Source organism: Lactuca saligna, chromosome 5 (assembly GCF_052625555.1).
Source record: "Lactuca saligna cultivar CGN05327 chromosome 5, ASM5262555v1, whole genome shotgun sequence".
Taxonomy (NCBI): domain Eukaryota; kingdom Viridiplantae; phylum Streptophyta; class Magnoliopsida; order Asterales; family Asteraceae; genus Lactuca; species Lactuca saligna.
Window position 1 is genome coordinate 19,759,132 of NC_136421.1, and position 72,089 is coordinate 19,831,220.

General features: G+C 38.0%; 5 protein-coding genes across 7 annotated transcripts; 2 read left to right on the plus strand and 3 right to left on the minus strand.

Moving 5' to 3' along the window:
* Positions 1-3,788: 3,788 nt before the first annotated feature.
* Positions 3,789-8,197, minus strand: EMB2423 (telomere length regulation TEL2 family protein). Its single transcript, XM_078995617.1, has 11 exons — positions 7,974-8,197; positions 7,607-7,738; positions 7,258-7,426; positions 6,996-7,175; positions 6,756-6,916; positions 6,170-6,661; positions 5,983-6,081; positions 5,410-5,897; positions 4,571-5,337; positions 4,306-4,504; positions 3,789-4,181 (listed from the first exon to the last, which is right to left on the minus strand). Exons 1-11 carry the CDS (start codon positions 8,155-8,157, stop codon positions 4,038-4,040), a joined length of 3,015 nt encoding a protein of 1,004 aa, XP_078851743.1. The 5' UTR covers positions 8,158-8,197; the 3' UTR covers positions 3,789-4,037.
* A 94-nt stretch (positions 8,198-8,291) lies between these two features.
* LOC145047364 (Radical SAM superfamily protein) lies at positions 8,292-10,048 on the plus strand. The gene is made up of 2 exons (XM_078995618.1): positions 8,292-9,220; positions 9,293-10,048. Exons 1-2 carry the CDS (start codon positions 8,322-8,324, stop codon positions 9,921-9,923), a joined length of 1,530 nt encoding a protein of 509 aa, XP_078851744.1. The 5' UTR covers positions 8,292-8,321; the 3' UTR covers positions 9,924-10,048.
* Positions 10,049-10,778: 730 nt separating this feature from the next.
* LOC144997513 (GDSL-like Lipase/Acylhydrolase superfamily protein) lies at positions 10,779-13,383 on the minus strand. The gene is made up of 2 exons (XM_078957415.1): positions 12,708-13,383; positions 10,779-11,337 (listed from the first exon to the last, which is right to left on the minus strand). Exons 1-2 carry the CDS (start codon positions 13,332-13,334, stop codon positions 10,831-10,833), a joined length of 1,134 nt encoding a protein of 377 aa, XP_078813541.1. The 5' UTR covers positions 13,335-13,383; the 3' UTR covers positions 10,779-10,830.
* Positions 13,384-17,831: 4,448 nt separating this feature from the next.
* LOC144998315 (phosphopantothenoylcysteine decarboxylase HAL3a-like) lies at positions 17,832-19,629 on the minus strand. 3 transcript variants are annotated; one of them, XM_078958114.1, is made up of 4 exons: positions 19,413-19,629; positions 19,005-19,198; positions 18,350-18,685; positions 17,832-18,264 (listed from the first exon to the last, which is right to left on the minus strand). In XM_078958114.1, exons 3-4 carry the CDS (start codon positions 18,680-18,682, stop codon positions 17,977-17,979), a joined length of 621 nt encoding a protein of 206 aa, XP_078814240.1. In that variant the 5' UTR covers positions 18,683-18,685; positions 19,005-19,198; positions 19,413-19,629; the 3' UTR covers positions 17,832-17,976. The 3 variants fall into 3 exon arrangements, with proteins under 3 accessions (XP_078814240.1, XP_078814239.1, XP_078814241.1); XM_078958113.1 differs by lacking the exon at positions 19,005-19,198; XM_078958115.1 differs by lacking the exons at positions 19,005-19,198; positions 19,413-19,629 and adding an exon at positions 18,819-18,850.
* A 1,266-nt stretch (positions 19,630-20,895) lies between these two features.
* Positions 20,896-58,768, plus strand: LOC145048998 (putative ripening-related protein 4). The gene is made up of 2 exons (XM_078997680.1): positions 20,896-21,447; positions 58,289-58,768. Exons 1-2 carry the CDS (start codon positions 20,896-20,898, stop codon positions 58,766-58,768), a joined length of 1,032 nt encoding a protein of 343 aa, XP_078853806.1.
* Positions 58,769-72,089: the final 13,321 nt, after the last annotated feature.

The following is a 72,089-nucleotide window of genomic DNA, read 5'->3' on the forward strand; positions in this document are numbered from 1 at the left end:
TAATTTGGAACTGCAGAAGTGTGAAACCAGTGATCTAGGATAGATCTGCAAGGGAATCAACGAGTCCATAAGGGAACTCGGCGAGTCCGTTGAAGAAACCCCGATGATGTTCATAGGACTCAACGAGTTGATTAAGGAACTCGGTGAGTAGGAGGATCTTGTCCCTTTTCTGATTATGTCAAGACTTGACAAGTCTGAAGAAGACTCGACGAGTCAGTTTGACAAACTGCGATGACAAGTAGCTTAAGAACTTGTCGAGCCAAGAGATGACTCGGCGAGTCGAGTCGCGATTTCTAGGGTTCTGAGTTCTAGGACTCGACGAGTCACATGGATGAATCGACGAGTTTGGTCAACCTGGAAGATTGACTTTGACCATGATGTTGACTTTGGCTAGGGGTAAAATGGTCATTTTACCCTAAGAATAGTTATCAGTTTTTGACTAAGTGTCCTTATGAAATTTATAGTCGGAGAGTCACCGGAGCAGCAGACAGAGATTCCTTACCTAGAGTTTCAGTCGTCAGTCATACGAGGTGAGTTTCCTTCTAGTAGGAACGGGTCTACGGCCACAATGCAGGCCCGTTTAGATGATAGTAGTTCCGGACTATGGTCCGATGTCGGGGCGGTCCCGAGAAGTAGTTATGTATGCTTGATGTCTTTGTGATTCATGCATGTTTATGTTATGTGTTATATGTTCCGGACTCCGGTCCGATGTCGGGCGAGCCCGATGCAGTATATGTGATTATGTTATATGTTTATGTTATGTTTAGTTTATTCTGGACTTCGGCCTGATGCCGGGCGGGACCCAAGTATTTCCATACTTGGCTCAGGTGCCAAGTGGGGCTCGATGCAATAGGCGGGGCCCAATATATGCTGGACTTACCGGGTGGGGCCCGATGCAGTGGCAAGGCCCAGTGTGTGTTATATGTGTTATTGTATGGTATGTGGTAGCTTGGGGGAGCTCACTAAGCTTCGTGATTATAGTTTTCAGTTTTGATTTCAGGTACTTCTGGTAGCAAAGGGAAAAACTCGGGGTGATCACATGATACACACACCACAGTACTCAGCCTAGGATTTTTGAGACTCTAATATTTTACCATATGTTTTGTCACTGTATTTGGGGATGATTTTTTTTACACACGATACATGTCTTTCCCTTATGATTTTGGATGATTTATGGTTTATTATGATTTTCAAAAAAAAAAAAAATTGGGTCGTATTTTTGGTTGTTACACTATTAGAGGGATTCTGGTTTGGGTCCTCTCGTCCAAGCAACTTCATAGAGGATTAAGATCTCAAGCATGGAGATCAAGGGCTACATATATAAAGGTATGTTTTTTTTATGTTTTTTTTTCTAGGGTATATGTAATTAGCATGAAACCATAGATCCATAGGTTGCATGTATACTTAGGTATATCGTAGTTTCAATTTTTCCGTTACCTAGTTTTAGTGTATTTGATGCGTAGAAAATCCAACAGTTTTATGCTTGTTAGGAGTTCTCACTAACTTCAGCTAATTAGTAGGCAAATATGCTAAGTTACATATTACGGAAACTAAATAATTTTAAAATGTTAGGTTTTAACTCTATTGCGCAACTCTTGTTTGAGTCCACTCGTTGTAGTGTGAGACCTTTCATTCAAAGAATTATCTGGTGTCTGTGATATGTAATTGTATGCGTGAGCTAGTTAGAGGATGCTAGTAGGAATTCCTTCAGCAGCTGATGGTGGGGAGTTGTGTGGTGTTACCTTAGGAAAACCTAGGAAGAGATTTAGTGTTGGGAGCCTTGTTTTGTCTAGGATTGTATGTACGGATAATGAGTGACTTGGAGGATTCAAATCAATTATTGAGGAAAGCACGGATATATATATATATATATATATATATATATATATATATATATATATATATATATATATATATATATATATATATATATATATATATATATATATATATATATGGAAGCTACTGTGGGTCCGTACTACTGGAAGCATAGGATCCGTACTCAAGTTAAGGAGAACTATGATGAAACTAGGATACTTATAGAGTATAAAACTCCTCGATATATATATATATATATATATATATATATATATATATATATATATATATATATATATATATATATATATATATATATATGGTTAGGTTAATATGAGACGGCCTAATTTTGTGAAACTGTGACACGCAATCCCAGCCAGTCATTTTGTAGATAAAAAAAAAACATTTTCAAAATGCAAAATAATTGAAAATTTTCGAATTTTTTTTTCCCATCATTTATATTTTCCAAAAAAAATTAATATATATATATATATATATATATATATATATATATATATATATATTATATATATATATATATATATATATATAATATGATCCCCCCCCCCCCCCCCCCCCCCGGTTTACTTTGTAAAATGCATTTTCCAATCCTTTGTTTTTTAAAATGTTATTTTGATTTCTCAACTTTGAACTTTATAAATGTTACTCGTACCATCTTCATGTTTTAAATAGGATTTTCTTTAATAATTTCGTTCGTTAACTTGAGAGAGAGAGAGAGAGAGAGAGAGACTAATTTATTTATTTGTTTTTGTAATACGTGTTAGTATAAATTCAATGTGGTCAACGTGTTGATCTATTCAAATTAGAGTCTGTGTACGTTTTGACTTAAATGTTTTTATGTTTTCATGCTTATTTTTCTGTGTCTTTTCAATATATGAGTTGGGTTATATATAATACGTTTTTTTTATTTGAACTTTTGTTCGTTAATTAACAAAAAAAATTACTTACATATTGTTTTGTACGTGTCGGTATAAATTCGAGTTTATTTACCTTTCGACGTAAACTTTGTGTATGTTTTGTTGTTTTTTATCTAAACTGGAGTCCTTGCGTTTTGGTTGCAGCCGTTTTCAGTCTTTGCTTTTATACCATTGCCATTAACCTGGATTTTGGTTTACGTAATGACCATACATTCTTATTGACTATTCAAAAACCATTCAACTTACAAAAATAGTCCATAATCTCTTCTCAATTTTTGATAAATCACCCAATGCTCATTTCTTTTAAAGTTTTAGTGTTTTTGGTAACAATGTGATATGTTATACTGGTTTAATCAATTTTCATACATGATACGCAAGAAAAACAAGTAATAACCCACAACAAAGTGTGGGCTCAATTACTAGTTGCTTATAAATTTCAAATAGTTGTATCCTTATTTTTTATATCTAACTTCTATAAAATAGACACTAATTCATCATATTTTTGTAACTTGTGATTTTCAAAGTCTAATTCATTCCTTGTAAATGCCACATCTACAATGATCATTACCCATCACTTTATAAATCTTAATAGACATCTACAATGACCATTAAATGTCAATTTTAGGTGTTCAAATATTGTCAAATTTTAATAGATTAAATGTAAAATATAGGACGTTTATTTGGTTACATAATTATCATAAAAAGAAGAAAAATAATAGCATAAAATAATGGACATTCGTGTATGAAAAATATACAGTTATTACCTTTGTAGATAGAAACAATGTGATTGTGGTGGTATTTACCCCAATAAATGATTATCTTCATATTAATAAAAAATAGTAATTTAAAGATAGATTTTAATTTGGGTGCAGGATGTGGCAAGAGCAAAACTAGCAAAGATTAAGAGTTCATGGTCTAATGATTTTTAATCGCTAAATCTAGTCGAAATTGAGAGTTGCATAATCTATCACTATAAAAATTTCAAAAGGATAAACTAAAATAATAAACAAACATGAATGAAACAATTGCAAATTTTCTCTTTCTAATGAGGTACCCAATAATCTTCATTCATCTCCCAAACCCATGAGCAACTTCATATTTACAATGGTAGCAAAATTCATACACCTAAAACAAATTTCAAAAGCAAAGCATCACATTTTTCCACACCAATTTATGCATATTATTTTATCAAATTGGTTGCATATAATGGTAACAAAACTGAATCAGTCATACATTTTAGGGTCAAATAGCAACTATTATATCGCGTTATTTTCTTAAATATCATAACGAGATTTTGATTGTCCCCTTTGAAGATGGAAGACTTATGCCTCTTGCATGGAACATGGTATTCGTATCTGATGACTCTAATGCTCTGGATGTTTGGAGAGCTATTTCTGAATGGAGTTGAAGACATGCCATTGCCATCTGATAATATAATATAATATAATATAATATAATTAATACCAGATATTATATTATAAGAAATGCCAATAATATATACATATAACATTGAAACAAAATTAAAATTCCTTTATTTTATTCTCCTCACCATGTAGCATTCTTTATCGGTGTCTGACTCAGCTACAGATATGGCCCACGTGCGTACCCACTCAAGCCCTCTGGACATTTCACTACTTCCTTCAACCAGTGAAGATGCCACGTAAGCAGGATTAACAGCCACCAATATACATGATGCTGCAAAAAGTACAGATTTACGAACATATGCTTCAACATGACGACTTATGTCCCTGCAATTTAACACCAGTAGTTTTAACAAAATGACAAATATACCCTTCCATTAAAAATAATAATACCTGGAACTCAGCATATCAAGTAACGGAAGTGCTAAAGTGGATGCTTCTGGATGCATAGCTGAACATTTCATACAAGTACCCAACATGTGAATAAGTTTTCCAAGGACAATAAAGTCCCTACCTAAAAAGTCAACTCCATGACTTTTTTTGTCAAACCCCTGCATAGCTGGAAGCATAAACGCAGCTGCAAACGGAGGAAACTTATTCTGCGACCATTCCACATCATCATCTTGTACTACGTTTTTGTGGGCCCACCTCCGTGACTTCCCTCTCCTGTGTTGACCGGGTTTGACCGGGAGATCTCTCTCGTAGGAATAAGTCAAACTCAATGGAGATTGAGATGCTGAGATCTCTCTCCATGGGCTTGCACCCTGAGACCCTATGCTACTTGGCAAGAACCATGGTTGACTTTCTGAAGTGGTCAAGATTTGGGGGGTTGACCGGTGCTTTTGTCTACTGGTTTTTGCATGAGAAAGCTCGAGTGCTGCATCTGTCATGACATCAAGAATCATTATCCGTTGACTCGTGTCTACATTCGGTGAATATAGGAGTTTATGTATCGGATCAAGACTTCCTAATGGACAATTTACAATTAAGGCAACCAATGCTTTTTGTCTCTTTTCTTCAGCTGATTCTTCTTCCCCTTCCAAAGTTGAGTCAGAGCAACGAACCTGGACAAGCGCCCTGACTAGATCACTTGCTATGAATGAAAGTTCATCTGGAGCTGCTCTAATAAGGCTTTCAGCAACATCAAGTGCTCTTTCAACCTGCAAATTTTTATAAAATATTTTTAACTAAAAAATCCCAAGGATATACTGACACTGATAAAAAAAACTTACACCATCAGCATCATCAGACTTTCTTAGAGCCCCAACAACATCAATCAACTGTGAGAAATTCTTTTTCAAGTCAGAATCATCATCAGACAAATCATATGGTTGTAAAGAGGATTCACTGGAAGTTTCAGAAATCTCAGAATCATTATCATCATCAGAAGCATCCTCATTGTTCAATGTCGCAGGATCAATAACTTCATCTGGATCAATTAGTTCCAATCCCATCAATTTGTTGTTCTTTGTGTCTTTATAAGTTTTTTCTGATACCGATGTAATACGACCATTAGATGTTGTTCTTTGGTCTTTGTCTGTTTCTTTGTCATTAGATGTTGCCACGTCAGCATTTGTTGATGTGAACTCCCAGTCAATAGTCTCCTCTTTGCAGGTATCATCAAGATACAGGGGATTGCTAGGGTCAATCACTTTTGAAAAGACTAAAGCAACACTGCTAGCCATCTTGCGTACAAAATGAGAAGGGATTTCCAGCCTACCTGGCATCATTAAAAAAAGATGAAATAAATAAGGGATTAAAAGAAAACCATAATTATTAATTACAGTAGAGGGAAAGATATTTACAGCTAACCCCTTGAAGAATCAAGTGCATTACATCCTTAGTACCATCTAAATCTTCTTTTGTTAGCTTTTCTAAGGAAAGCCCAACTGCTGCTGTTAAATCTGAATCTCAAATTAAGGAATCACAGGGGGGGTGTAAGTGTAAAATATAAAAAATTGAATTTTTTTTAAAGGAAAAAAAAAAAGATACATGCTTGTTGCTCTACTGGTGCTGACTGTACAAACTCTCGCTTTGACCATACTGCAAGAACACGCTGAGTGGCATCCAATAGATTGCGATGATTTCCAGTTTTGCCCTTGAGTGTGGTATCAGGAGGGGATTGAAGAACAGAAAACTGAAGGATCCATCTCAGACAACAAACAGGGAACACTTTCCAGAGTAAAAATCTCTCTGTAAACATCGACTTGATGGATGTTTGGAGTTCAAAAATCTGGTGAAACAATAACCAAAGAATCCAGTAACCTTCAACATCATTTATGTCGTGAGTTGCTAGCTTTTGCAAAAGCTGTTCAGATATTCTTTCTACAGCATATGAATCTTTAATTGCCTCCATTATCTTTGACCAAAACTGTAGACCAGGTTTTGATTTAAAAACTTCCACAATGGACAAATCAGTCTTTTCCTGTAAAAGGCTTTGAACTTGAGTAACAATTCGTGGGATCACTTCACTTATTAGCACATCTGCATGAGATGTTTTATTATTATTTTGTTTCAAAATATCAATGCAAATGAATCAAAGTTGTTGTCTTTGTGATGTCATAACTCATAAGCATACCTGCAGACCCACGCCTACAAATACGAGCAAAAGCATCCCCAATAAATAGCATAGAACCATTGAAATCACTTCCATTATAGTTAACTAATTCATCATAATACTTCTTGTTCCATTCTTCTGCTCCCTGAATTAGTTGAATTGTAATCCTTTTGACATATAAGCTGACACATTTTGTCAAGAGAAAACAAAATCCAACATGTTTGGGATGAAAAGAAAGATGATCACAAATATGAAGGATACTGTGATGAAAGTAAGGTGGAAGCTCCCAATCGTGCTTTATCAGGGACAGATGTAACAAGCTGTGCCACTCTAGAAATTGCAGCCTTGTGTTGTTCAAGATTTATATCTTTAGATTGGTGAGAAAAATCTCTAGCCAACTGGAGTACCCCATCATTTTCAAGCAAGCATAGTGCAAGTAATCTATCATTAATATGGGGATTATATGTTTATATCCAGTTAATTTTATAGCAATTAACGAAATGAACACAAGCATTGGGGATACCTTTCAGTATTTGAGCAGACAGTGGTTTCAAGTATCCCATTTGAGTGATGTTGTAGATATGGAACTAAAGTTTGCACAACCTCTGAGACACAGCCACTTAAAAAGAATACATCATACAAATGTTTCTTTGCAGAAATGGGGAAACAGGTTAGCCAATTCAAAGCAACGTCTGCATATCAAAATATATAATATTAGAAACCTGAAGAATGAAAGCCTTATACAGATATGTAATTCAGTTTTTAGATAGTGAGAGCGGGTGCAAGATCTACAGAATGTAGAAGACAGATGAAAACTTTTCTCATAGATCAATGGCATGGAAGTGAAAGGAGCAATGGAATTTAATGATTACCAAGTAACAACACTCTAGCCATTGTTGGAAACGCAGTGCTTTGATAAAACACCTGCCACCAGTTATCTCTTTCAGGTACTGAAGGAAGTTCTGCTCCGATAATCACATCTCTATACTCTTTGTCAATGCTACCTACAAATTCATTAAAACAGTGAAGTAGTTAGTAACCGTTGATCATTTATAGTAAACCCTAATTAGCACCTACCAGAATTATAATCATTAAACCTAATTCCAACAAACGCACAGAATTTTTATATTTCCAATAACTTGAATGATTGAACAACGAGGTAATTTGATGGTTATTTTAGAACAAAATTTTGACAGTGTAATTGTATGATAAAGCTGAAATTGGAGAAAGATAAATGACCGGCGAATGAGCGGGACTCGAGAGAGAAAAGGCGGACAGCGAGAGAGTGGAGTGCGCAAATGACTTGGTCAACGTTTTTGGCTTCATTGATCGTAGCGATGACTTCTCCGACCTTCTCGAGTACTTTGTTATTAGTGTTTTGTTCACTTCCGTTCTTCTTCTCTGTTTCTTCGCCGCCTTTCATGGCTGCTCCGTTCTCGCAGCTCTTCTGCTTCCCGGTGTTTCTATATTATCGATTTCGGAATTAAATTTCATGTATTTACATGGCCAGTCCCTTTACTTTTAGTCATTGTCATGCGAGCTCCTAAATGTCTTAAATATATACATTTCACAACTTCACATTACTAAATGGCAAACTGCCAAAAATTGACGACGTATTTTGTTGCAAGAGGAAATAAGTTGTCCTCTATCTCTGTTGAAGCGAATGCTAAAGGCCTAAAGCAAACCATGTTGAAGTCGACGATTGCCCCCATGTTATCAACCCTCTACCCGCAAAAGTTATTCCCCATCAAATTAGCGTCTTTTTGCAGTGCATTACCACGAAGCCCGCCAACTGTTCGACAAAATGCCTCAACCAACATTCCAACTCTCGAGACCCCCTCTTACATACTCCCTCCAGCTTCAGCTTACGTCCATCTCCCTTTCTGCCGCAAACGCTGTCATTATTGTGACTTCCCAATATTAGCTCTGGGTTCTTCTTCAACAGAAACCGCAGATGATGATCCAAGAATCTCAAATTATATCCATCTTCTTATTCGTGAAATGGAAGCAACACAAACAAATTTTAACAAACACCCACCTCTTGAAACCGTCTTCTTCGGTGGTGGCACGCCTTCGTTGGTGCCACCAAGACTCGTTGCTAAGGTCCTTGACACGTTGAGATCGAAATTTGGGTTGCGTTTGGATGCCGAGATATCAATGGAAATGGACCCCGGAACATTTGATGCTAAGAAACTGAAAGAGTTGATGGGATTGGGTGTGAATAGGGTGTCGTTAGGAGTTCAAGCATTTCAAGAAGAGTTGTTGAAAGCTTGTGGAAGAGCTCATGGTATTGACGAGGTTCATGAGGCAATTGAGATTATCAATTCATGTGGGGTTGGTAATTGGAGCTTGGATCTCATTTCTTCTCTCCCACATCAAACTCAAGAAATGTGGGAAGAGAGTTTGAAGCTCACTGTTGAAGCAAACCCAAATCATGTTTCAGTTTATGACCTTCAAGTTGAGAAAGACACCAAATTTGGTTCATTGTAAGTTTGTCATTTAATCTTTTTCTCCTATTCTATTATTTACACAAATTAACGTCTACACATGATCAACAGGTATATACCAGGTGAGTTTCCACTTCCTAATGACACCCAATCTGCAAAATTCTACAGAATGGCCTCAAAAAAGCTTTCAGAGGCTAATTATGGACATTATGAAGTCAGTAGCTATAGCAAAAATGGATTTGAGTGCAAACACAATTACACATACTGGATAAACAAACCTTTTTACGCGTTTGGCTTAGGTGCTGCTAGTTATATCAATGGAACAAGATACTCAAGACCAAAGAAGTTAAAAGATTACACAGATTATGTCAAGAATTTGGAGGGTGGATCAGTTGATTTGTCACAAGAAGGTGATGATGTTGATGAATGGGAAATGGCTATGGACATTGTGATGCTTTCATTAAGAACTTCAAAAGGGTTGAATTTGAAGAGTTTTGGAGATGATTTTGGGAGTGAGGTTGTTGTGGAGCTGTGTAAGGTGTATGAGCCTTATATGAGGAGTGGGCATGTGTTGTTTTTGGATGATGAAAGAAGAGAGATTAAAGAAGATGAGTTTAGTTCTTTGGTTATAGATGATGAAAAGTTGGAAAATGAGATCGGGTTTATTCGTTTAAGTGATCCAGATGGTTTTCTTTTGTCCAATGAATTGATATCGCTTGCATTTGGGGTTATTGATCCATGAACAAATGTTGTAGAAGACGTTTTTTTTTTCAAGAAATTGTTCATGCTTGATGAACTTATTGGAGATCTTTAAAAGTAATGTGATCATTCTAAAAGTGTACTATAATTGCATTTGTTTGTACAAAATGTTTAAATTTTTATTTATCATGAAAACATATTTGGCAATTTGATGCATGAAGAAAACACATTATATTGTTAGTTCCTTTGGCTTGTAGTGGTGTTTATAAATCGTGTCAAGGCAAAGACCTGCCCAATCCAGTAGCCGATAGGGTCAACAAGGTTTGGGTTAATCAAGTTTGGATCAAGTGTTGGTGTGGATTTGGGTTAAGGTGTGGGTTATTTGAGTCCGGCTAGCCCGAAGCATTTTAAGCCAGGAATTTAAGGGTATATACCATCTTAATTATGAAATTTTAATTAAAGTAATGATTTAAGTTAATAAATAACTGTATAATTAAATTGGTTATTTGAGTCAACGGGACACGAGTCGGTTGATATGACCGGTTATTCAGGTAATTCAGTTTTAGATGGATGTGTGTTAGTTTCTGTTCTTGTAATACATTAGGATGAACCCTAATGAATATTGTAGTTATTGTTATCCGTAAAATACATAAAATCATCATTTTATCACATTTATCACAAATAATTTATCAATTTAGACATAGTTGGGTATGATAATTAGTACTTGTTAAAGATACATAAATTCGGGAGAGTTGTGTAGGCGATTAAAGCGTTCTAATGTTGTGGATCATGTGAGTTGTTACTTTAATGGTCCCTTTCGACTTTTATGGTTCCTTATTATTAGCTGAAATTAAAAATGTGACCATTGATCATTGAAGACCAATTTAAGAATGACTGATAAAGGAAAATAATAAAATCGCATAGACAACTACAAAAAGATGTATCATCATCTAAGCTGAGTTTCGCTTGCTTCTTAACAAGGACTTGAATGGCGGATAAGTGAAAGCACCATTAAGAAACAACTCGGAAACTACTTTATACATAGCCTCAGTAAGGTGAACTCCGTCCCAGTTGATATATTGAGATGGGTTCTGACATGAACTTGCAGAATCAGACCCACAAGTACCTAAAAAGTCAAAGTTGTAGGGACCACCACTAGACCCACAACACGCCTTGTAAACATCGTGGAATCCAAGCTTTGGTGCATTCTTGACAATGGAGCGATAAGCTTTCCAGTAATCAGCATAAACAATGATAGTTTTTGGGTATTTGTTGCGTAGGTTTTGGATGTTGGCTTGGAGGATGGTGTTGTGGATGTAGCTTTGGTTATTGACGGTGGCGACACAACCAATGTCATCGCGGTCTGACTCTGGTGAAAGGTACATGGCGAGGGTCAAGCAACCGGTGGTGGGGAGGCCTTGGACTACCATATATTTTGCACCTTTTTTGAGCAATGCCTAGCAAAACAAAAAATAAATGAGTAGATTGTAAAACAATTGGTGAACTAGAACATAATAACAATGTTATAATTTGAATTACATTTCGTAAAGTATGCAAAGTCGATGATCTTTTGAATGTGAAATTAACTTTATATATTCTAAATTAATGTGACATCATGTTACACATTGATCCACATGTGACAATGATAGTAAATATGAATTCCATGTTATGTGAATATATGATCTCAAATTTACATTAACATAGAATTCATATTACTATTTTATAATACTTATATCATATAATTAAATTAATTAAAGATGGAACAATTTCTTCATACTTATCCTTTTATCTATGTTAAATTGTTGACATTTAAATTAAAATATTATTAAGAAAAATTAAATGTGATACCATACATATCATCATTTGATATGGGTAAAAGGATAATAAGAAAGAAATTATAGGAGGATATTTAATCTTAAATGAATGTATTCTCTATTATTAATTATACAAATTACAAGTAATCGGATACCAAGATGAGAGGATAGGAAACATGTGATAAAGTGAACTACACTAGAAGAAACATGTGATTATAGTTAAATGTCAAATCTTAACGATGTTACTAGTTTCTTTTTTAATTGAACATTTTTAATAATAAAATAACATTTTAGGATTATTCCTTTCAATTAATAATACATTATTATTTTATTTTACTTTTCTGATTATATATAATTTTCAAATATTTATTATTTCCCTACTAAATAAGTGTGTGGTCCATGTATTTTGTAATATATTTAACTCTATATATAAATATTAATGCCAACTAATATCTCATTTTAATATCTCTCATATTAAAAGATATATGATGTGCACTTAAACACTGATTTAAGGATAAATTAATTAACTAAAAAAAAGCTTAAGCAAAAGAGGTTTTTGATAATTGATTTTCCTTAAACAAAGTTATTAGAAACATCATGTGTCAAAATAATGTGTTTGATTAAGATCAACCATTATGAATAATTTCAACACAGAATTTACAAAAAACATGGCTGCAGATCAAAATTTATAAGAAAATTATAGGAAAACAAAGCAAAGAATTTAACATTATAGGCATTAAGCATGATTTTGATAAACATTTAAAATCAAACTATAATTTGGCTGGTGATGTAATTCATCTCAAAAGTAATTCAAAATATCAATATTTAAATCGTCGTAAAACAATAACAGAATTAAATATTTTGAAACGTATGACTCGAAAGATAATTTGGCATATGAATCATAAAAAAAGTACCAAATTATCAAAGATTTAAATTACTAATTACTAATTACTAAAAAGTAATATATTTCTCTTGAATGCATAATAACGAAATTAATATAATTAATTAATTACCTCTATAAATCCTGTTACACTGCGAATGGCACGTCGTTGAATGGTTTCACCGCTCACCGTTGATCCAACGGTGTAAGCGTAGTCATTGGCTCCGATTTCACCCACCCACACTAACGCATCCCGGAACACCGCTGCACATTCCGCCGGCGTCGACATAGCACCTTTACATTTTTGCCCCTGCAATGTCTTGTTAAACCAAGAAAGCTGAGTTTGTAGAGACTGAGGTGTTACATCGAAGGTGAGGTTATTTTTGACAAAAAACGCATGTCTGATAGCGGTGGATCCTGCGACGGCGTAGTTAATACCGGCGGTGGTGTTGGCCTTGCGGTTGAGGTAGGGTGGTAGGTAGGGTAATGAGAGTGATTCCGCCACGAAATCGATTACCAGACGCCCGTCGGAGTAACGGTTAGTTGGGTGGTGGAAAAATGTGCGGCCGTAAGGGAGGTTGGAGACGTAAGTGAAGGCACTTGGGCCGGTGGGGGAGGCGGTGTTTCCGGTGTCGGTGTAAGAGTCTCCGAAGGCGTAGATCTTCTTGAATGGTCGTGGAGGTGTTGCGGAAGAGTGAGTAAGGAGGAGGAGAAGGAAGATGGCGATGGGGGAAGCTGACATGGTTACCAACGTCCACATGTCTACGTGAAATGGGGTTTTCAGGTTTTGATAAGGTACGCCTTGTTTATACAACTGAAAGTGATATTTAAAAGACTATTTTACCCTCTGTTCTAAACCTTGGTCAAAGTTGACTCCAAAGTCAACCGGTCAATAACTAATATTTATTTTTTCTTTTGAAGTTATGTTTTCTGTATATATCTAGTCTATCAAGATTAGTTCATATATATAGCCAGATTTAATTTCTCGGAAAGAATTGACTTTTCTTATTTAAGTATATATATATGATATAATCCTTTATGTAAAATTATATTATTAGAGTTTAACTCATGTGTATGTAATTAGACAATTATAGTCTGAATGTATTATTTTGCCATGTCTCTCATCTGATGATGAAAAATAAGGTGTTTGAGATTTAGAGAAAGACCTTTGGAGCACGACATTTTTTATTTGGAGTTTATCATTGGACATTTGGCACTAACTGTATTTTTGTTATTATACTTTTAGATGAGTTTCTGGTATTGAACATTTCCTTTTTTAGAATGTTTAAAATTATTTAGAATTTTCTATTGTTATTTTAATGATTTTATTTCTTTACAAAGTATAGCTCTATTTTCCAGTAGATCATACGAGAATGTTATAGGGTCAACGGTCACAATAAAAGATGTGACTAACAAAAACATATATATAGTTACAAATCTACATAATGGGATGAAAATGGTTAAAAGGGAACATGTCCATAACCTTTTACGCGAATATATATAAACTCAATCAATTGAGTAATTTACAAATTTGATCCTTTTTTTTATATCATTTGTTTTAGTTGTCGTCCAAAAAACGAATTTTGTGGTAGTTTTATTTGTATGGTTTATTTTATATTAAATTTCATTCACATGTAAAATCTAATATTCAAGTTGTAAAATTTATTAATTTGATTAGTTTGTCTTCACTTTTAGCAATATTTAATGTTCAACCATCATCATATTGAACTATTGATCATTAGGGGATAATCCACACAAAGCAATGCGGCACCTGCCCCACAAGATCAAAAAATTAAAATAAAATAAAATAAAAAATCCATAGTGTTAAAAAAAACAATTATAACAAGATTTTCAATTTGCAAAACGAATTTCAACCAATAAAAATATTTTAGAAATTAATTAGGGTTGTCTAAATAATAAAATGAAGTGTCTATTTAGCCAAAACTTATATAAAAAACGTTGATGATACTTGTTCCAACATAGTTCCAATGTTTGGATCTGAGATGATTCTGCAATTCCATCTTTCTTTCTTTCTTCTTTTTTCTTTTTCATTTTTCATAAACCATAAAAACACAGCTCTTTGATTACTAGTAGTAGCAACGTGAATTTTGAACTCCTATTGTGACATCACCTTTAACATAGCAAATACGTTTTCATTTTGGTTTTTTATTTTATTTTGTACGTGTCATATTGCATGTTATCTTAATTAATCTTCGAGTTGTTTTTTATTTTTATAAACACAGAGGCTAAATATTAAAAAATAGTATAAGTTATTCTTAGACTTGAACAGAAAACACTAGGCCAAAAAAACTGATTGGATTTAAATCATATTAAACACAACTTGACCGATAAAATTGTTTTTGTTCAAACCCAAAAACATTAGCCGACCTAACCCAACATTCATACTAAAACCCATATATGACCAATCCAATAAAAAACCGAACTAGTATCGGAGCAAAACATTTGTAGTCTGAAAAAAGAAAACTGTTTGTTTTTAACATCTGCGAGTTACTAAAATAAATTGAAATATAAATAAACTGATTTTTTTTAAATGATTTTTAATATTTTTATGACTTTGTTATAAATAATTAACGAATCTAGATCAATTTTTATGTACTATTATATAAAAAATAAAAATAAAAATGGTATGAATTAGCGTATATATTTAATAAAAATCAACAACTTTGGTTGTAAAGTTATAAGTATACATTATAATTAGTGATAAAAGAATTTGATACATAAATGGACGGAAATAAACTTCGATTTTTTCAATTAAATCTATTAAAAACGTACCATAAATATTTTCTAGAGAAATTGACGATACTGTATTAAATAATATTTTATAAAATTTGGCAAAAAAATATAAGATTATATTATGATTTTTTTTTTCATATTTATACAAAAAACTTCAATGACTATTATTGTATTAAATCTTTATTTAGAAATTTGTCAAAAATATCATATTTGTATCATCGAACGTTTTTTTTTTTAAGTTTTGTAAAAAAAATTTCAAATTGTTTATCATTAATAAAGTTGGAAAAAATATAAATTAAAAAAAAAAACTAAAAAAATAAAGATATATATGTTTTTTAGGCTAGAAGATGTTATAAGACTCCGGTCCACATCTGCGCTAAGAAGATGACGCACAGACATTTTTAAGTCTGCAGTCTTCAAAAAAACAAACAATTTGCGAAGACTAATGTATGCGCGTGGTCTGCGTGGCACAGACAAAAGAGGCTACGCAGATCTACAGACAAAAAACCAACAGTACCTAATTCTAATTTAGAATGATACGGTCCACTTGCACAATCCTACATTTAAGCGGCCTTGATTCATTATGGAAAGGGGCAAAGGGGTTGAGACAGACTAATAAATTATAACGACGATGGAGGGGTTGGTTGAAGAAATTTGTTACAAACTAAAAAGCTTTAAATGTTATCATGTTATGTTATGGTCCTCCCATCCTCAACTCAAGGCTCAAGCCACCACCTTAGTCGGTTATTTATTTCCCATTAATGACGTGTACGCTTTACTTTATTAGATCAATTTAATATGGCAATATGGTAGTAATTAATTTACCATTCTGTCCCAATCTTGTTCAACCATTCAAACCATAACCTATCAAAAATCATATTATCAAACTGACTTCTAATCTAACGGTATCAGGTGTTGTTTTTCATGAAGTTGAAGGTTTAAATCTCTTCGTAAACATAGGTGGAACTAAGGAGTACTTTAAGAGTACATTAACTTTGTTGTTCTAAAAAAATCTAAACTCGGATTGAATCCGTCCATAACGCATTAAAACATCATTGAAAGACCCCAAAAATTTGTGGAGAAATCTATCCATATAGGAAAAGGTCTCTAATGCCTAATGGTCGTCAATGTGAATATATTCCCTTCATAGCACGGCAAGCTAGTCAAATTTTGAAAGCCGATAAATGTAACAACTCAATAATCAATAACATATCCACCAACCTTCTCATGAGAATCACAAACAACTAGACCTTGTAAAATTTTAATGGTTTCTCTCTTTTGATTCTTTTGGTTGGTTTTATCACATAAGTTACATTCAACTTTCTAGTTTACCATTTTATTTATCACATGTTTTCTAGGTTACCTTAAAGTGAAACTCGCAAGAAAATCCTTAAGTTTGCATTCTTTTCGGTTTTACTTGATATATATATATATATATATATATATATATATATATATATATATATATATATATATATATATATATATATATATATATATATATATATATCAAATTGACACCTATAATTTTTATACAACTTATTAATTCACTCATGTACCTTATGAAATGAGATGAAAATAAAATTAGAAGCGTGTAAGTGCTAAAGTGATTTTAAAAGGGAAAATATAATTGTTAATCATTATCTTTTTTAAGAACCATTTATACATACTACTTTACTCTTAAATCTACACATTTTGTCTACAATATGATTTATACCATCAACCTTTGGCTAATGACACACATCCATCAACTCTTAATACTGGTAGGGCAAAGGCCTTTGATTGTTTATAATTATCTTTGATTAAAAGATTTCAAATATGTATCATTATCTAGTAGGCCAGAGCAATTAAGTCAAGGGTCCAATATATTACCATTTAGCGGGACCAAGAAACAAGTATTGAGTATGAGGTAGATATTTTGGAAAGATTATGCATATTGATATCACGATCTCAATAGCTTTTTTGAGTTACACCACACCATAATTTGAGCAATATATGTTGGTAGGCAGAATTTTTATATGCAAATGTTAGTTAATCCGTGAATAGTAGCACTTTTGGATGTTATATATTTATGAAATTTTCAAGATGGGCTTTAGGGTGTAACACAAATCAAAACTTTCATTTGTGATCATGAAATTCAGTCCACAATATATTAATAATAAATGCATACTGAAATAATAAAACTTTAAAACTTCGATTGAATGTAGCGTAGCTCCACGTAAGGTGTAACTTGGGAGTTTCCATTTAAAATTTTGAGGTGGTCAGAACTGTAATTGTATGGAAATTTGTGCACAGATTGCAATGTGTCTGTCTGGGCATGAATGCATAGTGAGTTAATTCGACTCCACTGTCCACATGCTCTTCCATTCCTCTTTAACTCTTTAGTCTCAACTACCTTTGTAACCAAATTTTTTTTCCTTTAAAACTAATGTATTAAATTACTTAATAGAATATTTTATTTGGGATGGGCAAACAAATCAAATATTTGAGATGCAAAAAGATATATACACAAGTGTTTAAAACCTCATATAAGTTTTTATCATGTTAACCAACGCATACCAAACACAGTACAACTACAACCTGTTATGCCCAGTCTTACATAACTATCCATGATCTTACCGGTTTCATAATACAAAAGAAATTAAGATTTAATGATTTGTGGAAGAATTTGGTTGCGACTCGAGGAAGAGCCGTACAGTCGAGAAGATGAGAGAAGGTTCGGCCATTGCACCAGTGCCATAGTCCCCACAAGCAAGCCGTTTAGAGATGGGGGGTATAAGCGTAATTCCAAGTTCATCCACTGTCATAAGATGCCTTTCTGTAAAAGGATTTGTCCACATAAAAGTGTTCATTGCTGGAGCCACAAATATCGGCTTCTCATAATCCCATGCTCGAACGATACTTGTCAGCAAGTTGTCACACAGTCCACCAGCAATCTACATACAACAACTCTTAAACTGTTACCTATTTTCATTCAACATTATTAAGCGTATAGACAAAGGGGCAAAAAGGTCATTTTACCTTGCCAAGCGTATTGGCTGACAGGGGAGCAATGACCATAATATCAGCCCATCGACGAAGCTCAATGTGAAGCACAGTATCTCCAATCTTTGACCAGGATGACCATTCGTGTTCATCAGTGTAGAGGATGACATCCTTTGGAAGAGATGCTCTGTCAATGAAATGTAAAGCTGCTTGTGTGGCAACAGCTTTTACATCCGCCCAATCAGAGAAACAGCTGCACAGGTTTCCAAACTTTATGGCAGCTACACTTCCACTTGCTGCTAGAAGAATCCGGGGTCTTCTAGAACCATTATTCACTTGCATTACATCTAAACCTTCACCAGATGCCATAGACTGAAATTCAACAACAGGATACCATTAAAATTACATCTATGTTCCATGTTAAAGATCAGGTGATCCACCACAAATCAAGTGTTCCTGTGTTTGTATTTCGGGGAAAGACTGTAGGCACTAAAATTGCACTTACCAAAAGAAACCCTAAATCCGAGAAGGCAGAACCTAAAACGGTATCGATACTTCCAGTTAATGTATAAATCACCAAACAAACCCTAAATCAAGAATAACCCACAAAATCGCAAACCCAAAACGTAGAAAACCTATCTCTGAATCTAAAATCGCAAAGACAAAGGCTTGAGAAAGCAGAGAGACAGACCTGAGTTAGTCAGATAATTTATTGGGTGGTCTGACGAAGTGCGGTTTCCAGCGAAGAAGTTGTTAGTGTTTGTGAAGAATTCCGGTTTCCACCAACAACGATAGCTAACAGAGAAGGTAGCGCGACATGGTGATGTAGAAGAAGGACGCCGTACAGGGCGGTGATGGTGGTGTATATGTATAAGGCGAGAGAGGCTGGAAAGAAACCGACAACAACGAAAAGGCTATATAGGATGGAAAGCTTACAAAAACTAAAATGCAGGAAGAGATTTTGTAAATAGCACCAACAATTGAGAATTCACTGGTAGAATTTGACAATTGCTATTTCTCTAACTAACATAAACAACAAACGCAATTTTGTTGTGGATCATGATACAGAGTGTTAAACTGAAGAAGAGAGAAGTTGTACCTCAAATCAAAAAAATATCCCCTTTGCTTCGCCGTCGGTTGTCGGCCGCCGTCGCCGATTAATCAGCCTTCAGTGAATTTGCCCAACTTAAGCGGTAGATATGGAGCAAATGAAAATTTCAAACTCGTTTCAACTTTCTAAATTTTGCAATAAGCTTTCATGCCCTAATTTTGTAAGAGAACTTTAGGAAGTCATCCAACTATACGAGATGTCACAAGACCCACTATAACTTTAAATCGCTAAGAAACGTATAAATTATATTTTTATCCTCTATTATTTTTTAATTTACAGTAAGTTACAGTTTTAAATTTTAATCATTGTAATTTTTAGACAAAACCGTAAAAATGATCTTTGTGGTTTGATTTTTTTGGGGTTCGATCTGACCCTTTGAAAAATTGGATTCAAGATCCTTTTAAGCATGTTTCTTTGTTTGTGGATTTAGCTCTCCTAAAATTAAAATGACTATCAAATGAAGAACTCAAAATTAGATTCATTTGTAAAGATAAAAGTGAACCATATATATCTCAATCTAGATTCATAAACACACAACCCAAAAGGCACCACAATCTGGATTCATAAACACACAACTAAAAAGGCATCACACATCTTCTTCTTTGAGACCCTTCACATACAACTAAACATCCATGAAGAACTCAAAATTAGATTACTTTGTAAGGATATACCCACATAAATCTCATCGCTACCGAATGAATCTTTTTGTGCCATGGAGGTATTTGATGTGTTTTTTCCCTCTTATTTAAAAATGTAATATATGCATTTCTTTAAAATTATAAGAAAATATCATTTGAACATACACCGTATTTAATTGAAAAATATGATGTCTGAATTTTAATAATTACATTCGTTAGGTAAAATCGAATCCATATCCAAAACTCCTAAAGTTGTGTTTTAAAGTTGTATGTTGACTAATAAGAAGTGATTGCATAATTGAACAATTCAAAAATCCAAAAGTTAAAAGAAATGTTCAACTAAATTATATTAATATATTTTTTTTCTATGGGTTTATCGACAATTAATTGAAAATAACAATGTAGCTCTAGACTTTTATAAATAATTCAAATAAGATAAGATCCAAAGACGAAATTTCTGTCTTGAAAACAATTTCTTTGATTGAGACATTTTGTTCCTATGATACAAACAAAATTTCAAGCAAGTCAAATATTCTATTAAATTTGTAAAACAAGAAACTTACAAAAATAAACTCAAGCCAACATAGATCCCTGAATCAAGTTTATAACTTCTCCGCTTAAAACACATTGTTTTAACTAAGATTTTGTTTGAAGGATACAAACAAATAGTCACAAAGCTCTAGTTGTTACATTGACATAGTAATTTCAACCGAACATGCATAAAATCCCTAAAAACAATTCCAGCACACGACAAAACTCCATTGATATATATATTTAGCTTCCTTGAACACAATTTCTTCACACCAAACATGCCATCAACATACAAATATAGAATGAAGGTATCAAGAGTTACGATTCTCATTCTCTTTTCAATATTCATTACCTTGTTTATATCTTGCGTTGATGGTCAGTCTTGCAAGGCGAGTGGAAAGTTGAGAGGTAAAAAACCCCCCCATGGGACATGTGTGAACGATCCAGATTGTTGCAAAGAAGGCAAGTTATACAACACGTACAAATGCTCACCCGTTGTCACTAAACATACAACAGCCACACTAACGATAAACAGTTTTCAAAAAGGAGGGGATGGTGGAGGACCATCTGCATGTGATGGTAAGTATCACTCAGATAATACGCTAATTGTTGCATTGTCCACTGGGTGGTATAATAACAGAAAAAGGTGTTCTAAGTTTATCAATATACACTATAATGGTAAGAGTGTAAAGGCTAAGGTGGTCGATGAGTGTGACTCCACTGTAGGGTGTGATGCTGAGCATGGATACCAACCACCATGTCCTAATAACATCGTGGATGCATCTAAAGCTGTTTGGAAGGCCCTTGGGGTGCCTAAGAGTGACTGGGGTGAGGCCAAAGTTACCTGGTCAGATGCTTGATGCCAAATCGATGATGAGATCAGGTCGCTTGAGTTTATGAGTTTATGAATAAATTTATAAACCTTCAGAGAGCCTAGACAATAAACACAATAATCAAATCAAGACTTTTTATTTCAAATTACTGTTCAACTACTTGTTTCTTGCTAGATGTCTGAAGCACAGGCTTTGCGTTATTTTCCTCTTGGGAAAATCGATAAATCCATGACTATGTGTTTCTTTTTCTTATTTCACTTTTCTTGTTCTATCAATATGGCTAAATTTTAACAAAACTATCCTTAATTATAATTTTGTTTAATGGTTAAAACTACAACAAAAAGGTAATCACAAAAATAAGAAGCAGTTTGGTTTGTGGTTTGTGTAGTATTGATTTTAGTTTTGACAAATAAACTGAAATTTGAGGTTTGGAATTTAAGGGATTCAATTTTATAGTGCTAATAAAGTTGTTCAATTTGACAGTAGAGTTAGTTTCATCTCTTGATCTTGAAAATTTAAACATTTTATTCTTCAAATTCAAATTGACATTGTGGCTTTTAGATTGCCGTTCAGAAATTCATATTTAATTGATTTAATAATTAGTTTTTAGTATATATATGATTCTTACTAATATTTGAAATTTCAAAAGGAACTCTCCACTACCAGAAGTGAGAGGATTTCTTTTGAATGGAAGAAGATAATCAAATACAAAAATTCACGGCTTTCTTTTACTGGGATTCAATTTTACTGTCTATAGTTCAGGCTCTTAATCGTTCATATTACAGAATTACATGTAATAGAGCAAAGAACGCTATAAAAGTAGTGAACAAATTGAAAAACAAGGCGGGTGTAACATCCCAAAATTCAAGGCCAAAATTTTCATTTTTAAATGAGTTATTATAAAATCAACAGTATAAGAAACATCCATAATAACATATCATGCCAAAACCAGTACGTCAATAATCAAAACATGTCATCATAAAACCATATTAGAGTATCATCCCAAAGATCTCCGGTGCGGAAAACATAGTGTGATGCGCTGCGATCGAGCTGACTCATTTCTTTTGAAAACGAAGTACCTCAAACCAAAACTGAAAATCGTAAGTACGAAGCTTAGTGAGTTCCCCAAATACCACATACCATGCATATCGACTGATCCATACATGCCATACATAACAAACATATATGTAATCAAGTAAGGTGCTATGTGCAAAGCATAGTCTTGTTAAGGTGCTATGTGCCAAACATAGTCTTGCCATTATGTCGTGGGCCGCACGTGGTCTTCCTGTTCAAGCCTGGGGCCACCCCCTGGGTCTTACAGACAAGTGCCAAGGGCCACCCCCTGGTCTTCCATGCAAGCATCACAAAGACAACTATACATACTACTCTACTAGGCTACTTAGCATATAGGATGTTAGGATCCACCTCCTGGTCTTTCATATGTAATAGCATATAGTGCGCCAGGAGCCACCTCCTGGTCTTTCATACATATTGCCTAGGGTTAACCCCCATGTCTTCCTACCATACATAATAACATATTGTGTGCCAGGAGCCATCTCCTGGTCTTTCATGCATAATGCCTAGGGCTAACCCCCGGGTTTTCCAATCATACATAAACAAAATGGGTCAGCATTATGGTTGTAGACCCATATAAACAGTGGGGAGACTCACCTTGCACTAATGAACCCTTGCTGATATCCCTCTGGCTGCTATGTGACAACCCCCTCACTGCTTCTCCTCTAGCTCCCCGAACTATCAATACCATAATACACGTAGTCAAATCCAATAATCCATCATAGGGTAGAATGGGCATTCTACCCCTGGGCCAACCTGGTCCATAACTAAGGCCCAACACTAAACAAACTCCCCAAGTCCATTAGTGGCCCAATTTGCTAAATTGGGCCCAATCCCTTTACTGGGCCTTATCGTAAGCCTAAGCATATCCTTAGCCCAAAATAACCTGACTCATGATGGCCCACTATGGCCCAATGGCCCAAAATCTAAGACACAGTCCACACCGAGGCCTAATATGCACAAAGCCCAACTCTGCTGAGTATGTTGGGCGTACTCTAATGTATGCTAAGCGTACTGGCCTTCTAGTGAGTACGTTAGGCGTAGCTGCACGTACGCTCAACGTAATCCTCCTGTTAAGACACTTTTCCATTAAGTGCTTAATACACCACTCCAGAGGCTACCAACTCAGATCCAGGTCCTTACTGATGTCTTAAACTATAAAGTCACTAACTTGGTGACTTGCAACCCACCAAACAAGCCCAAACTCGAAAGGTGACAACATGCTTTCATTCCAAGGGCTAGATCTCATGCATGGACACAAATGAGTCCTAAAGGTTGAAACTTTACTGCTTATGGGACTCATATGACACTAAGGGTGGCAACCATGGACCTATAAGGCGAGTTGTGACATAAAGGTCAAATCTTGGAACCAAAAAGGCTCAAATCTCCCATTAGCATAGATCTAAGCATACTTAAGTAAACTTTCAAACTCTATACCTCAAAATGGTCTGAAATGGAACCACAAACTTGGATCTACTGCTTCCCCTTCAATCCACCACCTTGCTAATCTCTTCACTTGCTTGGAAATGGCTTTACAATACCCAAAATGCTCTCTAATGACCCCCAAGGTTTCAAGAATACCCAAGAGAGGTTTAGGGTTTCGTAGTGTTTGTATGAAAATGAGATGGAGGCTGTTAACTTGGGTGTTATGTTCTTTATATAGTGGCTTGGCCCTAAAATTAGGGTTTATGGACACTGGGCGTACTTCCTGTACATTGGGCGTATGCCTTAAGCACCCGCAATCCTTTCTCCCTTATACGTTGGGCGTACCCACGCACCTTCCCCCTTACATGCATGGTCCTTTTTGCCAACTTTTTCATTAAGGGACCATTAATGTCAATAACTTCAAAGTGCTATAATTCCTTCATTCTAAGTCCGTTTCCGACGAATTTTATATCTACAAAAAGGTGTCGAGAAGCCCTACGCTTCTAGCAACACTCCTCGGTCCAAACTTCTCAAATAAAACTCAAAGCCCATAAATGACCAAAACACCCCTAGCCTTGACTCCTGAAATCCATAAATGAATGTTTTAGAATAGGGTGTTACAGCGGGGGATTTACCTGATAAGAAAAATCAAGAGATGGCAGTTCTTCGGTGGTGAGAGCGATTGAGAGAGATAAGTTAAGAAAAATTGAGGCACGGTAATGCTTCACTGGTGTGAGTGACCGATTGATAAAATCAGAAGTTTCTAGGAGACGATGGGTGGAGTTTTTTTTTTGGCGCGGGGGGGGGGGGGGGGGGGGTGGAGATTTGATCAATAGCGTTTAACTTGGAATATTTGTACAATTTAATACAGACACAAATTAGAAACAATTTAAAATAATAATAATAATAATAATAATAATAATAATAATAATAATCATTCAAACAGTCACAAATTTATTTTGTATGTCACTATCTACTAGAATCTAGGTGGCATTGTGATTTTTTAAAGATTTTTCAAGATAAATTACGTAAATCTAATTGCCCTTTTATTTTTTTAAATATTTTTAGATTTTTACATGTCAGCAACTACAAAATTTAGGTGGCATGCATATATATATATATATATATATATATATATATATATATATATATATATAGAGAGAGAGAGAGAGATTTTTATTGGTTGCCTTTTGTCATTGGGAGAATTCAGATGGTCAATGGTTTGATGACTGATGATATATGGTCCATTAGCATGGCCTAGACTACTATAGCGTGCCAGCTTGGCCTGGCGCTCCCTTGCTAGCCTTGCAGGGGACCCTCCTCTCGGCCCGGCCTGGTGCTGCCTTGCTTGGCGCCCCTTGCCAGCCTTTCCTAGTGTGCGCCCGCCAGCCCCGCCCACTACCTCCGGGCGGCCTTGCCCAGCTCCTCGCTAGTTGGGCCTGAAATGGGTTGGCCCAAGGCCTGACCTAATTCTCTTTAACCAAGTTGTCCCCTATAAATAGAATAGTGCCTCCTCCATGAAGGAGGACCGGGGATTGGACCTTTCCCTAGGATTTTTTCCCTGGACTCTTCCCCATGGTTCAGCCACCACATTATACTTCGGTCGGGTGGTTCAACCGCCACCCACCGCCATCAGCCACCATACACCACGACCAGCACCAAGATGGTTCTCTCCAGCTATAGAGGGCCATCTCAGATCTATCAGCTGATCTAAGTTGACCGACGTAGCCCGCTACCGGGGCACAGTCCCTGGGGGAACTGTAACACCGTAAAAATTTGAATAATTTTTCACTTTTGTAACCCATAAAGTATCATTTGAAATCATGAACAAAACATTGTATCAATACAAAACCCAAGATCAAAATATATATAAACTCCGGTATGCGTGTGTACGAATCGTGCCGGTGCCTTCCCGCGATCATCACTGGTACCTGAAACACATAACACATAACATTGCAAGCATAAATGCTTAGTGAGTCCCCCAAAATACCACTCTAACACATAATAGCCACTCGAGTCTGTAACTCTGTTGACCCTCAGGTCTATGTGTCTCATTGGGGCCCTCCAGTCCCAACTCTCTATAGGCCCTCTAGCCCTAACTCTGTGGACCCGAAAGTCCTAACTCTGTGGACCCGATGGTCCTAACTCTGTGACTCTTAATCATACATAGCACCTATCACAATAAATCATATACATAAAAAACATGCAATTACACTGGCATATAACTCTAAAATACTCTATCACATAACTTTGTTACCTCACTAGGTAAAGTATAGTGAGAAGACTCACCTCAAGCGTCTCGGTAAATCTCTGACTTGGTAGAAATATTGCCTAGTCTTCGCCTATTCACATAAAGTAAATACTCTTATAAATATAACTCTCGAGACTAGACTCAACCTGCCATTAGCACCCTCAGGAGGGAAAAAGGCTATTTTACCCCCCTCTCGACACAAGTACTCTGTTGACCAAACCCTAAAAGTCAACGGCCACACTTTGACCCTACTCGCCGAGTGCACCCTGGTGACTCGGCGAGTTCACACATGTTCTTTAACACTTTGTCCCGCTTGGCACGCCGAGCCCCTCCCTATGCTTGACAAGTCATACTCGGCATGAATCGCGGGGCCACCACGACTCAACTTGCCGAGTCTCAAGAACAACTCGGCGAGCACCGCCTTGAACTCCAGTCCTCAAGCTCCCTTCTGACTCACTGAGTCACCCCAACTCAGCAAGTCTACTCACTGAGCAATTTACGTGAAACCCTAACCCTACTCGTCGAGTCTCAAGAACAACTCAGCGAGTTCATGCCATGCACAACCTCTACTGGCCTCCTGAGCTCATAACTGTTTCCCTAAATCAAAGATCTGGCCTTCCCAAGCATGAATGTCATGTAAAGCTCGAAACTTGATGCTTATATAACACAACAAGGCATCAAAAGGAGATTTAGTCCCAAAAATGGCAACCTAAGTCCAACAACCCCAAACTAATTCATAAAGCTCCAAGGGTTAAGGTCTCTGGACCTCTTTGAGTCCAGATCCAAGGCACAAACATGAAGAGGGACCATTTGCTTCACATAATCACTCTCCAAAGGGGTTAGAAAACCCTAACTCTAATGATCAACACCAAAACTTAAGGAGGTTTGAACTATTACCTCAAAATGAAGTCTCTGAATCTCCGGAACTGCTAGAATCGCACCTCCCTTTTGCTCTTGTGCACCTCCTTCTTGCCAAACCAAAGGTACAAGGATCAAAAGTAACTTCTTCTTCCTCACAAAGATTTGGCTCACTTAGGGTTCTCTCAAGGGATTGGTAGCCGCAATGAGAGGCTATAAGTGCCCTTAAATAGGCTCCAAACCTGGGGAATTTAGGGTTTCATTAAACAGCGTGGACTCGCCGAGTCCAAAGTGGATCCGGATGAACAATCATGACCCTACTCGGCGAGTCTATGCATCAACTCGCCGAGTTCCTTCTCATAATTCAAAATAAACAATTAAAATAATATACCTGGAAACCCGGCTGTTACAATTCTCCCCCACTAGAATCGGACTTCGCCCTCGAAGTCTCACTCTGGAAATAACTCCAGATGCTGCTCACGCATCTCACGCTCCGGCTCCCAAGTCAGCTCGGACCCCTTCCGATGTTTCCACTGAACCAAAACCAGAGGCACTTCCTTGCTCCTCAAAACCTTGATCTTCCGATCCCTAATCGCCATCGGTCTCTCAGCATAATTCAGGCTCACATCCACCTGAATGTCCTCCAATGGAACCACTGCCGACTCATCTGCTATACACTTCCACAACTGCGATACGTGGAAAGTGTCATGAATCTGACCCAACTCTGCATGTAGCTCCAAGCGATACGCTACCCTGCCCACCCTCGCGATCACTTTAAATGGCCCAATATACCGGGGTCCCAGCTTGTCCCTCTTTCTGAATCGGATCACTCGTTTCCAAGGAGATACCTTCAGAAGCACCAAATCACCGACCTGAAATTCGAGCTCTGATCGTCGCCTATCAGCATAACTCTTCTGTCAAACCCCAAAACCAGGAACGGCGGAAACGTTCTGGGGCGGAGGACGTCATGTACAATATCACAACAATGTAAAGTAGTAAACAAGCAACAACATCATCCATTGCATTAATACTATAATTATTATACAAGTGTGTTCTGTCAAATTTTGATAAACACTAAAGCATGAATCAAAATGAAAGATGGGTCTTGAACAAGCTCCATCTTCCTTTCTCCTTGCATCAGTACCTGTCTATGATGACCTGAGGATACAAGTAATTTTGAAAGCGAGTATCAGCTTTAAAGCTAGTGAGATCATAAGTATTTTAGTGTCTTAATTTGTATGTAAATACTTGTATGTATTTGAAATGTAAGTATTTGTATGTATACGAATATTAAGTATTGAAAATGTAAATGAACTGTAAGTATGAAAATGTTTGTAAAACGACTGTAAACATTTGAAAAACCCCAGAAATCCCTATGATTACTACTAGTAACAAAAGGAGACTTCTACCAAGACTTAACTGTTCTCAATGTTCGTTTCTTGTAAAAGTGTGTAATTTTCCCAAGTGTAACTATCATTATCAAAATATAGTTTTTACATTAAATGTTTAAGTGAAAAGATCACCAAATATATGTAAAGGGAAAATAAATGTAGTACTGTAGTGTTGTATTATAGGAACTACTGCTGTACTAACTACCTTAAACCGGATTTATATTAAGGCATCATGTGATTAATTTCACCATACTATTGACTGGTAACAACGACATACGAATGGTCGTAAAACGGAATGACGTTTGGCACCCGCAGACCTGCAGGTCCGGCTGTAGCTAGCAGCAAGGTATAAGATAGTCAATCCAGTATAGATCTATACGCAAACTCATGCTCTCCCTCCAAGAGAATTCTGGCTACAACTCGGGCCATGACATTTAAGGCATGCTCCGATATAGTGGATCACAGTTGTTAACGTATTCATGTATATGTAATGTAATGTTACTTGTTCTAGTATTGTTGTATATGTTCTTCTCTAGTATAGTTGTATATGTTCTTCTCTAGTATAGTTGTATATGTTCTTCTCTAGTATAGTTGTATATGTTCCTCTCTAGTATAGTTGTATATGTTCTTCTCTAGTATAGTTGTATATGTTCTCATAGTAGTAAGTATTGACTCATGAATGAACTGACTCATAGTATGATATTGTGTTCTAGTAATAGTTATAGTATCTTCTTAAACTACCCCTATGGTAGTTTACTAGTAATCTAACTGGTACGTATGGACATGGATGTATACCCTTGCTACCCAAGGGTATGGGATGAACTGGAAGGACCTTTTATGACTATACATGTAAACGTGATATATAACTAATATTTAAACGACCTTCGGACGAGTACCCGATATCCCACCAGACCACATCTCAAGCGCGAAAAGGAAATAGGGTGGATAGCCTTCCTAAGTCTTTTAAACATTTCTTATATAACTATACGTATAGAGGCATGCAATTTATAATATAAAAGCATAAATAAGTTTTGTAAAACATTTGAAACATAATTATTATCTTAAGAAAAGATCGACTTGATGTCAATCTATAAAACAATTTGAAGGCATGGGTTTGATAAAACAGTTTAGTATAAAGAAACATTTGTTTGAAACACAATTGTAAATAAGTTTGAAATGTAATATACAGAGTAAAATGTATAGTGTAATAAAGAGTTTAAAACATATAAAATGTTTATAAAAATCATTTGAAGGAAACTGTTTGGTAAAACGGCTAATGTGTAGTAAATCATTTGAATGTTGCATATTAATCACATGTGATTGATGTAATAACTAGCATAATTCTACTTATTAATCACATGTGATTGATATAATAACTAGCATGATTTTACCTGTATCCCCCCCCCCCCCCCCCGCCATAAAACATTTAAAAACTGTTAAAACATTGATTAAGGGGTATGAACTCACCTGTAGTAAGTGACTGGAATTGAATGGACTGTTATCGTAAGGAAGGATCGGACAAGTGCTTGGTGTCAAGTGAAGACTTTAGACACACCCAATGATCCTAATTACATATGAAGACATATGTATATAAATAATTAGTGATTAAAACACTAATTATACAAGTATAAACATTTTAATGCGGGGAAAACACTTTTGGTCAAGTGCTAGGAGGCTAATGGGTTGCAACCAAGGAGTGCAAAGCCTCTAATGGGAGTTTATGGTCAAATGACCATGTGCTTTGGATTTTACGGCCCAAGGGAGTAAACTCCTGGCCGTAAACTCACAACAAAGTCTCTAAATGAAGCCTATCATTTATACAACTAGTTTGGTGAATTGTTTCAAGGCTAAATCAAGTGTTTGGGCTTCCTATTAACTCCTTTGAGAAGTTTACGGCCCTGGGACCATATCCCATGGAGATTACGGCCGTAATCTCCTTTGGGGGAATGTTTATGTTGTTTTGAGGTTCCTAACTCATTGGTGATTTGTTCTATGATAAGTTCTAGCCATGTGGAAGCATTAGGGGCACAATATCACCCCTTTATAGAGTTTTCGGCCTAAGGACCAATCCTTATGAGCTTACGAACATAAACTCTATGGGAACATGGTTTCTTGGTTGCTTTAGCTCCTTAACATTTCAAGGATATCATCCAAGCTGGTTTCTAGGCATAAGGAAGGAGTTAGGGTGTCATTTGCCCCATTTATAGGGGTTTACTGCCCAAGAACTTGTCTTGGCCGTAAACTCCTTTTTCCTTGTGTTTCCTTATGATTTCTAGGCTATAAACCAATTAGGGTACTTGTCCAAATTAGTACCTTGGCTTAAGAAGGGCTTTTAGGGCATTTTGGCACAAAAACATGGAGTTCACGGCCCAAGAACCTCCTTGGCCGTGAACTCTCTTTCCCCCCCCCCCCTTGAATCTTAATTGTTTTGGTGTCCTAAACATGCAATGGTGGGTTCTAGTTCGAGTGCCATGGCTTTGAGGGACTTTGGGACACCTTAGGACCTTAAAATGGAGTTTACTCTCCAAGTAAGTTCTTGGGCGGTAAACTCCCGTATCTCACAGATTTGATATGTAATTGATGTTTCTAAAGACAATCTAAGCCATATAACATAATTAGATCGAAGTACTCACAATTTGGGATAAAAACCCGAAGATCTGTGAGAGAGAATTTTGGCTTTTCTCTAATTGGAAATGTAACTAATGAACTATTTGGTTTAGAATTCCATTTATAGTCCTGAGATATTTTTGGCAGAAAATATTTTTATTCCTGAAACGAACTCTAATGTCCTAGAGTATTGGAATAACAGTGTTGCACAAAACCCTAGTGCATCCACTCCCCTACTTCTATTGGCTTGATATGGTTTGTTCAGAATGAAAATTTCGGGTTGTCACATCATCCCCCTGTTGAAGGGAATTTCGTCCCGAAATTAGAATTTAGGCAAGGAAGTATGTACGAATGATCGAGTCTTGAGGAGTAAACTTCCTAATCGATTGGTTCTAGCGTTCCTAAGTGAAATCGGGTTCTCGGTTGGAATCCCAACGAACCTTCACTAACTGGCAATGGCGTTGCTTCGTCCGCTTGACCTCTCAGTCGAGGGTCACTACGGTTCTAATACGAAGGCGAGGATCTCGACGAGTGGACTTACAAGAGTCCTAACGGAAAGGTATGGTTTCATGATCGAGACGCTAAGAGTATAATTTACGTTACTGAGTTCGCGGAGTAGGCCTAGTTTGTGCGAGGCATAGGACCGATACTCCCTTTTCATGTCCAAATACATCTTAGTGGCCCCAGGATGGATCGAGAACTTCGATCGATGAGCCTCTTCCATCAAAATGGTACGCGTTCCACCCACATGCGGTACCCAGATCCGACCCTGAAACGTCATAAGCCCCCGACCATTAGTGATGAACTCTGATACTTGCCCGACAACCCGCTCTCTCTTCTGGTTTTCTGGCCTAACGACTTTGGCCTGAGCTCCTCGAATGGTGTCCAACACCGGAGTCATCACCGTCATCCTCATACAAATGTCACGCATCGGAACACTCTCCGCCCTACGACTCAAGGCATCGGCCACTACGTTGGCTTTTCCCAAGTGGTGCAGGATCTTGCAATCATAATCCTTTACCACATCCAGCCATCTTCTCTGTCTCATATTCAGGTTGGGCTGATCCATCAAGTACTTCAGGCTCTTGTGATCCGTGTATATGGTACACCGGACCCCATATACATAGTGACGCCAGATCTTGAGGGCGAACACCACTGCCCCCAACTCCAAATCATGGGTAGGATACCTCGCCTCATGAGGCTTCAGCTACCTCGATGCATACGCTATCACATGACCCCTCTACATAAGTACGACTCTCAATCCTGATATCGACGCGTCACAATATAACACAAAATCCTCCATTCCATCCGAAAGGGCTAACAGCGGGGCTTCGCATAATCTCTGGCGAAGTGTCTCGAAGGAGGCCTCCTGTTCTGGACCCCAAGCAAAAACTACACCCTTCCGGGTCAACTTGGTGAGTGGCACGACAATCTTGGAGAAATCCCTGATGAATCTCCGATAATAGCCTACCAGCCCTAGAAAACTCCTAATCTCCGTGGGCGACCTCGGCACCTCCCAACTCATCACCGCCTCAATTTTAGCGGGTCGACCAATATCCCTTTCTGGTTAACGATATGTCCCAGGAACTGGACCTCTCGTAACCACAAATCACACTTGGAGAACTTGGCATAAAACCTCTCCTATCTCAAAACCCCTAGGATCTCCCTCAGATGCTCCTCATGCTGCTCTCTAGATCTCGAATACACCAAAATGTCGTCAATGAATACGATTACCGAGCGATCCAACATCGGTCTGCACACCCTGTTCATGAGGTCCATGAACACCGCTGGTGCGTTGGTGATCCCGAAAGGCATCACTACGAACTCGTAATGCCCGCAACGAGTCCTAAATGTTGTCTTCTGAATATCCTCATCTTGCACCCTCACCTGATGATATCCAGACCTCAAGTCGATCGTGGAAAACCAAGATGCTCCCTGCAACTGATCGAACAAATCGTCAATCCTCGGCAACGGGTAACGGTTCTTGACTGTCAATTTGTTCAACTCCCGGTAGTCAATGCACATCCAGTGTGAACCATCCTTTTTTTGACAAAAATGATAGGTGTGACATCCCCAAAATCTCGGCCAGAAAAGACCGATTTCATTTATGCTTTTTAAAATAATTTTCAGAGTAAATCCTTTTAATTTTAAAAGAGATGCGGAATTTGTTCCCAAAAACAAAACATGATAAAATAGATATTTATCAAAACATTTCATAAAGAAATATAATTTCATTTCAAAATCAAAAGTCGGAATGTCATGTTCCGATACAGATCATAAAGCATAAACGATAGCATTACAAGTCATTCAACAAATATATACATATACAGACTTGTAAACAAAACAACTTGATGTTCGCCCATCTTAAGCTCTTGCGCCACTTCCTGTAAAATAAATCAACTTAGTGGGTCAGGCGTGGGAGCCTGGTGAGCATATAGGGTTTTCAACCCACAATAATTATATTTAATTTCAACAATCAACAATAAACCCGATTACCCATTCCCATTATCCTCACCTTACGTTCCTAAAAATAACGTCTATTATAAGGAACCTATTTCAGGATTTTTCATCGGGATGGACATTACTGCAGAGGGGCTTCCTCAACAATAAGTATCCTATAGGCAACCATGTGGGGGATAGAGTACACCGGTGAACACGTCGTTCACAACACCTACAGGTAATGAGCCTGCTAGTGTTCCACAGGACAGTCTAGAATAGTCCGTGGTCGTCATCCATACTCTGCTGAATGACTAGAATAATACCAATAACACCGAGGCCTCTCATCTGTTTATTACACACCAATTACCTACCCATGTTCTACCCAACATATTAATAGATAAAAATATACATTTTTATACATTGTTTAAAAACCTGTATAACATGCTTTAAGCAATACATATTCCACATAACAGATGAGGCATACACACATAACACATATTTCATAGAGAATACATCAGATCTATAAGATAGAAGAGAGTGAATATACACTCACACGTATAACAACCAAATATATACACATAACACGTATTTTATAAGAAATACTTCATAATATTGCGTTGGAATGAAAATAACTACACACTCACTTGATCAGAAGATGATCGGGCAGTACTACGGCTTGCAGAAGAGGTGTTTCTCCGTAGATATGGAAGATCTTCACAAAATCGGGCTCCTTGCGGGCAGCGTTTCGGCTTGGGAATAACGCTCTTCGGGATCCTCGGGGCTTCGGATCTTACTTCGGGGCTCGGGAATATTACCGGGGCTTCGGGGTATGATTGGCACGCAAATCGAGGCAAAACTTAGAGAGAGGGAAGAGTTTGAACAAGAGAAAATGGCTGAATTCGAGTTCTATTTATAGGCTGAGGGCCTGGGATTACGCGGGGCGTAATCTCAAATTACGCAGGGCGTACTTTGACGTCACTGCGTGCGTCGACTGGTGGCACTCGAGTATCGGTCAGACAAGTTGCATCCGGCTGAGTACGCTGGGCGTAATTGACTTGTCGAACTTCTAAATTGCGTAACTTTCGCATACGAGCTCCGTTTTCGACGTTCTTTATATCCACGCGAAGGTCAGACCATACTCTACAACTTTCATTTAGACTCCGTCGGATAATTTTGACTTTTATTTTTATTATTTATTTTTAGAAGGCCGGGACAGAAAAACTTCGTTATAAATTCATAACTTCTTTGTCTGACGTCCGTTTTCGCCTAACTTTTCATCGTTTTGCTACTAACAACGAGATCTTCGATTCTCATTTAGATTGTTTCGGCTAAAAACCGCTCAATCTCAAATCGAGTATTCGGGCTGCATACTGCCACGTTGAAACTTCAGAAAATCATAACTTCCTCATACGAAGTCAGATTTGGGCGTTCCTTTTATGCACGCTCTCGGTTTAACGAAATCTACGACTTTCGTTTAGATCGCTAAGGCTAAATATCGCTCTATCTTAAATTCATATTTTACGTCACTCGGCGTCGTGCCGGTTCTGTCTCGAAACTTCGACAGGTCATAGCTTCTTCGTTATAACTCGGATTTTGGCATTCCTTATATCTCCGGAATCCTTGTTTAAACCACTACAACTTTATGCAAAGATGTCGGGCTTATCTCACACTTTAATTTTGACGCTTATTTTATTCTTAATTCATTAAATTATAAAAATTAAGAAAATACACACATAAATCACATAATTCACAAATAATACATTTTTATTATTTAAAATTTAGTTACAAAGGTTAACCTAGACTATTAGATTGCTAAAAATGGCAAGCCCAGAAACACGGGCGTTACAATTCTCTCCACCTTAGAATGATTCCGTCCCCGAAATCACACACCAGCAAACAAATGCGGATAGCGACTCATCATGTCACTCTCCGTCTCCCAGGTGAGATTTGGCCCATTCGTGTGTTTCCATCGGACAAGCACTAACTCCACCATCTTACATCGCAATTTCTTAGTCTTTCGGTCAACAATTGCCTCCGGTTCCTCAATCAACCTTTTGTTCTCATCGATCCTCATCTCTGAAAGTGGAATTATGTCGGGAACTTCTCCCGTGAACTTCCTCAAATAACAGACATGGAAAGTGTTATGAATTCCATTCAGTTCTTCTGGTAGTTCGAGCTTGTAAGCTTGGTTCCCAATCCTCTGAAAAACTTTAAACGGTCCAATAAACCTTGGACTTAACTTTCCCCTTTTTCCAAATCTTATAAGTCCCTTCCACGGCGAGACTTTAAGCAAAACCGAATCTCCAACTTCAAAAGTCATCGGTCTTCGCTTTTTGTCAGCATAACTCTTTTGACGATCCTGAGCTGCTAACATTCTCTTCCTAATTATTTTCAACTTTTTCAGCAGTTTGATGGACTATCTCCGGCCCCATAAACTGCTTTTCCCCAGCCTCAAGCCAACAAGACGGCGTACGACACTTCTTTCCATACAAAGCTTGATAAGGTGCCATCTTTATGCTCGAGTGAAAACTATTATTATAGGAAAATTCTACCAAAGGTAAATGTTCATCCCAATTACCTAGGAATTCCAAGGTACACGCTCTTAACATATCTTCAAGTGTTTGTATTGTCCGTTTGCTCTGACCATCAGTCTGCGGATGGTAAGCTGTACTTAAACACAACTTGGTACCCAATTCCTCTTGTAGACTTTTCCAAAATCTTGAGGTGAAACGACTATCACGATCCGACACAATTGTTAGCGGAACACCGTGAAGTCTCACAATTTCCTTCACGTAAGAATTCGCAAGCTTTTCCATAGACCATTTCTCATTGGCTGCTATGAAATGCGCACTCTTAGTGAATCGATCAACGACCACCCAAATCATGTCGTGACCATTCTTTGTTCTGGGCAGTTTAGTGACAAAATCCATAGTAATGTCTTCCCACTTACCCATAGGCACAGGCAATGGTTCTAAACTCCCGTACGGTTTCTGATGTTGTGCCTTGACTCTTGCACAAGTCACACACTCGGCCACATACTTCGCAATGTAGAGCTTCATCGTCGGCCACCAATAATAGGGTTTCAGGTCCCTATACATTTTAGTGCTACCGGGATGAATTGAGTACATGGTCTTGTGAGCTTCTTCCATCAGAAGATCTCTGACTCCTCCTGTCTTAGGTATCCAAATCCGATCTTGGAACACCTTCAGTCCGTGACTGTTTACACCGAACACCAACATTTTGCCCAAACGTTCCTCCTTTCGGTCATTCTTCTCCGAAGCTTCCTCTTGAGCTTTCTTTTTACTTTCTAAAATGGTTGAGACAACTTCAATTCTCAACGCTCTTGGCCTTCTCATTTCAAGATTGACTTTCCGACTGAGAGCATCAGCGACAACATTGGCTTTACCGGGGTGGTAAAGTATCTCACAGTCATAGTCTTTAAGTAGTTCCAGCCAGCGTCGTTGCCTCATATTCAATTCTTTCTGACTAAAGAGATATTGGAGACTCTTATGATCAGTGAAAAGTTTGCACTTCGTGCCATAGAGGTAATGCCTCCATATTTTCAGAGCGAAAACTACCGCTGCCAACTCCAAATCATGAGTCGGGTAGTTCTTTTCATGCTCTTTCAGCTGTCGAGATGCATACGCGATCACCTTATCTCTTTGGGTCAAAACACAACCCAATCCAACACCAGACGCATCACTATAAACAGCGAAGTCTTCAACTCCATCAGGTAGAGAAAGTATCGGTGCCTCGCATAGTTTCTTCTTTAGCTTCTCGAATGCTTCTTTATGCTTATCACTCCAAGCATAAGTAGCTCCTTTGTGGGTCAAAGCTGTTAATGGACTAGCAATCGAAGAAAAGCCTTGGATAAACCTTCGGTAATATCCGGCTAATCCTAAAAAGCTTTGAATATCCGTGGGACTTTTTGGTTGTTCCCACTTCATCACAGCTTCGATCTTTGCTGGATCAACCATTATCCCTTCTTGGTTGACCACGTGACCCAAGAATTGGACTTCACGAATCCAAAAATCACATTTGGAGAACTTAGCATACAACTTCTTCTTCTTCAAGACTTCTAACACTTCTCGCAAGTGTCTGCCATGCTCCTCCTGGCTTTTTGAATAAATCAGAATGTCATCAATGAACACTATCACAGATTTATCAAGGAACGGATTACAAACCCTGTTCATTAAATCCATGAATGCTGCTGGAGCATTGGTTAGTCCAAACGACATAACCAAAAACTCATAGTGTCCATATCGGGTTCTGAATGCAGTCTTCTCTATATCCTGCTCTCTTACTTTTAGCTGATGATATCCTGATCTCAAGTCGATCTTTGAGAAATAACTTGAACCTTGTAGTTGATCGAATAGGTCATCAATCCTTGGCAACGGATATCTATTCTTTATTGTTGCCTTATTCAGCTCTCGGTAATCAATGCACATCCTCATGCTTCCATCTTTCTTCTTTACGAATAACACCGGAGCTCCCCAGGGTGATGAACTAGGTCTAATGAAACCTTTGTCCAATAACTCCTGAAGTTGCATCATTAGCTCCTTCATCTCCGTCGGTGCTAATCGATAAGGTGCTTTTGCAATTGGCGTTGTTTCGGGCAACAAGTCAATACGAAATTTTACTTGTCGATCGGGCGGTAATCCAGGAAGCTCTTCGGGAAATACTTCCGGATAATCACACACAACAGGAATATTTTGCATCACCTTCTTTTCCTTCTTAGCATCGATCACGAATGCTAAATATGATGTACATCCCTTGGTCAAACACTTTCTGGCTTTCATTAGGGAAATGATTCCAGAATTTACTATGCGTTTATCTCCATACACCATAAACGATTCCTTTCCAGGCGAATTCACTTTCACTATTTTCTTCTTGCATAAAATTTCGGCATCATTGGCACTAAGCCAATCCATTCCCAAAACGATGTTGAAACCATTAAGTTCTATAGGTAATAATTCCTCGTGGAACTTATTCCCATTCAAATCAATTAAAATGTTTTTCATACGATGGCTAACAGGTACAATCTTGCCACTAGCAACTTCGACTAATAAAGCATTATCTAGTCTCACAATAGGCAAAGCTAGTTTTCTACCAAATTCATGCAATATAAAGGAGTAATTGGCTCCAGAATCAAATAAAATTTGGGCAGGCAAATTGTTAACAAGAAAGGTACCTGAAGCGACACCAGCTTCATCTTTAGCAGCTTCCAGTGTCATCTGGAATGCTCTTGCCTTTGGCTTTGGCGGAATGTTGGGTCTTGATGCTTCCTTCTTTTTCGGATAATCCCTTGAGATGTGCCCCTCCTCACCACAACCACAACAAACATTCTTGGTGAAAGTGCATTCGTTGGCATAATGCCCTGGCTTTCCACATTTGAAGCATGTGGTTTCCCCGCCACACTTCCCATGATGCTTCTTCTTGCACTTGTCGCACCATTTCGCCTCTACCTTTCCTCCACTTCCTCTCGAACTAGACTTCGAGAATTTACTTTTCTTGCTGGACCCTGAAAATCCATCGATTTTCCTTTTCTCACCAACCTCTGACCTTTCTAGACCTTTTTCCCTGATCTGGGTCTCAACATTTCTAGCAGCCCAGATGGCGGCTTTCAATGTGGTCGCTTGCTTAACCATTGGACCATAGTCCGCTGGTAGTCCAAGGGCAAACTTGTTGACCTTAGAGAGTTCTGTAGGCACCAAATATGAGATAAACTTCATTGTTTCCGTGAAACTTGTAGCGTATTCAGTAACGCTCAATTTCCCTTTCTTCAAATTCTGAAACTCATTACTGATTTCCAGAAGGTCCTGCTCGGAGCAGTATTGCAGTTTTAGTTGTTCCACAAAGTCTTCCCAAGACATTTTGCTTGCTTCTCCCTTGGGCATAGAGTCAGCTAACAACTTCCACCAACTCAACACGCCAGATTTTAGCAGAGGGATCGCAAGAGCGGTCTTCTGCCTGTTGCTGCATTCGCAACTTTCAAACATAGTCTCCATTTCAGAGACCCAATCCATAACTTGCACCGGCGTCGGGCTTCCGGATAGGCATGGTGGTTTGGATGCCATGAAATCCTTATACTTGCACCCACGACCATCATTTCCTCCATACTGGTTATTGCGTCTAACCACTGGTTGTTCGTCTTGACCAATGATCCCACTAAAGTTTTCTCCTTCAGACTGCCCTCCATTCTCCTCGGGCTCTTCCGCTTGAATTGACGGTTCTTCACGATTCTGCCTAAGCAGGCGTCTTGTTTCTTCCATCTGACGATCCAACATCATTTGAATCATCATTTGTACACCAGCCATTGTTATCGGCTCAGGTGCAGCAGCTACGACAGGTACTTGCTCGATTACAGGCGGTTGATTCCTGTTTTCATTAGCATTTCCAACTCCGCTTCTTGTTCTCACCATTTTGATCTATACACCGAATAATTTCACCTTATTACTCCAAACGATTACATGCTAGTTCTAATATCGTACATATACGCTTAGAATCCTAAACACATAACCTTCAGATCCGGTTGGCAACAAACCGTAGATCCGAACAAATAATATCATATATGGCGACATATAACATTTAGCACATAAAAGCATTTTAGGCAACTTTCCTAAAATAAACTAGTGCTTGTGTCTAAGATCCAACAGACACACACCTCGCAATCTCCACTTAGCATCCTAAGTTTAAGTTTAGAAATCCTACAAATTCCTAATTCGCTTAAACTAATGCTCTGATACCAACTGTGACATCCCCAAAATCTCGGCCAGAAAAGACCGATTTCATTTATGCTTTTTAAAATAATTTTCAGAGTAAATCCTTTTAATTTTAAAAGAGATGCGGAATTTGTTCCCAAAAACAAAACATGATAAAATAGATATTTATCAAAACATTTCACAAAGAAATATAATTTCATTTCAAAATCAAAAGTCGGGATGTCATGTTCCGATACTATCATAAAGCATAAACGATAGCATTACAAGTCATTCAACAAATATATACATATACAGACTTGTAAACAAAACAACTTGATGTTCGCCCATCTTAAGCTCTTGCGCCACTTCCTGTAAAATAAATCAACTTAGTGGGTCAGGCTTGGGAGCCTGGTGAGCATATAGGGTTTTCAACCCACAATAATTATATTTAATTTCAACAATCAACAATAAACCCAATTACCCATTCTCATTATCCTCACCTTACGTTCCTAAAAATAACATCTATTATAAGGAACCTATTTCAGGATTTTTCATCGGGATGGACATTACTGCAGAGGGGCTTCCTCAACAATAAGTATCCTATAGGCAACCATGTGGGGGATAGAGTACACCGGTGAACACGTCGTTCACAACACCTACAGGTAATGAGCCTGCTAGTGTTCCACAGGACAGTCTAGAATAGTCCGTGGTCGTCATCCATACTCTGCTGAACGACTAGAATAACACCAATAACACCGAGGCCTCTCATCTGTTTATTACACACCAATTACCTACCCATGTTTTACCCAACATATTAGTAGATAAAAATATACATTTTTATACATTGTTTAAAAACCTGTATAACATGCTTTAAGCAATACATATTCCACATAACAGATGAGGCATACACACATAACACATATTTCATAGAGAATACATCAGATCTATAAGATAGAAGAGAGTGAATATACACTCACACGTATAACAACCAAATATATACACATAACACGTATTTTATAAGAAATACTTCATAATATTGCGTTGGAATGAAAATAACTACACACTCACTTGATCAGAAGATGATCGGGCAGTACTACGGCTTGCAGAAGAGGTGTTTCTCCGTAGATATGGAAGATCTTCACAAAACCGGGCTCCTCGCGGGCAGCGTTTTGGCTTGGGAATAACGCTCTTCGGGATCCTCGGGGCTTCGGATCTTACTTCGGGGCTCGGGAATATTACCGGGGCTTCGGGGTATGATTGGCACGCAAATCGAGGCAAAACTTAGAGAGAGGGAAGAGTTTGAACAAGAGAAAATGGCTGAATTCGAGTTCTATTTATAGGCTGAGGGTCTGGGATTACGCGGGGCGTAATCTCAAATTACGCAGGGCGTACTCAGTACGCGGGGCGTACTCGGGTTACGCGGGGCGTACTTTGACGTCACTGCGTGCGTCGACTGGTGGCACTCGAGTATCGGTCAGACAAGTTGCATCCGGCTGAGTACGCTGGCGTACTCAAATTACGCGGGGCGTAATTGACTTGTCGAACTTCTAAATTGCGTAACTTTCGCATACGAGCTCCGTTTTCGACGTTCTTTATATCCACGCGAAGGTCAGACCATACTCTACAACTTTCATTTAGACTCCATCGGCTAATTTTGACTTTTATTTTTATTATTTATTTTTAGAAGGCCGGGACAGAAAAACTTCGTTATAAATTCATAACTTCTTTGTCTGACGTCCGTTTTCGCCTAACTTTTCATCGTTTTGCTACTAACAACGAGATCTTCGATTCTCATTTAGATTGTTTCGGCTAAAAACCGCTCGATCTCAAATCGAGTATTCGGGCTGCATACTGCCACGTTGAAACTTCAGAAAATCATAACTTCCTCATACGAAGTCAGATTTGGGCGTTCCTTTTATGCACGCTCTCGGTTTAACGAAATCTACGACTTTCGTTTAGATCGCTAAGGCTAAATATCGCTCTATCTTAAATTCATATTTTACGTCACTCGGCGTCGTGCCGGTTCTGTCTCGAAACTTCGACAGGTCATAGCTTCTTCGTTATAACTCGGATTTTGGCATTCCTTATATCTCCGGAATCCTTGTTTCAACCACTACAACTTTATGCAAAGATGTCGGGCTTATCTCACACTTTAATTTTGACGCTTATTTTATTCTTAATTCATTAAATTATAAAAATTAAGAAAATACACACATAAATCACAAAATTCACAAATAATACATTTTTATTATTTAAAATTTAGTTACAAAGGTTAACCTAGACTATTAGATTGCTAAAAATAGCAAGCCCAGAAACACGGGCGTTACAATAGGAGCTCCCCATGGTGAACTACTCGGCCGAATAAATCCCTTTCCCAACAGCTACTGCAGCTGCGAGGATAACTCTTGCATCTCTGGAGGCGCAAGGCGATAGGGCGCCTTGGCGATAGGCGCGGCCCCCGGAACCAAATCGATACTGAATTCCACCTGCCTCACACGAGGTACGCCCGACAACTCCTCTGGAAACACATCCGGGAACTCACGCACTATCGGAACCTCTCCCACAGACCTCGGTCACTCCGACTCAACCCTCGCGTCCATAAAATATGCTATGAATCCTTTACATCCCTGTTGAAGGCTCTGCCTAGCCCTGGCGGCTGAGCAAAATGCTGAACCGGAACGTGTACCCTCGCCGTACACCGTAAGAACTCCCCCACTAGGGTCTCACATGGTCACCAGCTGTCGCTCGCAGTTGATGATCGCTCCAAATCTGCTCAACCAGTCCATGCCTACGATGACACAGACATCCCCCATCGCAATAGGGACCAAATCTATCAGAAACTCAACCCTGAAAATCTCGAGTACACAACCACGCATCACCTCGGTGGCATACACCGCTCTCTCATCCGCTATGGAAACTCTCATAGGTCGACTCATCGCCTCTCTACTAGTACTGATGTGTCGGCTAAAGGCCAACAATACAAAAGATCGACTCGCACCCGAGTCAAATAACACTAGAGCAGGTACATAATTCACAAGGAAGGTACCTACGCATAATATAATATAAGCATAATCATCACAGAATGTAAAAGAATACATGAAAGAGTACATACCGACCACAACATCGGGCGCTGCGCGAACCTCCTCCGCAGTCAACTGGAAGGCTCTCCCACGTGCCTTCGGTGCTTCAACCTTCGCAGGCTGAACATTCGCAGCTCTCACCGCAGCAGGGGCTGATCCCGGAAATGCTCCCTGCGCTGACCCCCGCAACTATGGACACTCTACCTTCCGGTGTCCAGTTTGGTTGCAATGAAAACAGACTGAAAAACCTTTAGGGAAATCCTTGGCCATGTGCCCTTCCTTGCCACACTTGTAGCAAGACCCTGCTCTGCAAATCCCCTCGTGGCTCTTGCCGCACTTGCCACAAGTGTGGCCCTTCTGGTTCCCAGATCTCGAATAAGTGGGTTTGACCCGCTTGGCTGCCGGCTGAGACTGAGCCGGCCGTCGATCCTTTCCCTGAGACTCAGCCTCCCCCTTGGCTTGGGTCTCCAACTCTATCTCCCTCTTTCGGGCATTTACCTGAAGCTCGGAAAATGTACGGTACGTCGAGTTTGCAACGAACTCACGTATATCCCTCCTCAAAATGCTCAAATATCAGCTCATGCGTGCCTGCTCGGAGGACACGTGCTCTGGACAGAACATCGCCCGCTCATGAAACATCCTCGTAATCACCGTAATAGACTCAGTACCCTGCTTGAGGGTCAGAAACTCCTGAGCCAAACACTCCCTCTCCACCTGGGGAATGTACTCATCTCGAAACATAGCGGTGAACCTCTCCCAGGTCACTGCAGCAAGCTCAGCAGGTGTAAAGTGCGCAATCACAAACTTCCACCAGTCCTTCGCTCCCAAGCGAAGCTGGTTCAGCGCGAACCGGACTCTCAAATGCTCTGGAGATGAGCAAGTAAAGAAGCACCCCTCTATGTTTGAAATCCATCTCATCGCCACGATCGGGTCCTAGGTCCCGTCAAACTCCGGTGGTTTTGTGTTGATGAACTCTCGGAACAACAACGCATCACCACCCTGCGGCCTAGTCGCAGCTATAGCTGCAGTGGCCGCAGCAACAACAGCCTCAGAAAGAGCAGCATATCTCTCATCAAATGTCTCCATCAGAGTGGTCTTGATAGACCCGAACATCTCTAGTATCTCTACCATGATGGCCGTAGCCACCTCCTCCTGGATGATCCTACGGATCTCATCATCACCCGAACTGTCGATCACTGGTGTGTGGCGCGTCCTAACCATGGTCTCCTTCTGAAATACAACATAAGAATATTAGAGACCCTTTTCGAGTATAAATAAACTCGATAACTCCACCCTACTCGTTCCTTGGTGCCCAAAGGATTCTTACTTGGATTGCGTACCAACCCGGTATCTTCAGTAGTACGGGCCCAATACTACCGTCCATACTGTGTTGTCATTCATCCCAAGTCCTCCTCCTTGAGCCTCAAATCCCAAGTACTCTACTCTTTCTATCATGTGCTACTCACTAACAAAACTCTCATAAGCACCTCGCTGCTATCTAAATCACTCTTAAGCATCTCTAGTAGCGAAACCCCTAGACTAAGGAATCATATATCAGGCCACTCTAGTCCTAATAAGAATACCTAGTCTACTTTAGCATCCATATCATAACTCATCATATAGCTTACATAACATATCTGATAATCACTTATTAGGAGGGTATTTTGGGAAATCACCGTTCGGGCGCTGGCTGATCGTACACACGACTCTACTCTGTTTGTCTCAAGACTCCTGTTTACTCTTTTTCAAAAAAATATTATTTTTATTATTAAAAGTTTCCTCAAATCCCCAGTTTGAGTTCAGATACGCCCGAAGATATATCCGAATCCCTCAAACCAAGGCTCTGATACCAACTTGTACACCATAAAAATTTGAATAATTGTTCACTTTTGTAACCCATAAAGTATCATTTGAAATCATAAACAAACCATTGTATCAATACAAAACCCAAGATCAAAATATATATAAACTCCGGTATGCGTGTGTACGAATCATGTCGGCGCCTTCCCGCGATCATCACTGGTACCTGAAACACATAACACATAACACATAACACTATAAGCATAAATGCTTAGTGAGTTCCCCAAAATACCACTCTAACACATAATAGCCACTCGAGGCTGTAACTTTGTTGACCCTCAGGTTTATGTGTCTCATTGGGGCCCTCCAGCCCCAACTCTCTATGGGCCCTCTGGCCTTAACTCTGTGGACCCGAAAGTCCTAACTCTGTGGACCCGAAGGTCCTAACTCTGTAACTCTGAATCATACATAGCACCTATCACAATAAATCATATCACATAAATAACATGCAATTACACTGGCGTATAACTCTAAAATACTCTATCACATAACTCTGTTACCTCACTAGGTAAAGTATAGTGAGAAGACTCACGTCAAGCGTCTCGGTAAATCTCTGACTTGGTAGAAATATTGCCTAGTCTTTGCCTATTCACATAAAGTAAATACTCTTATAAATATAACTCTCGAGACTAGACTCAACCTGCCATTGGCACCCTCAGGAGGGAAAAAGGCTATTTTACCCCCCTCTCGACACAAGTACTCCATTGACCAAACCCTAAAAGTCAACGGTCACACTTTGACCCTACTCGTCGAGTGCACCCTGGTGACTCGGCGAGTTCACACATGTTCTTTAACACTTTGTCCCGCTTGGCACGCCGAGTCCCTCCCTATGCTTGACAAGTCATACTCGGCATGAATCGTGGGGCCACCACGACTCAACTCGCCGAGTCTCAAGAACAACTCGGCGAGTACCGCCTTGAACTCCAGTCCTCAAACTCCATTCTGACTCACTGAGTCATCCCCCAGCTTAGCAAGTCTACTCACTGAGCAATTTACGTGAAACCCTAACCCTACTCGCCGAGTCTTAGGAACAACTTGGCGAGGTCATGCCATGCACAAACTCTACTCGCCTCCTGAGGTCAGATCTGTTTCCCTAAATCAAAGATCTGGCCTTCCCAAGCATGAATGTCACGTAAAGCTCGAAACTTGATGCTTCTATAACACAACAAGGCATCAAAAGGAGATTTAGTCCCAAAAATCGCAACCTAAGTCCAAAAAACCCAAAATGATTCATAAAGCTCCAAGGGTTAAGATCTCTGGACCTCTTTGAGTCCAGATCCAAGGCACAAACTCGAAGAGGGACCATTTGCTTCACATAATCACTCTCCAAAGGGGTTAGAAAACCCTAACTCTAATGATCAACACCAAAACTGAAGGAGGTTCGAACTATTACCTCAAAATGAAGTATCTGAATCTCTGGAACTGCTAGAATCGCACCTCCCCTTTGCTCTTGTGCACCTCCTTCTTGCCAAACAAAAGGTACAAGGATCAAAAGTGACTTCTTCTTCCTCACAACGATTTGGCTCACTTAGGGTTCTCTCAAGGGATTGGTAGCCGCAATGAGAGGCTATAAGTGCCCTTAAATAGGCTTCAAACCCGGAGAATTTAGGGTTTCGTTAAACAGCGTGGACTCGCCGAGTCCAAAGTGAATCTGGATGAACAATCACGACCCTACTCGACGAGTCTATGCATCAACATGCCGAGTTCCTTCTCATAATTCAAAATAAATAATTAAAATAATATACCTGGAAACCCGGCTGTTACAGTAACTCTAACGACTTTGCACTGTGATGTCTAGATCTCCGCCGTAGTTGAAGACCAGAAGACTCGCCGGAGGTTGATGTCGCATCATTTGGCGCCATCCCGGATTCGAGCAAGTAGCAAAAGCCTCAGTTGCTTTCAAGCTTGTTTTTCCTCAAATCTGATGTGTTTTTCATCTCAAGTTTCCTCAGATCTGTTAATTTATAGTATCATTTGTTCAGATCTGTTTATTTTTTTGCCAAGATCTGTTCAAATGGTTTTCAACATCTTTTAGATATGTAGATCCATCATGTTTTTTAGTTCATATCTATGGATCTATATAATTCCCTTCACTCAAGCACTCCCCAAATTTGCAAAAAACATCTAAAAATAGTTTTTTGGTTCATATTCTATGGGTTTCTTGAGTAGGATGAAAAGAAAAGAGATTTTATGACTTTTATCTCATTTTCAACCCATATAATATCAAAAAATCTTTTTTAGTTAAGATTTTCTATGAACAACTTCCCTACTTGCATCAGTTGTTTGTAGTTAAAGTTTAGATGGTTGTATATTTTAGAAAAACAAAAAATTGAATTATTATCTTATTTAGTTCATATATTTAGTGTTTCCTTTAAGAGCTTAAAGAAGGAAAACGAAAATTTCAGATCTGTTCATTCTTATCCCTCATCAGACCGGATCAATTTGGTTGTTGACAAAATTTCTTTAGATTTGTTAAACCATCATTTAAATCTCAAGATCTCCTCCATTTTCAGTTCAGATCTTTAGATCTATTTTCATTCTCAAGTTCAGATATGTAGATCTGTTTACCTCTTGAAGCTCAGATCTCAAGATCTTTTGAGTTTTTAACTCATCTGAACATTTATGAAGCCTGCAAAGATATTTTGAATCTATTTTCATTTTTACATTTCAGTGGGTTTTTCAGGAACTTGAGGGAGGAGGAAATAAATTTTTACAAGTTTTTATCCTTTCATCAAGTTCATATTACCAGAAAATTGATGTTTAGTTAAGATTTTTTATGAAAAATTCACTCCCTGCAACAACTAATTGTAAGAACAACTGAGATGTTTGCACATTTCGAAAAAAAAAACAAGTTTTTACACCACTTTTTGTTCATATTTTTGGTGTTCTTTCTTTAGAAGTTTAGAGAAGAAAAACGAAAATTTATGAGATCTGTTTCTTTTTCACATTTCAATGGCTTTATGAGCAAGCTGAAAGGAAAAAGAAGGTTTTATAAGAATAAACTTTGTCAAATCCGTTTTGTTTATATTTTGGGGTTTTTCCCAATAAGTTGAGAAGAAAAGAAGTGTTTTATGAGTTTTATCCCTGAACAAGATCTCTTGTTCATGCATTATCTGAAGATCCTTCTCTACCTGTGCATTTTCATATACATTCTTGCCCACTGTAACAATTATTTGTACATACAACCATATGGCTTGTACATTTTACAGAACCTTCAGAGAAAAAAAAAAAAAAGAAGAGAGAAGAAGTTTTTATGGGATTTTAGTTTTTTTTACCCATCTCTATTCATATTTTTACAAAAAATCTTATCTACTTTATGATTTTCCATGTAAAACTTAACTCAAGTTATTTAGTGACTTCGAGAAAGAAATAAGTTTTATGAACTTATCTTTTCAAACCATCATAAAACCACCCAATATTCATTCATCCATGTACACCTTCCGATCGCCGGTCATCAGTCACCCGCCGGGCGACCTCCAATCATCAGTAGCTTCCATGGCTAGTAGATCCCGACTAGACGACGCCCCCAGCAGGAAGGCCCCGATAGCGAGCGCCTCCGTCGAACATTGTTGGTCATCTCTAGCAGACGGCAACCCATGAAGCATCGAGACTTGTGCAAACAATCACTCACTCACCATCCCATGTGACTTCTCCCGATGAACCACAAGCAGACCACCTTCAATCGCCAAACATGCTTAGCACCGACGGACTTAAGCACATCGTTTCTGGCGAGCTCATTGCTGTGAATCCCAACATGGAACCACCAAAGCTTTCACCAATCACAACCACACCTCCAGTCGATGATAAATTTCAACAGGCAACCTATTGATCTAGCGCTTCCGGCCAACCCCAGGCCACCATCGATCCTCCATAGCAGCAACATCGCCATCTATCCGCTGGTCGCTCCTATCTCTGACCCCCATGAATTAGCAACGACAGTTTCAGCGCAGATCACCACCAAAAATCGCCATCGTCATCACCAAGAACTACTTCCACCTGGCCGGTCAGATTCCGACGACTAGAACGTAGTCGCCATCTCTGATCGTCTCTGTTTCTGAAATGCAACATCACCCATCGACCCTCAAGCGACAGCAGCTCAAACCACTGTGCCATTTCCCATCGACCCAATAAGCTTGCGTCGCCGACAATCTTTCCGCTCCGATCTCTTTCTCAGGCGACGAACTCCAACGAGTAGTCGTCGGCTTTCTTTTTGGCGCCCACTGTGATAGACCGTACAAAGAACGGCCGGAATATCCTTTGTTGTCTTCAACTAATAACAAAGCATAACACCCTAAAGCCCTTACAATTCGCAAACAGAATAAGATAAAAAAAAAAAGGGGGCTAGTCATTAGCTAAGTGGGCTTACAGTTTCATACGGGCTTCACATCGAATACACATTTTCGTTGTATTGGGCTATTTTAAAAATTAAATGGGCCACCCTTACAAGACAATATCTAGCAATATAACGTCCGCGTGCTACGATTCCGCTCTAAAAATTCATTTTCAGAATATGCATTGTGGTAGAAACCACTCGACACTTGAAAAGAATAACGATTCAACATTTTGGCTCATTCAAATGGGTTGTTGCCATCCTGTTTTATATTGGGTTTCTCGCATGTTGTACCATTTGGAGTATCTCAACAATTAAACGAGTCGCTCTTGCAAGATGACAATCAGCAATGTAATACTCGCGCAGAGCAAACCTGGTTCTATAGAATGCATGGCGACTCGGCCGCTCATGACTTTTTCAAAAAAAAAAAAAGGGGGGGGGGGGGGGGGGGGGGGGGGGGGGGAGGGAAGAATAGTACGTTGCTACTGCTACTCGTGAAGCATTTAGAAACTATCGTGATGAGCAATATGAATCAATTTATTATTTCAAGAAACAATACTAACTATTTGATCGAGTTGTCCTATCAGATAATCGTTCCAACACTACGACACTCAGAGTGAGCCAACAACAAACTAATGGAGCGAAGCTCAGTCTGTAAAATATTTATAGGGGACTTGTGAAGTGTTCACTGTTGACTAGTCACTCAAAGTTCCCATCCAGCAAGCATAGAGATGTAACTCTCCGCCCGGTGTTGGTTGCGGGTCTCGTCCCCCTCACCGAGGTGTGCGCGCGACGCTTAGAGCATCAATTTCTATTAACAACTTTTATCTGTGATGGAATGCAGGAATCACGGACCAAGTATGTTGTATCTATTTACAGACTTCAGAGCTCGACAACGGTCTTAGGGACTGTATCGATGTTACGCTTCTTAGCTATCCCGACCCGACATTTATCGACATCAGAGTTGCGTAACACTCTTTACTAGTCTTATTCTGCACGATCACAACAACAGCTATGTTGCATCGCACCGATCGACTCATACTCCTTTCAATGTAGGAGTATTAAGTCAGCTCAAGCTACATAAGTAATGTTTGGCTCACCGCACTACCCCACGACTCTCGTGGGTAAGGTTCGATCATTCTCTCTATTATTTAATGCATTGGTGCTTTATCTAGTTCGATCTGATTGTCAGCAACCCAATCGCATCAGACTAGGGGGACTTGACGACGCACAGTTTATATGACCAAGTCCAGTCCGATGCCACTGGCTGCGTACCAATAACATCATACTGGGGGGACTTGATGATATATGGTCCATTAGCATGGCCTAAATTGCTCTAGTGTACCATCCTGGCCTGGCACGCTCCTGCAAGCCTGGCCTGGTGCTCCCTTGCCAGCTTTGCTGGGGACTCTCCTCTCAGCCCGACCTGGCGCTCCCTTACCTGGCGCCCCTGCCAGCCTTTCCTAGTGCGCACCCGCTAGCCTTGCCTGGGGTGCGCCCGCCAGCCCCGCCCGGGGACTCCGGGCGGCCTTGCCCAACTCCTTGCTAGTTGGGCCTGAATTGGGCTGGCCCAAGGCCTAACCTAATTCTCTTTGACCTAGTTGTCCCCTATAGATAGAATAATGTCTCCTCCATGAATGAGGATTAGGGCTAGGACCTTTCCCTAGGACCTTTTCCCTGGACTCTTCCCCATGGTTCAACCACCACACTGTACTCCGGCCGGGTAGTTCAGCTGCCACCCGCCGCCGTCAGCCACCATACACCACCACCGACACCAAGATGGTTCTCTCCAGCTTTGGAGGACCATCTCAGATCTATCAGCTGATCTAACTTGACCGTTGGAGCCCACTCCCAGGGCACAGTCCTTGGGGTGGCTCTAACGACTTTGCATTGTGATGTCCAGGTCTCTGCCGCAGTTGAAGACCAGAAGACTCGTCAGAGGTCAATGTCGCATCAATGACAATGATGAGTGTTAAATTATAAATAATGGAAAAACATCAACCAAGAATACCCCAAAACACCAGCCATATCCGTCGCAAAAAAGAATCATTAAAAAGTAAATGGTCTATTGTTAGACTAGCGATAATGGTCTAATGATTATATGTAATGCTCGTAGATTCGGGCTAGTCAATTTAGAGACGTTAAGCATCAAAAATGACTTTTTGATAGAATATTATTTATAATGAATAATCTTAACTAAGTTGTAGTATATGTTACAAGGATTTCGTAAATATAAAGAACGTTGAAATCCGGGTTATAACAAAGAAGTTATGACCTGTCGAAGTTTCGTGACAGAACCGGCACGACACAGCGCGTCGTAAATAATGAAGGAGTTATGAATTTCTAATGGAGTTTTCCTGTCCCGGCCTACTAAAAATTATATATTATTAATATATTAAAATTAAATTAAAAATTAGCCGACAAAGTCTAAATGAAAGTTGTAGATCTTATTTTTACCTATGCGTGGATATAAATAACGTCGAAAATGGAGTTCGTATGTGAAAGTTATGAATTTCTGAAGTTCGGGGAGCGAAACCCCAAAACTATCAGAGTTCACGATGTGAATATAGTGTTCATGACGTGAACTCAGTATTTATGACTTCTGGAGCCTGACAGACGCAACTTGCAATGACACATGCAGTGACAACTGAACTCACGACATGGATATTTGAGATTCACAACGTGAATCCATAAAATCAGCCCTATAAATAGAATTCAAGGGGCAGCCGAGTTTAGTTGCTCAATCTCCTCTCTCCCACTCCCGATACCCTCTCTAAGCCCTATTTTAACCCTCTGAAGCCCCGATATCATCCCGAGACATGAAGCAAGTCCCGAAGCCCGAAGATCCCGAGAAGAAAAGAGTTTCCGAGCCGAAGCTCTACCCGCGAGAAGTCCGGTGTGTGAAGAGATCACAGCTTCACCGAAGAATACTACTTCTACAAGCCGTAGTGCTGCCCGGTCATCTTCTGATCAAGTGAGTGTATATTCACTTTCTTATTACACATAAATATTAAGTATTTGCTATGAAATATGTGTTATGTGTGTATATATTGTTGTTTATTTGAGACAATTGTGGAACGGATAAATTATATAGGTTTTAATGAGTTAAACTGTATACGTATTTTGTATCTACGAATATGTTAGGTAGAGCATGGGTAGATGGGATTGTTGGTATGGGATAAAAGATGATTTGGATCATGAGATAAAAGGATAAAGAGATAAACTTGTTATAGATTCGGGAGTATGGATTAGATCAAGAGGTTAGTTTTAGATCCGGGAATATGGATTAGGTAATGAGGTAAATTTTGGATCCGGGAGTACGGATTATGTATTTTTGAACTAAGTGTTCATCCGATAGGGTATCATGTGCATATTCCCTTTCATGGACATAATTTTAATACAAGTATTGATTAAAGTATTAATTAATATGTATGTGAAGTATTTGTTATTGGCCGAAATACGTGTTAAATATATAATTGATGATATACAACGTACGAACCATTTATGGTCCAATATGTGTTAAGATGTGTATATATGATATTATTACTTAAAACTTTGTGCTAAGTATACTCATAGTTAGCGTTTCCAAACGGAGATAGTATCGGAACTTGATTATAGGCATTGTAGGCTTGCCTAGTGATGGGTTAAGACTTAAATTGGTATGTTTAGTTCCATTAAGTTTGGACATTGGGTAGCCTCTTATTAAGAGTACGTTTGTTGTGAGATTGATGATCGATGGAGTACGTCCTACGTACAAAAGTACATTTTATGTACAAAGTCCTTTTCAAATCTCTGTGTCTTGGGTGTTGCTTGTGCCAAGGTACTATTATGTTCTCGGTTACGAGTCTTTCGCATACCAGAGTACTATAATGTGCCAGAAGTACTATCATGTACAAAGTCTTTTGACAATTTTGTGTGTCGGCTACGAGAGCGTACGGGAGTACTCTAGTAGTATTTTCCCATACTTTTATTTTGAGAGAGCTTTGGAGTCAGCGTTTCTTTTATGAGGTGATCGACCGAGCTTCATATGTCAACGTTTTCTTTCACGAAGTAATTAAGGGAACTTCATATACTGCCTATTAAAGTGTGTCGGTAATAGACCACTGCTAGGTATGTCTGGTGTTATATTGATGGATAGGGTGTGTCTGGGGGTGAAATACCTCATGTATTCAGGCCACTGCTAGGTAAAGTTCGATGCTGGATAGGGAGAATCTGGGGGTATAATACCTCACGATATTCGGACCACGCCTAGGCATTGTTATCTAGATAACTACCCCTGACTTAAAATGTCTTGTGGTTCTTCCTTTTACGAACAAATGTTCGTTGTGAAACTTATTCCATTCCCATAATTTGATGTATTTATTGATCCTCATTTGCTGCCAGGGAATTTCGAAGCAGCTTCGTCAGTTTGTGGTTCATATCGATTCCTTAGGCTAGATCTTGTAAGATCATTGTATAGGGTCAGTATGTGGGGGATCTACGAGATGGGATATATTATTTTAGAAATATGATTTATATGTGTTTATAATATTAGTGGTTTTGCAGGATCGAGATATACTTTATTATCACATTGTTTGAACTAAGAGCTTTTGTACTCTGTATTCCTTAGGTGATTGGGTTCACCAGTGATATTCGAACTAAGTGTTCATTAGATATTTGAACTTAGTGTTCATCAGTGTTATTTGAACTAAGTGTTCATTAAGTGTTTGTGAACTATGAGTTCATTGGGTAATATTGGAACTACACATTAGGTGTTCTTGAACTATGTGTTCATTAATTATTGTGAACTGCATGTTCACCAGAGGTAATCTAAGAACCTTGGCAGCACTAGACTTTGTGCCAGTTCCTTAGGGCAATCCTTAGGAATGAATGAGAGAAGGGTAATCGGTTCTTAGGATAAATCTTTAAGAAATAAATGGAGATAATGGGGGTGGGTAATTGGATTGATTGTTTGATAATTGAATATAATAAGTATATTATTGTGGGTTGAAAACCCTATATGCTCACTAGGCTCCCAAGCTTGACCCTCTCAGTTTTCTTTGTATTATAGGTTATGGTACGAGAGCATAAGTTGGCTGACATAACGAGATATTTTGGATTATAGGCTAGTAGTTATGAATAACTATTGTAAGGTCTATTTTTGTTCTATTTATGCTTTTGGTCTATATTGAACATGACATCCCGAGATTTTGTTATATAATGAAAATACATTTCTTTAAAGAAATGCTTTGATAAATTCTTATCATATTTTGTTTTGGGAACAAATTCCACAACTATTTTCTTTAAAAGATTACTCTAATTTTAAAAACAAAGCATAAACAAATCGGTCTTTTCTTGCCGTGAAATTGGGGATGTCACATTATACTCATGAAATGAAACATGTCATAGAAGATATTCCACAAATTTGCCTCATCCAAAGAAGAATTATGAAAATGCAGTGAAAAATCAAGTAAGAAAGATGCATCAAGTATGAAGGGGTCTTCGGATAGCATGTCACAAGCGAGGGTGTTTACCCTACTTATGATTTGAATTATAAATTTTCACCAAAATACCCTATTCTATTTCTGTAAACAATTTTTGATTAAATTCACTTTGCAATCATCTTTCTTTTAACTCGTATGACTTCCTGATATCCAAATAGTGAGTGTGATATGCCAGTGAATACCACTTGTTACTATATATATATATATATATATATATATATATATATATATATATATATATATATATATATAAAATAGCCGTTTACCCGCGCTAAGCGACGCGTGAGAATAATTTCTGAAATTAGTTTCTAGGGACGATTAGTTTTTAAACCGAATAAGTTTCGTTTTTGAATCGCTTTCGTATTTTAAACCATTTTCAGATCATGAACCAGTTATTTTGCCTAACTCTATTCATAATCATAGTCTACATGCCAATAAAGTTTAACTGAAGGTATCTAAAGTTTTGGATGTCCGAATATATCCATTGAGATAGAGTAAAACCCACTAAAAAATAAATAAATAACATCTTAAATATAATTTTAACTTAATAGTATAATTAATACGTTAGTTATTTAATAGAGTAAAACACACTAAAACGAATTTATATGTTGCCACATAAAATAATTTATTAGTTGCATTACTTTTATCAAGATGAATGAATTTGATGGTTGCATTTTACTTATATTAAAATGAGTAAAAATGATAACAATAATACGATTAATCACAGAACATAAAAAAATCAGAAACAAATTTCAATTTTGGTTATACATGCAGTTATGTATTAAAGAAATATAGAAAGTCGTTTTAGCAATATATTTTTGGAAGACTTGTTTCAATTGACTTTGTAGCTCATCCTTTTTCACAAACAACTAAATTTTGAATGACAAGGAAACAAAATTAATTCAATGTTTTCATACATAAGCAATCCGGTCAAGATCATACAATTGGCAATTAACTTGATCAAATAATTAGCATGTATTTATTTCTTGCAGTTGACCGAACAAAACAAAAAATGAAAGCAAGATGCTAACATTAACAATTAACAGAAAGTACCTTGATATATTTTGTAATTAGCCGAAAGTATGAGATCAAAATATGATGACATGTTATCAAGCATATGGATAAAGGACGAAAAATACATAGAATAGCAACATACTTTTCCCTCGCTAACAATTTGTGAATATACATTATTTTTTACATGTTATAACAACATACTTCAAACGTATTACCAATCACACAAACACCACACAAGTTTTTTTTTTCCATAAACACTCAACCACTCAAGATACAATATTACAATAAAAAACATCAAAGCTATGATGCTAGTTCTTACAAATAGCCGAAAATTTTGAAAATGAAAGTTAGATGCTAAAATATAAAATTACATGAAAAGTGCTTTGCTATTTATTGTAATTATAATGCCAAAAAGTTAAAGTTAATAGAGTAATACCTTACAAAACTTGAAATAGAGTATGAACCAGCGGCTACACAATTTCCTTCACATAACCTTTCACTTGAAGTAAAGGTTTTTTTTTTTTTTATTATTTTTTATTTTTTTTTATCAAAACTTGGTTTTACCATGAAACGTCCTTACATGAGGTACCTACCAGAATGCAAGATAAACATAATCGGTTACCAAGTGTGTTTGTACTAAAAAAATAAAAAATAAAAATTCAAATAATAAACAAATTGGTGAGGTAAAGTGATTGTTCTTTTCCATAGATTCATTTAAGATTAACATTTCGATTAGGGAATGCTCACTTAGGTCCTTTTTTCTTAATATGTTCATCATTCGCTCTCTTCATTTCCTCTTTCAAGCAACGAAAATTATGAATTATTTACCTTCAATCATTGTATGGAGTAGGAGCACAGTGGTGCCGGAGAGAGAGAAATCTAACTTATGAGACGGAGATTACCAAGAACAATGTGGAAAAAAAACCTGAGGAAATGTTGCCAATTTCCATTTTCAAAGGATTTTTTCATTGGATTATGGGATTCTTCCTTTGTGCAGCCTCTTAAGAGTGGGGGCTCATAATCAACAAGTTGAAAGATTTAAAAATTAAAAATTAAAAAAACACGGACATTTATTATAGTTTATCAATTCAGTGGTTTGTATAAAGCTAACAAAAAGTTTGGAATGTTTTAATTTACCCTTTTATTAATCTGTTGTCCGTATTTTGACACAACTTAGATAGCTACCATCAACGCATTGCTTAATATATGCATCTACAAGGAAAAGAATGTACAACTTCGGGTCAAAAATATCGGACAAACAATTATATTTAAGAAAAAACAACAAAATTTGTTAAAAGAATCTCACTTTGAGCTCGGGCTTAGGTTCACCTAATTACCTGCAGTGTAATATGTTCAACAAAAGAAAACGATTTCGAGTTATTGGTTGTGGTGGCGGTTGAGATAGTGTTGGTGGAACTCTTTGGAAGTTTCACAATAGAAAGAAGAAAACACTCATCTGAGCACCAAAAAATCAGCACCTTTAATTAAACAAACCACCATTCCCAAAATATTAAAAACTATAGGGACTAAACTTATAACTTACTGCAAATTAAAAAACTATATGACCAAAAATGTAATTTATGTATTTCTTGATAATTAAGAAGAAGATACAATTTGAACATACACCATGTTTAATAAAAAAAACAACGATGTTTGAATTTTAATAAATACATTCGATGGGTAAAATCGAATCGATGTTGATAACTTTTCAAGTTGTATTCAAAGTAATAAGTTGTGATCGCACAACTGAAGAATTCAAAAGTTAAAAGAAATGTCCAACTAAATGATATTAATATATTTTTTTCCATGGATTCATCGACAATTAATTGAAAATAACAATGTAGCTTTAGAATTTTATAAATACTTCAAATAAGATAAGATCCAAAGACGAAATTCTATCTTGAAAACAATTTCTTTGATTGAGACTTTTTGTTCCTATGATACAAACAAAATTTCAAGCAAGTCAAGTATTCTATTAAATTTGTAAAACAAGAAACTTACAAAAATAAACTCAAGCCAACATAGATCCCTGAATCAAGTTTATAACTTCTCCGCTTAAAACACATTGTTTTAACTAAGATTTTGTTTGAAGGATACAAACAAATAGTCACAAAGCTCTAGTTGTTACATTGACATAGTAATTTCAACCGAACATGCATAAAATCCCTAAAAACAATTCAAGCACACGACAAAACTCCTTTGTTATATATATTTAGCTTCCTTGAACACAATTTCTTCACACCAAACATGCCATCAACATACAAATATAGAATGAAGGTATCAAGAGTTACGATTCTCATTCTCTTTTCAATATTGATTACCTTGTTTATATCTTGCGTTGATGGTCAGTCTTGCAAGGCAAGTGGAAAGTTGAGAGGTAAAAAACCCCCTCATGGGACATGTGTGAACGATCCAGATTGTTGCAAAGAAGGCAAGTTTTACACTACGTACAAATGCTCACCCGTTGTCACTAAACATACAACAGCCACACTAACGATAAACAGTTTTCAAAAAGGAGGGGATGGTGGAGGACCATCTGCATGTGATGGTAAGTATCACTCAGATAATACACTAATTGTTGCATTGTCCACTGGGTGGTATAACAACAGAAAAAGGTGTTCTAAGTTTATCAATATACACTATAATGGTAAGAGTGTAAAGGCTAAGGTGGTCGATGAGTGTGACTCCACTGTAGGGTGTGATGCTGAGCATGGATACCAACCACCATGTCCTAATAACATCGTGGATGCATCTAAAGCTGTTTGGAAGGCCCTTGGGGTGCCTAAGAGTGACTGGGGTGAGGCCAAAGTTACCTGGTCAGATGCTTGATGCCAATTTGATGATGAGATCAGGTCGCTTGAGTTTATGAGTTTATGAATAAATTTATAAACCTTCAGAGAGCCTATACAATAAAAACAATAATCAAATCAAGACTTTTTATTTCAAATTACTGTTCAACTACTTGTGTTCTTGCCAGATGTCTGAAGCACATACTTTGCGTTATTTTCCTCTTGGGAAAATCGATAAATCCATGACTATGTGTTTCTTTTTCTTATTTCATTTTTCTTGTTCTATCAATATGGCCAAATTTTAACAAAAGTATCCTTGATTATAATTTTGTTTAATGGTTAAAACTACAATAGAAAGGTAATCACAAAAACAAGAGGCAATTTGGTTTGTGGTTTGTGTAGTATTGATTTTAGTTTTGACAGATAAACTGAAATTTGAAGGCTTGGAATTTAAGGTTGCTTTTAGTTATGGAAAAAATAAACCGTTTTTTGGAAAAAAATTCCAAAAAAATAAGAATTTTGAAAACACGTTTAGTTTGTCTATTTTTCTAAAATTTTCACGGAAAATAAATTTTTTGTGTTTTCTAAAATTACAAAGAAGTTTAAAATTTTTGGAAAACCAATAATCATTATTTTCCGTATTTTTTTAATTTTTTTTTCTAAAATATAAACATACACCCACTATCACTCCATCCATCTCTATCTACCCTTATCTTAACACCCCAACCCACCATACCCTTACATACCTACTCCCCCCCCCCCCAAACATACACAAGCACATATTTTTCGATTTTTTCTTAAATATTTTTGTAAATAGGCTCCCTCTTTATGAAAAAAGATATCCGAATTTTTTTCCTTCTGATTTGTTTTTAGCTTTGGTTAATAAAAAGTCTTGTTCGTTTATCCGAAACTCGCTTTTAAAAAATTCATTCATTGAAATCTGAAACATTCTTTACAACTTAAGTTATTTAATATGAAAACGGTTATAGACTAATTGGAAACGTGAAAAAAAACATAAGTTATTTAATCCGAAACAATTAGTGGCTAATTTGAAACAAGTTTTGAGTTATAGATAGACATAGACTAATCGGAATTCGTAAACGATCACACTTCAAAAACTAGTTTGGATGTAATGTTGTTTTTTATGATGTTTTGTTTGTTTATAATATTTAATGATGTAAATTAATATTTTTTGACGTAACACTATGATATATTATGATATATAGTTATGCAAAAATTTCATAGTAATTTATGTTTCAAACTACAAGTATATATATTATTAAATTTAAATATTTTATAACATTTTTTACTCAACATAACACAAGAAAATAAAATTAAATTATAACACTACAAAATCTCAAACAGTAACAAAGTATGATTTAAAAAAATGTTTGCTTTAGACTATATGTTTACTTTAAATTTTTATTTTTATTATAACATAAAATATAACTAAAAAATTGTATATTATATTAGTCATAAAATTTAATAACTCAACCAATATAATAAAAAATATTTAGGGTAAAAATATTGTTTATAACTAATCGATATTAAGAAAACAAATTTATTAATAATAAAATAATAAGTTATAAATAAAATATATTTAGTTATGATTGACAGCCCAAATTGAATTTGATTAATTACTAAGTTTATTTTTTCACGGAAAACAATATAATTAAAACCCTCAAGGGGGTTTTTTTAACACCAATTTTATACATAGACGAATTAGGAACAATTTTCAAAAATAATAATAATAATCATTCAAACGTTCACAATTTTATTTTGTATGTTTTGATTTTTAAAAAATTTTTCGAGGTAAATTACAAAAGTCTAGTTGTCTATGATTTTTCTTTTTTTTAATATTTTTAGATTTTTACATGTGACTATCTGCAAAAATTAGGTGACATGCAAAAAAAAATTATAGATTTTTGTTGGTTACCTTTTGTAATTGGGAGAATCCAAATGGTTGATGATTTGATGACCGATTAGTTTTAAACTATCAATAATGGACAAACGTCAGCTAAAAGACCAAAGATATAGTTCATATCCATCGCAAAAAAGAATCATTAAAAAGTAAATTATCTGATTGTTAGATCAACGTTAATGGTTTGATGATTATACTCATGTAATGAAACATGTCAAAGAAGTGATTGCACCAAATTTGCCCCCATCCAAAGAAGAATATTGAAAACGCGGTGAAAAATCAAGTAAGAAAGACGTGTCGGGTATGAAGGGGTCTTTAGATGGCGGGTATCAAGCGAGGGTGTTTACCATACTTATGATTTGAAACTTAATTTTTCACCAAAATGTCCTATTTTTTTTCTATACACAAATGTTAGATCAGTTTGCAATCATCTTTCTTTTAACTCTTATGATTTCCTGATATACCAATGGGTACCACTTGTTACTCTCTCTCTCTCTCTCTCTCTATATATATATATATATATATATATATATATATATATATATATATATATATATATATATATATATATATATATATATATATATATATATATATATATACACTAGCCGTTACCCGCGCACAGCGGCGGGGACAAATAGCTTCTTTCAACAATATTTTTTTAAAGAAAAATATTATGTTCCAAAAGAAAGTTCATGTCGTAGATGAGAGGAAGGGCGGTAGTCGTGATAGTGGTTGGTTGAAGGCGGAAGGAGGCAGAGCGGCTATGGTGGTGGTGGTTATACTGTCTTGGTTACTGGTTAAGGTTCTTCGAGAGAGTGTGCGTATATTTCTTACTTTGAAGGGATTACGAAGATAGATATTATGAGATAGCTTGTTACCAATGTGAGAGAAGAGATCCTCTATAAATTGTTGACATTGACCGCTTCAAATAGTTGAAGTGTTGAGATTGACGGGTTCAATTTGCAAATGAATTCTTCTATTAATTTGATACGAGATTTTTAGGGATAAATAATAGGGTTAAAGTTTTAATATTATTATATTATAAATGGGTTGTACTTCAAGCTTAATACTTTGGACGTCTTAAAAAAATAATATTATTATATTTAATCTATTTATATAGAAATAATTAGATTTTTTTTATAAGTAGTATATATATATATATATATATATATATATATATATATATATATATATATATATATATATATATATATATATATATATATATATATATATATATATATATATATATATAACTTTCTAACATCCAAATTCGGAGTGCAATATGTTCATGATAACCTTTATTACAGATAATATAAAAAAATTAAATTCAAACGGAGTTCATTTCAATTTAAAATTATTACAAGGAATCGATTCAATTTAGATATATTCATTTTTATATAATATTTATCGTTATTTAAGGACATATAAAACATCTTTAACGTCAACTTTAAATTTGTTGATTTTTGGTGGACAATAGTTGTACATCTCGATCCTAGGATATGTAGATATGGAAAATGGGAAGAAAAAAAAGTAGTGTACCATGTGGGCACGGTGTAACATCCTGTTTCGAGAAGTTTCTTATTCTGGGATTGTGGACAATAAATGGATCAAGAAAAGGCCTTTGGATTCAACGGAATGGGGTTTAGACCTTATGGGATGACGATGATAAAACTGAATAAGCGATTAAAACATTGGTTTGTGTCTTGGAGTCACATGGTGAAATGGAAAAAGTGATGTTTCAGACTTCTTTTACGAATTAAGGATTTTATATCGATGAGTTTTACATCAAAAGTAATTATATAGAGCTGTAGAGCTCTTTAATACCTTTCAGTGGATATAAGGATCGCCGAAAACAAAATTGGAACGAAGAAGTTATGACTATTTGAAGTTATGAAAATATGGGGTTAAGCTGAGTACGTTAGGCGTAGAGGGCGTACATTGAGCGTACTGGGTAAGAGTGATTGATGAGATTAAAGTTTCTTTTAATCTACGAAGATCGATTAGATCTTGAACAAGTAAATAAACAATGACGGTATAAACACAGTAAAATAATAGAACAAGATAGAATCAAACGAGTCGAATGATTAAAACAAAATCCTCAGAAGAGCTCGATTAAGAACATCAATTGTAGATGATTGGAAGGTTACAAGTATGATCAAATAAACCTTTAGTCGTCTGGAAAATATCGTATTCTCAGATCTCTAAAACCTTAACCTAATATGCATGCAAGCATAAGCTTATATACAAAGCATAAAAGACACACGGTTGGACAGGCCCAAACCGTAATACAAAAAAATATAAATAAACAAGCCCAAAAGACGCAATCTTTTAAGCCCAACAATCTCCCCCTTTGCGTCAATTTGGAGCGAGATCTTTATTTATTACTTGGGCCAGCAGCCGAGACTGGTACCTTCTTCACGGTACTAAACAGACACTTGGTGATTGAAAGAATTGTCTGTCTAAACCGGATGTACCATTTGATCATATCTTCAAAATATTTAACATCATCAGCCGAATTCTCTTTACACCGTTTAACAATAAAAAGCACATGCTCCAAGCAAGTTGTGGTGTAAAGATGCTTATCAGCTAAAGCGAAGAGACATTTCTGTCCTTCCGCTCTAGTGAACATAACTGTGTTACGTCTCGGATCAATCTTGCCCAGCTGCATTTGATTTAGATCACTGGCCGATCCCATAGGAGCAATTTTGGGTTTCTTCTTGAAGACTGTGGCGATCTCCTGATCCATAAGGGCAACCTCCATGATATAGCAGATTAACATCCTTTTGACATGGTCTAGAATGGGACCATATTCAGCTTCATTGGTCAAAAGGATGTTATACAAGACGATCCAATCATGAGGATTTAGATTCGGTAGATCTGCTAGAGAGATGAGATGAACAGATTTTGCAGATCCCCGAATCAGTTTGAACCGAACGTTTATGAAGCGTCCCTCAGTGTAAGGCTTTAGCACCCGAACATTGACAATCTTCTGAGCGCTCCATGTAAGGAATTGAGGACGAGCAGCCTTCAGGTCAATGAGCTCCCTGTCAAGCTCAGCGTTCGGGTGAGGGACATCAAAAATATTAGAGAAGACGTGAAAGATAAACGCCTTTCGAGTCAGCGGCATATCGAACTGCGAATCGACAGAATTGCTGCAGTCGAACGATATGACTGGCTCGAGCCATAGGATGTTGGGAGTTTCGATGGCCTCTTTGATCAAGCGTTCCCTGGTCCAGGCAGGGAAGAGAGTCTTTCGGCTCTCAAGGAGATCGTGGGCTTCTTTTTGCTTACGTTCGGCTTCGGCAGCCTCACGTGCCTCACGACTGGCATCATCACCAACCTTGCGACTGTTCTTTCGTTTCAAAATGTCGGCAATGGTCTCCTTGTCGCCTTCTTCATCTTCGTCCTCAGCTATATCTTTACCTTTGTTCTTCATACCTGAACTTAAAATTTGATGAGTTGAAGATGGTTCAGTTGTATGAGTAGCTTTTGAGGAAGGAGGTGGTTTTGAAGCTTTTGAGGAAGGAGGTGGTTTTGAACTTGTCTTCTCATCTTCCCCTTGTTTCGGAATGGACACGAAACTTGGGAGGCCTTCGACCTTGTTTAGAAGATCAATGGCTGGAGAGAGCTTTTCAGCAAGGGATCGCCTCACCGAAAAGTTTAATATTGGATCATGTGCTTCCAGGATGTTTGAGATGACAGCGTGGACATCCGAAACACATGTCTTAACCACCTCCCGTTCGGAGCGAAGATCTTCCAGCTCTTGTTGAGATTGAGAGAGTTGAGTGGTCTTGACCTCAAGAGCCGTTGTTTTTAATGCCAGATCGTCCATTAAAGAACGCTCGGATGTCAGATCTTCTTGAAGCTTGACGAGACGAGCTTCAATGGAGGCTGTAAAAGCCGAGTTGTCGTCGCTTATGGTTTTACGTAGGTTGGCGAACGATGGTAACTCCGATGTGACAAAGGAGACCAATTGTTGGACAATCGGTTCCAATGATGCCTTTGTGTCAGCTGCACTTTGCTGCATTGACTGCAGTAGCGCAGAGGCATCAGAAAATAGTTTATCGACTTTTTCGGTCGCAGCCTCACATGCTCGGGTAGATGCCTGAATTGCAGCAGTTGCTGAGGCTGCTGAATCATGTTGGGCGCTGGTGAAGGCATCTACGATTTTCTGAAGTGCAGCTTCAGACAGTGTTGATTGTTGGTTGGACGAGGAGGCGAGAAGGAGATCAATCTTCTCGTTGAGCTGTTTTAGATGTTTCTTAGTGATAGGTGCATCATCCTCCTCATCACTCTGAATTTGAAACGGACTATAGTAGACCGAATCAAAGACCATGTCTTCTCCCCCAAGAAAAGGGTTTTCACCCTCAGAGGCATTGCCATGAGAAGAAGAGGGTGGAGAGGTTGGGGGTGTAGAGGGTTTATTAGGAGAAGGTTGAGTGGGTGAAGGTGTAGTTTCGGTTGGTTGTTCTGTATGGGTAGTTTCGGTTGGTGGTTGTTTATGGGTAGTTTCGGTGGGTGGTTGTTTAGGGGTAGTTTCGGTTGTGTGGGTTTTAGGTTGAGGAGGTTCGGCTACATGGGGTGATTCAGTGGTAGTGGTAAAGATTTGAGGAGGAGAAGGAATTGGGGAATTGGGAATTTGAATCTCTGGGGTAGGGGATCGAGGTGGTGTATTGCCTCGTGTAGGAGAAGCATCCCCTTGAGAGTCGTCAGAATCCGAACTCTCACCCTCAGAGTCACTCGAAGAGGAGGGTATAATGAGCTTTCGCTTTGGTTGAGTCTTCCTCTTCTTCGGTGGGGGGGAAGTGGCAGCTTTAGTCTGTTTCCTCTTTTTAGATGAAGGCCCCTTTGAAGGTTTTTCTACTTGCTTTCCTTTGTCCGCCTTTTTACCTTTGCTCAATGTTTTATCTGCATCGTGGATAGATCTGAGCATGTCCGGGGTCAGAACCCTTGTACCAGAAGGTGTTAGCTCCTTAAGCTTTCTGATCAGCCTGCTATCCGAAGGTACGCTTCCATACATGGACTCCGGAATCGAGCCAATAAAGGAGAATTTGGAGGCATCGGAGATGATGATCTTCTTGGTGTGAAAAGTGTTGGATAAGGTGTCTAAGTCCATAACTATTTCTGGTATGTACTTGACCCGACCCGGCATGGTCCATTTGGGTTGCATGGCACCATGCAATTGGATAGACTAAATGAGAGAAATAACGCTTGGAGATTATTAATATATTATAAGTTCTAATATATTAATAATATTATTTGATTAGTTTGATCAAGAATTAATTTAGAATTAATTAAGTGATCAAAAGATAACTAATTAAATATATGGGTTGATTAAGTAAATCATCCATATCTTGTATAGTGGGCTAAAAGGCTCCATGGATCATCAAGTTGGGTTCCACCCATAGGATGCTCCATGGGAGTTACAAACCCATGGGTCATGGAAATGAAGAGTCATGACACATTAGGGTTTAACCCTAGATGTGTCAACACTATATAAGTAATATGATCTCCTCCCAAATCGGTGACACACACTAAGTAATAGAGGGCTTGGCCGATTTTGAAGAGTGTGTATTCTCTCATAAGCTCTTCCAAGAGCATTTGGTGTTGTGTGAAGCATTTGAGGCATCACACTTGGGGTGCTAGGCTCACAAGGTTTCAAGGAACACAAGCAACAACAAGGTAAGTTATTCTATCTATACTTTATGTTAAAATTGTTCCCCATGTATGCTAGATAGGAATATAACCTTGGAAATCAACTTTGCATGACAAATTAGACAAACATAGATCCAAGGTTATTAGGGTTGCATGTACACTTAGGAAGTGTTAGAATGCTCAAAACCCATCAGTGGTATCAGAGCCTAGGCTTGTTTGTTCTTATTTGTGCTTAAAAGTTGAAAACAGAATCGAAAATTTGCTGTCTGCGAACGGACTCGTCGAGTCTATAGGGGGGACTCGTCGAGTCCATGTGTATCTTCAACCAACTCGGCGAGTCATGTTCATGCACTCGGCGAGTAGTGTCGAATGAGTGCAGAATTTCAATTCAGTTGCTGGAAAAATGAATTAGAAACATTACCCTAAACTGTTTTAGTAAATGTAAAATTGTTTTTGGTGGTGTAATGTCTTGCTAATTCATTTACAACAACTAGTTATCAAAAATTACAAAGTTTTATGTAATTTTTTGATTGTGTTCATATTCATGTTCTTGTTCTTATGATGTTTTAGATGATCATAGGAATTATTTGTAACCTATTTGGTAGTTTAATTCTTGATCATAATGTGTTTTAATGGAGTCCATAACTTATCCTTAAGTTATGGAAAACCAAGAGTCACACTTGAGTTAAAACCATTAAGAAAACACAAGAGTTATAAAAATGAAGAGTCTTCATTTTATGACTCTATTAAACTCATAAGTTACAAGAAATGAAAAGTTTTGAAAGTTACAAAACTTGCCCTCAAGTTTTGGAACAAGTAAAGTTAAGTTAAAACTTTAGTTCCAACCCCTAGAATTTTAAAAGTTAAAATTCAACCCTTATACTTATATTATGATAATTTAATAATTATATATATATGTATAAGAATAAAGTCGTCTTACCGCTAGTACGCCTCATTCACGAAGCCGGTCTATAAGGTGGGTATAAGGTTGTTGCCTATAAAATGGTGACTTAATGGGTGTATATTCTCACCCACCGCTTGCTTGACTGGTGGAGGGTCGTTAGCCGAACGGGTAAGACAAGGACTTATAAATTCTCATTCAAAGTATGATGAATATATAAAGTAACTAAATGTTTATTAAATTCCCAATCTTAGTTACTTTAGGAAAAATGTGAATAAGGTGCTAATCCATGAAATTACACTTTACACTTTGTCTGAGTCGTTGGTGGAGCGTGTGTGGTTAACCGGCACACTAACTTGGACTTAACAAGGTAGGTAAAGGGTGACTTAAGGTTTATTATAGTATCGGTGGAGCGTGTGTGGTTTATCGGCACATCGGTTGAGTGATAAACTTTAAAGGTACCAAGTGATTTGCATGGTTACTTCACACCTCGTTTTGTGATCCTCGGCATCCCAGTCACAAAACCTGGAGGGCACTCCCGAGATCGAAACATGCCTTTGAAAAGTTCATTGGATCTCAAAGAATCTAGGAATTTCTAAAACCAATAAAAACTAAATATTTAATATTTCGGTTTTCGTGTTGGAAATTGGTGAATCGTCATTCACCTACCTTTCAAATATGGTATAGCTTAGATTACGGCATACCTCTTCTAAGTTATATTATATTGTGATTGGATCCTAGCCTTAATATTACATTTGGGTGTTTTATTAAGGACTCTCTTAAATCTAAACTAAACTTGTTCTTCTTTTTCAGATGTCTTCAACTAACGCTTCTGGCTCGAATCCTAATGGCTCCTTTACTCTTATGAGTCTATGTGGGAAAGTCACCTTTGATGGATCCAACTTCAACAAATGGATCAGAAACATCAGGATGATTACCCGCTACGAGGACAAAGAATATGTCCTTGACAAGGAGCTTAAGGAAATTGACGAGTCCACTGCAACTCCCCAGGAGATCGCTGCCTTTCATACTCATGAGAGAGATGCAACCAAGGTGGCTTGCATCATGTTAGCCACCATGACAGCTGAACTCCAAAAGTCTTATGAAGACTTCTACCCTTATGAAATGCACCAAGATTTGATGGAAAGATACCATCAAAGTGCACGACAAGAGAGGTATGAAGTCATCTGCTCCATGATAACAACCATGATGAAGGACGGAGAGTCCGTCACGAGCCACATGCAGAAAATGCAAAGGTATGTGGATCGTTTGCTGAAGCTCAATGTGAACTTCCCTGAGGAGCTTGCAATAGATATCATTTTGCACTCCTTACCATCGTGCTATGATCAATTCCGCATGACATATCACATGAACAAGGAAGAGGTCACCCTCAGCAAACTTCAGGGACTTCTCAAGACCGCAGAAACAGGTCTTAAGGGGAAGTCGGTTGCTATCACTCCTACTCCAGACTCAACTCCGGTCTTGGCAATCGGGCAAAGTCGAGGGAGGAAGAGAAAGAGATCTTCAAAGGGTACCAAGGCTCGGACCCTTGATGGCTCTTCTTCAAGTGGAACCAAGAAAGGTTTCATTACTCCTTCTTCTGACCCAAAAGAGGCTGAATGCTTCTATTGCCATGAAAAAGCTCATTGGAAGCGGAACTGCCCAAAGTACCAGCAAGATGTGAAGGATGGGAAAGTCAAACCCAACCATGCAGGTATTTACACTATCATTTCTAATAACTCACCCCATTCGAAATCTTGGGTCCTTGATACCGGTTGCGGTATTCATATTTGTTGTGACTTGCAGGGACTAGGAAGAAGTGAGAATGTGGAGCAAGGAAGAATAAACTTAATCATGGGGAATAGGAAAGTTACACCTGTCACCAAGATTGGAGTTTATACTTTATCGCTAAGTAGTGGGTTAAATTTAGATTTGAATAAATGTTGTTATTCGCCAGAAATGGCAAGAAATATTATTTCCTTTCATGCATTGTACAAACAAGGTTTCACCTTTTCGTTTGATAATGAAGTTGGTTCGATTAATGCTTTCTTTAATAATGTTCTTTATTTTAAAGCATTACCTTGTGATGGTGTGTATGAAGCTGTATCTATTGTAGATAACTTAGGAAATAATGTTTTGTGTATTGATTCTACTAATAATAATAACTTGGATAAAGCATCATTATGGCATTGTCGTCTTGGACATATAAGCAAGAAACGCATAGGCCAACTCCAAAAGGATGGAGTCTTGGAGTCGTTTGACCTAAAGTCAAATGATAGTTGCGAATCATGCTTACTTGGAAAAATGACAAAGTCACCCTTCACAGGCTCGTGTGAAAGGGGTGAAGGTTTGTTGGACCTTATACACACGGATGTGTGTGGACCATTCAAACATGCCACAAGGGATGCTAATCGTTATTATTTGACTTTTACCGATGATTACAGTAGATATGGATATGTCTACTTAATCAAGCATAAGTCAGAGACTTTCGAGAAGTTTAAGGAATTTAAACAGGAAGTTGAGAATCAATTGGGCACGAACATTAAGATGCTTCGATCCGATCGAGGTGGTGAGTATCTTAGTTCAGAGTTCCTCGACTATCTAAAGGAATGTGGGATTGTCTCACAATTGACACCTCCCAGGACACCGCGGTTGAATGGTGTGGCTGAGAGGCGTAATCGAACCTTGTTGGACATGGTTCGTTCCATGATGAGTCGAGCTTCGCTACCAATCTCATTCTGGGGGTATGCCTTAGAGACTGCCGTCCATATCCTCAATCTAGTCCCTACAAAGAAATTTGCCAAAACTCCTCACGAGATGTGGACTGGTAAAGTACCTAAACTAGACCACATCAAGATTTGGGGCTGCGAGGCTTTCGTGAGACGCGAGACTCATGATAAGCTCGAACCCCGAAGTGAGAGGTGTATTTTCATCGGCTACCCACAACAATCCTTTGGTTACCTCTTCTACAGACCTAGTGACAATGTGGTCTTTGTAGCAAGAAGAGGAGTCTTTCGAGAAAGAGAGTTTATAAGCCAAGGAGACAGTGGGAGGCAAGTTGATCTTGAAGAAATTCAAGAGTCAAGTGGTGAAGGAACTTCAAACTCTAGCCCTCAACTTGAGGAGGAAACTCCTGTTGAGCCAATTGACGAATCTGTACCTCTGAGGCGTTCCACGAGAGTTAGGAGTGCACCTGAGCATTACTATGGATTCCATATTACTGCAGAAGGTGAGACACTTATTAGTGATGAGACACTAGTAAGTCAAGATGACCCTAACAGCTACGAGGAAGCCATGGCAGGCCCCGAGTCTGCCAAATGGAAAGAGGCTATGGATAGCGAGATACAATCCATGTATGACAATCAAGTTTGGAACTTGGTTGAGAATGTACCAGGTCGAAAGACTGTAGGGTGCAAATGGGTCTTCAAGAAGAAGACCGACATGGATGGTAAAGTACACACTTATAAGGCTAGACTGGTTGCAAAGGGTTTCTCTCAAATTCCTGGAGTGGACTATGATGAGACCTTTTCTCCGGTAGCCAAGATTAAGTCTATTCGGGTTCTGTTAGCCATAGCCGCATTTCATGACTATGAAATTTGGCAAATGGATGTCAAAACCGCTTTCCTTAATGGAAAGTTGGCTGAAGATGTTTACATGAGTCAGCCAGAGGGTTTTGTCAGTAACGAGTACCCTAATAGAGTGTGTAAGCTTGAGAAATCCATTTATGGATTAAAGCAAGCACCTCGCAGATGGAATCTTTGCTTTGATGAAAAGGTCAAGGAATTTGGCTTTTCTAGGAGTGAAGATGAATCTTGTGTATATGTCAAGGCTAGTGGGAGTATAGTTAGCTTTTTGGTATTGTATGTGGATGACATACTACTCATAGGAAACGACATTCCAACCTTGCAGGAAGTAAAGTCCTGGCTTGGAAAGTGTTTCGCTATGAAGGACCTTGGTGAAGCTGCCTATATTTTGGGGATAAGGATTTTGAGAGATCGGAGTAAAAGACTAATTGGACTTAGTCAAAGTACCTACTTGGAGAAGATTCTGAAGAGATTCAAAATGCAAGACTCCAAGAAAGGAGAGTTGCCCATCCAGAGTAGCGCCAAGCTGAGTAACACACAAAGCCCTAGCACTGAGGCTGAGATAGCAGAAATGAATCGAATACCTTATGCTTCGGCTGTAGGTTCGATCATGTATGCTATGACGTGTACTCGACCTGATGTAGCCTTTGCCTTGAGCATGGTTAGCAGGTTTCAGGGGAACCCTGGCAAGGCACACTGGATTGCGGTAAAGAATATTCTCAAGTACCTACGAAGGACTAAGGACTGGGTCCTTACCCTCGGTGGGAGTGATGACTTGAGAGTTGTAGGGTATAGTGATGCTAGCTTCCAGACTGATAGGGATAACTTCCGCTCTCAGTCAGGCTGGGTCTTTACCCTAAATGGAGGAGCAATATCTTGGAAGAGTTCCAAGCAAGAGACAGTGGCAGATTCTACTTGTGAATCAGAGTATATTGCAGCTAGCGAAGCGGCAAAGGAGGCGTTATGGCTGAGGAACTTCATTGGAGACCTTGGAGTTGTACCAGCTATTAAAGAGCCGATGGAAATTTTCTGTGATAGTGAAAGTGCTGTTGCCTTAGCCAAGGAACCAAGGGATCACGGGAGATCCAGACACATCGACAGAAAATACCATTTCATCAGACATCGGATCGAAGAAGGAATCCTCGTGGCAAAGAGGGTATCATCGGATGAGAACCCAGCAGATCCCCTCACGAAGGGACTGACTCGGGTTAAGCATCTCCAGCATGCTCGGAGCATAGGGCTGAAGGATGATATTAGATTTAGTAGTTAGATAATCTCGAAATTTGTAAAGTGT

Bases quoted from the DNA above. Each gene is read 5' to 3' on its own strand.
- LOC144998315 (XM_078958113.1), bottom strand. From the start codon at position 18,682: ATGGCATCTGGTGAAGGTTTAGATGTAATGCAAGTGAATAATGGTTCT. The intron at 18,265-18,349 runs GTAAAATGACCT...TGTTGTATGTAG, and splicing joins CAGCCAATACGCTTGGCAAG to ATTGCTGGTGGACTGTGTGA.
- LOC145048998 (XM_078997680.1), top strand. From the start codon at position 20,896: ATGAAGGTATCAAGAGTTACGATTCTCATTCTCTTTTCAATATTCATT. The intron at 21,448-58,288 runs GCTTGATGCCAA...GTTGATGGTCAG, and splicing joins CCAAAGTTACCTGGTCAGAT to TCTTGCAAGGCAAGTGGAAA.
- EMB2423 (XM_078995617.1), bottom strand. From the start codon at position 8,157: ATGAAAGGCGGCGAAGAAACAGAGAAGAAGAACGGAAGTGAACAAAAC. The intron at 7,176-7,257 runs GTATCCCCAATG...TATTAATGATAG, and splicing joins GTCTGCTCAAATACTGAAAG to ATTACTTGCACTATGCTTGC. The intron at 6,662-6,755 runs GTATGCTTATGA...CATCTCATGCAG, and splicing joins TTGTAGGCGTGGGTCTGCAG to ATGTGCTAATAAGTGAAGTG.
- LOC144997513 (XM_078957415.1), bottom strand. From the start codon at position 13,334: ATGTGGACGTTGGTAACCATGTCAGCTTCCCCCATCGCCATCTTCCTT. The intron at 11,338-12,707 runs GTAATTAATTAA...TTGTTTTGCTAG, and splicing joins GTGTAACAGGATTTATAGAG to GCATTGCTCAAAAAAGGTGC.
- LOC145047364 (XM_078995618.1), top strand. From the start codon at position 8,322: ATGGCAAACTGCCAAAAATTGACGACGTATTTTGTTGCAAGAGGAAAT. The intron at 9,221-9,292 runs GTAAGTTTGTCA...CATGATCAACAG, and splicing joins GACACCAAATTTGGTTCATT to GTATATACCAGGTGAGTTTC.